The sequence below is a fragment of the Rousettus aegyptiacus genome, unplaced genomic scaffold (assembly GCF_014176215.1).
Source record: "Rousettus aegyptiacus isolate mRouAeg1 unplaced genomic scaffold, mRouAeg1.p scaffold_m13_p_1, whole genome shotgun sequence".
In the NCBI taxonomy this organism is placed as follows: Eukaryota; Metazoa; Chordata; class Mammalia; order Chiroptera; family Pteropodidae; genus Rousettus; species Rousettus aegyptiacus.
This window is the reverse complement of record NW_023416284.1, coordinates 129595875-129667963: the sequence shown is the minus strand read 5'-3', so window position 1 is coordinate 129667963 and position 72089 is coordinate 129595875. Positions and strand designations below refer to the sequence as shown.

At 35.7% G+C, this 72089-nt stretch overlaps 1 protein-coding gene and 1 pseudogene across 1 annotated transcript; both read right to left on the bottom strand.

Moving 5' to 3' along the window:
* Window positions 1-13880: 13880 nt before the first annotated feature.
* SPACA1 (sperm acrosome associated 1) lies at window positions 13881-30515 on the bottom strand. Its single transcript, XM_016140589.2, has 8 exons — window positions 30333-30515; window positions 30269-30275; window positions 24983-25039; window positions 20986-21087; window positions 20136-20242; window positions 19378-19513; window positions 14579-14699; window positions 13881-14044 (listed from the first exon to the last, which is right to left on the bottom strand). The coding sequence occupies exons 1-8, from the start codon at window positions 30513-30515 to the stop codon at window positions 13888-13890; spliced, it is 870 nt and encodes a 289-aa protein (XP_015996075.1). The 3' UTR covers window positions 13881-13887.
* A 31925-nt stretch (window positions 30516-62440) lies between these two features.
* On the bottom strand, window positions 62441-62559 carry LOC118605545 (annotated as a pseudogene).
* Between the last annotated feature and the right edge of the window lie 9530 nt (window positions 62560-72089).

Sequence of the window (72089 nt, the reverse complement as noted above, 5' to 3'; positions counted from 1 at the left end):
AACTAGAGCTTCCTCTCCATTGCACCTAATTTCACAGAAGCGAGGAATGATGTAAGCTTGTGAACTCAGCCACAAAGAAGGCAAATTCAGCACTCTCGCAAAAACATTCCTGGGCTATCCTGAGTTTTAATTCCACATTCCTTTTGTGAGTTTTCATTTTCAACTGAAAAATCTGGGGCTAGGATTGAAAATTCTGTGACAGCATACAATCATCATCTAAAAAAGTTTGGCATTGGGACTTGTGTGTAATGGCTCTAACTATATTTCTCCAGGGTAAAATCCCCACAAATCACTTATTGATGAATCAATTGCCCTGAATGCCAGTACCATTATAAGATGTTACCAAGAGATATGCTAATTCCTTTTAGAACACTATTGCTTGATATCCATTGCCAGTCATGGGATGGAAAGCTGTGCTAGTTTCTAAGATAAAAATAATCCCAAAGATAGACATATAATAATCCTTGCCCTGTAAATTCCATTGTAACAGTCACTGTGTTCATGGTAATAGAGTTTGAAGATATATTCTGACCTGTCAAAGAGAGTTTCAAACCAAATGCATAAATGTGAACTAGATATTCTGAGCTATTTCCTGAATACCAGTCAGTCACCTTTTGAAGTAGAATTAACACCTTGGGTTCCTGATGTTTGAATATAACACTGATGCCTTAATTTAATGATTGGCACTTAAATAACCTGAAGAAATAAATGTAACTTCCAAATTTACTGAAGTGAGAAAAGTTTTGCAATAGGAAAACTCCGTTTAGTTGAAAACGTGTCATTGTAAATATAAATTCAAACTCGCTGTTATTTCCATTTTCTAAAAATAAATGCAAATGTCTTTGTCTGGTCTTTAGTATACCTGGACAGAGGAAGTGGCTTCCTAAATCATATTATTTGAATATTATTTTCTTCAAAATTCTTTTTTACTCTCTACCATTGCTAAGAACCAAAACATGGTATCCTAGAAGTTCTTCTTACAAAAAAAAAAAAAAAAAAAAAAAAAACCAATCCTTGAGAGAGTGAACACCAATAAAGTATAAACACATTAGCATAAATTAATTGTTAAATTAGTTACCATTTTCACCTTTGAGTTTTTAACTATTTTATTGCTCCTACTATCTTTGAAGGATTGTTTCTTTGTGTCTGTTTCTTCAGAGACTAGGAACTCATCAAAGACAGAATCTCTTTAGTCATCCCTATGTTAACTTATTCCTATATTCCCTTGAACTCTTGGTGTCTGGCAATGGGACAGACAAATAGTGCTCAATAGATGGCTATAGAACAAAATAATTAGTAATTTAATATAAAAAATAGAGCCAATTGATTTTAAAATCAAGAATGCAATTATGAGAGTTTTTTCCTGTTCACATGAAAAAAAAATCAACTTTATTTCAGATTAAATTCTTCTATTTTAAGCAAAATTATCCCCAGTATAAAATTAGCTATAATAGAAAAGGAAAAAAATGAGGGAGGGGGAAAAGATCCTATTCTAGTCATTCTATCACTTTTAAATTATTCTACAGTTTCCATATGTCTCTATCAAACACCATCACTTCTATCAAATATTTCTAAAAGGAGACTAAGAAATATATTTTTTTCAGTGTTACTTTTCTTAGGTAGTAAATCACAGCTATTACTAAAAATTATAGAAATATGGCCAATGAGGCTTTTGATATATGATTACTTTGCCTGTAAAAGTTACAATGAAAATAAATTTTAAAATTTTACTGGGACATTTCAGTGCATATATCATGATCCAAGCCATCCAAAGTAAGCTTGGCATTTGTTTTCACTGTAGTTATCCACTCTGCTTTGTAATATTTCTAGATAAACTTACTATAGAGATGTAACACCAGTCACATAATATAGGCCCAGTTGTGGAAGAATATGAACTATATTGCCATATTTTTTAGTTAGAATGGTTTAAATCTGGAAGTGCCAGAAAACGCAGTATGTTTAAACCATAAGGAAATATGTTGGCCTTGGCTAGAATACAAGAGTCCAAAGTAGGGCACCTTGAGAGGTAGCATAATGTAGTGGATCCAATTTCCTTGCTCTTATGTTTTTATGTCTCTGAATATACTATATGTTAGCCTCACCCTTAAGGTGAAATCAAGGTTGCTCCATCTCTTCTAGGCCTCACATACATGTAGGCTTAATAACAGAGTAAAAAAAAAGACTGTCTTTTCTTGTGTTCTGTCTTGAGGTGGAGAAAATATTTCGCAGAAGCTTTGCAAACTTCATCTCAGATCTCACTGTCACATGCCTAATCTTGAACCAATGTCACATTCAGGAATATGCCATGCCCTGAAGCTGAGGTCATGCTCCCAGTTGCATGACTTCCACACAAAGTCAGGGCATGGAGGAGAAAACGAATTTTCAACCACACCACCACTGTGCTGGGACTATATACCATCTATGATGACAACTCTGATACTTTCAGCTAATGATGAAATTTCTTTCTTTTCAAACTTACCCAAAATAACAAAAGGATACAACATAGAGAAGGCAACAACCCAAATGACATACTATAAAATATCTGCCAAATATTATAAAACTGAGGTCAAAATAAATAAGGAAATTGAGATAACATGTACTTCCTCAGACCTGTGGAAAAATACAGATGAGCTAAAAATAAGTGTCACTGTCCAAAAAGGGCCATCTAAGGATGTATAATTAGTAAAGCAAGATTCGGCTATATGTCAGGCAGCTGGGAGTGGCTATAGGAAAAGTTGGGAATGCGATTAGATAGAGGTTGGTAGACATAAGAACCAAACTGAGGAGATCTGACATGTGTATGAATGGAATTTCTGAGGAATAAAACAGAAGAGTATTTAACAATAGAATAGGAAAACACTCTACTGGAATAATTAATAGAATTGAATCTATAGGTTGAAAGAAAAACCTCAACCCAGAAAAGATAATACAGAACAATGAACACCAAGCCATATCCTGAAAAATTACTATTCCACAACAGCAAAAACTGAATTGTAAGTTTACCCACATGTATAAAAATAAATTTCTGAAAAAAACTTATTTCCGTGTCTCTCTAACCTCAAATCTCATATTATTTCTCTTGATAAATGTTAGCAAGCTTTCAGAAGCCTATTATATTCTACTATCAAAACAGAACAGGAAATGCTAAAAGCAATAGCATCAGCAATAATGGCATAGGAAGTAAATTTTTGTTAAAAAAAATAAACTTTTGGGACTGCTTCCTCTTCATCCAATATAAATTTTTTTATTCTTAAATTTATTGGATTACCTGATATTTGCATAATGAATTTCCTGTCATCATCTTTTTTTTTTTCTTCTTTTTCTTTTTTTAGCTCATCTTAGAATATTGCATGGAAGACACCACCTGGACAATAAAATATCCTAAGAATTAGGTCATCCAGGAAGCTTTATCTTTTATAATGTTTATCCCAAGCCCCCCAAAAGGATCATGACTACTAAATGAGAGTTAAGTCCTTGAAGTTATAATACTTTCCCATACTACCTTCCCTGGATTATAAGTCTTTGATTGCCATCCAGAATATTGAAAAAATGACGGAGTGACAAGGGGTTATATTGGTTTAGGAGTTAGTGTGAAGAAGGAACCTGGTTTCAGAGGTCTCGGACTTGCCATTGTCTGGTTTGACCTAAGGGAAACTCACCAGTTCTAGGGAACGATGCTCCAGCCTGCAGAGAAAGAGATGATAGTCGATTTCCAGCCAATGCCTGAATGAGTCCCTTGGTTTGGACAAAGCGGAATAAAGAAAAAAGGATAGGAGGTGAGCTGTCTCAGGACATTATATGAACCAATTAGAAGGAATAAAGAAGTATTTATATTTAATTAACTGATGACTGGAACGTGTATGCGTAAAAATTTTACAGAAGAAAAAGATTCGGGGCTTTTTTTTTTGTCAAACTTTTAATATAGCTGTCTCTTATCTCACTGCATTTCAAAGATGGCACTTTATTCTAGGCCTGGCTAGTGATAACTCTAGCTCCAATCCACCTGGCCTCAGGAGTCCAGCCATAGACAAGTCTTCCCTCACTGATTATTTCTAGAACCCACAAGGAATGCTTGCAAGGCCCATAAACCTGTCCCGGCTGTATCTACCATCTCTTTATCCATCACCAACCTTTGTGTCTCCTCACCCCGCTGCTCCTTTCCTTTCACTACCTCTCCTAAGTGTGGGCACACATCTGTACTTCAGTTCTCCAAAGCACAGCTAAAGCCAGACAATCATGTTTAACTAAATCTTACTGCTGGTTTAGGAGTCACAAAAGGGAATTAAGATATAGAAAACTTAAAAATTGATGTAAAACTAGAGTATGCCTAAGGTCCCTAGATCATGCTCTTATAGGGTCCCTTAGTGGTATCGCTCTCCTTAGGTTATGACTTTCTTCACAGCTGCTAGTGACAACCTGGCCTTCCTTTTTTCCACATCAAAGCCCTCAACTCTTCAGAGGCTTCCTCTTACTCCCAGATTCAGAGTGGCTTCTGCTGTCCTCTCAAGAAGACAAACGTGACTGGACTATGGAACTCTTCCTCCCAACTTTTACCACTTCAAAAATTTTTTTTTGCTTCATTTTTGCTTAACCATAAAAACAAAATAGATGTTTTCTCAATACAAACAAGGACAGTTTTCTTTTAAAGTTGAACTCATATCTCCACTCTAAAAGAATTTTCAGACTTGTATCCCCAATCCTGTTAAAAAATATGGAGGGGCCAGTCTCAGGTACAGCAAACTGTAAAATGAGGCATGGGTAAGATATTACCAATATTACTACAAATGTTATCATCTCCATTGTTAAAATAAAACAAAAAGTAGTCGATTCTATCAAACCCACCTTCCCCGTCCCCCGAAAAAAATTATAATGGTTGTCATTTCTCCAACATCCTGTGAGAATATCAAAATGTTAACACCACTTGAAGCTGTGGTCTCTTGTATAACATTGCCACCTCAAAGACTTCTTTTGTCACCCAGCTTTTTCTGACCCTTCGATTTTGCTAGAAGCCTTTAAATTATTAAGCATTTATCTCTGTACCTCTTTTACTTCTTTATGAAATGAACTTAGAGCTAGGTTTTACTAATTTCATTCAATGTGGCAGCGTTTATTAATGATGTAAATGGTTTCTTGACCCTCTGTAGTATGTTATTTTTCCATGCTCCTAGGTTCCATTTCCCTTGTTGAGAGGTTATTGCCTTGCATTTACATGACTCCTTTCACAAACACCCTCGCTTTTCTCTGTAGGGCTTTGCATCCTGACCTAGTCCCTTACCAACAGGGTGACAACTACCTGACCATCCATATGCAATCTCTTCTTTCTTTTTCCTGACACCTTCCAACTTTGTTCTGCTCCCAGATTATCTTGCACTGCTCATTTTAGCTTTTCAGAATGCTGACAGAGTAATATATTGGCCTGAAATTTGTCAATAACAATATAGCATCTAAAGTGACAACCCTTAGCCTTTTGAAGTAATGGGGTGATGTTATTCCATTTGCATGAAAATGGTACAATAAGGTTTCTATTACATCGTACCCAATTTCTAACCTGAGTACCGTTGGCTACATGATCTCATTGGGTTCCATGGGTTTGTCTACTACATTCTTCCTTCCTTTTTTTTTTTTAAAGGTCACTCTTATGTATGTTCAAAATTTTTGCTTATTTCCACATTAAATGTAGCATTCTCATAAATTGGTGGTATGTGGGAAGGGATCTGGACTTGAGGTCAGAAAACCAGAATTAAAATCAATCACTTAACACTCGTATAATATTGGGTAAGTTCTTCAACTTTCCTTAAGCTTTAGTTTCTTCATCTTTAAAAGGAGGCTGATAGTGATCACACACAGATGTTACAAGGATTCAATGAGATCATGAGCCTGTACATAAATAAACTCCTCAGGTCTGTTGATTATCATTGCACTCGAGGATATCTCACATGACATTAGGAAGGTTAACTGAATGATGTTGAAGCACTTTAATATGTATATTAAGTATATGCCATACAATCAGATTCTCTTCCCATCCATTACATCTGGGAAGGCTCTAATGTCTTGCTTGTCTGGGCATAATAGCTCTAGATTTTCTGTAAAAGCAGAAATTAAGGGCAGCATTCTAGTATGGGGTTGTTAAGAAATGCTACATTTGCACAGCACTGGGGAATCTTCTGTTATTTGTAGCAAAGAATTGGTGAAGCTGGTGAAGTTTATGAAGGTCTAAAAGTCCCACTGCACCCCACCCCCGACCTTTCCCAGTCTTCCCCTTGGTGCTGCCACTGGTTGGGTACAAAGGAGAGAAGGAGCTCCTTTTATTTCGTGAAGTGAGACATTGAATAGACCACCCTACACAGTCCTTGGTTTGGATATGGCAGCCTGAAGAATGTATTATGTTTGCCCTTTCTAAGTGTATGGAAAAACCTTCCCCATGAGCACAGGTAAATTGAGAAACACATACAACATATTGGGTTCTACCACTTTACATTTTAAGCCTCATTATGTAAGAGCAATCACCTCAAGAGAGTAGTAGTATAGCCATTCCTCACCTCTCCAGGGTTTTTTAATATTCTTTCCACCAAAAAGTCTTAATGTATTGTTTAGAATAGATTCTTCTCTCTCAGTTTATGCCCCAAATTCCAATCATGTTTAGATCCAAAAGGCAGCATCTTCACCACAATTTGAAAGAATGGTCGAGGAGTTTATATTTAGGATAGAGAGGTAAGAAAATAAAAGAAGAAATAAATTCGCTGCAAAAAGATCAGTAAGAAAAGAGGCAGTAGAGATACTTGAAGAGTTTGGTTGTAGCAGAGGGTGCTAATTCTTCCTCCGCTCCTCCACCAGTCTCTGAACCCACCATCTGAATTTTCCCTTATTCTTTTTAGTAATAGGATTCTGAATTTTAGCTGGGATGAGACTCCCAAATAGAAATTACCTTTTCCAGCCTCCCTTAGTCAAAAGTGTGGTCATGTGACTAAGCACTGAGATATGAGTGATAAATGATGTGTGCAACTTCCAAGTTACACCCTTCAAAGGGAGCTACTTTATCCTCAGCTTTCTATCTCACCTTTACTATAGGCTGGAATGTGAACCTGTACATTTTGCCCTTACTGACGCTCTTGCCATGTGAATGAGTAAAGCAACAATATAGAAGATCTCGGAACCACCTCATAGACAAGCGTAGCCTAGCTATCCCAGATGGCCTGCCTACCTCTAGACTATTACATGAGAGGAAAATAAATCTTTGTCTTATTTAAGTTATTAAATCCTTTGGTCTATTTATTATCATGGTTTAACCTGTACAGCAGTAAAAGGGAAGCATCATGATGAAATGGTTTAAAAAGTGGCTAAGATTTAGATTAAAGGAAAGTGAAAATGAGGGATGGAAGGAGAAAGAAGTTAAAATTGCCCACCTGAGAAAAATAAGAGCAAACATGACATATTTGAGGGGGAGTTGATGGATTGATTTTGTAAAGTTAAAGGAGGGATAACAAAGTTCAATTTGGGTCTTCCAACAGGAAATGGAAGGAACATTTTAATAGAAAACCTGTCTGAAGGGTACTAAATGGCCAGAGGCAGCTTGCAGAGGTACCCCCAAGAGAGCTAAGGAAAAGTGAGCCCTGAGCTGAGATGGAAAGGAAAAATGGAGTCTAGAAAAACATTTGCTGGCCTTGGTGACTATTTGGATATCTAGAGGTGAAGTTTTGAATCTGGATAACTGGAGCATAGTGATACCACAGAGGAGGTACTTTTAAAAAATATGCATGTAAAGAAAACCTCGGTTTTATATAGTTTGAGATGAAAGCAGTGTATCTATGAAGAAATATCTGAGAATAGAAATATAAAATTAAAGCTCTGGGGATCTTCTTAGGTTGGAGATATATAATTAGAGAAATCTGAAGGAAAGACTAAAGCCATAAGAAAAGGAGTGACAGAGAGGTAGATGGAAAAGCAGAAAACAGTATTACTGAAGGTCAAGGGAAGATTTTTGACAAAACAGGGCCAAATGACATGGGAATAGGTGAGAAGGAAGGTAACTATCAAAAGAGATTAAAATTGGCTCCTGGGTTCATGTTCTCTTTATCTATATATCCTCATATCTAGCTTTACTTAAACATCTTTTTTCCCTAAAATCTGTTCTTTTTTCTTTCTCTCTCCTGCCAAGACACTCATCACATCCTGCCTTGATTTACACAAACTCCTTCTCATTGGCCTCTTTCTCATCAGTTCCCTACTCCAATCTTTGCCAAATAGTACTGCCAAGTCCATTTTCTTTTCCTGCTGTTCAGACTATGTTTCTCCCACTCTGCTTTGGCTTCTCTTCACCTTCTAGCCTCCCCACGACTCTGCACCTGCTTACGACTCTTCCTCATCCTTCCTGCAGCTCCCAGTCCACACCACACCCCCACTTCTTCCTCTGGTCCTGCCATCTTCTCTGGCATCTGTAATGATCAGATTCAGGCCTTCATAACATCAGGCCCATGCCCTGCATCCTCCCCCACAGCCCTTCTAGTCCTGCTGTAAAGAAAACCAGTATAGCCTCATCCTTTATGAAGCTTGCTGGCTCTAATAACTAGATTCAGTGTGCTGCTTTCCCCCAGAGTATACAAGAGAGTATTGCTTGTACTGTACTCTTTCCTGTCCCTATTACCTCTAGGGGCTTATATTGTTTGTCCTGGAAAAACACGATTTCATTACTGTCAGACGATTTCTGCTCCTTGTAAACTACTTATTGGTGTTACTTTGAAGTACTGCATAAATAATACAAATCTGACAATGCCTCTTTGATGAGAGGGTTTAAACCCAACCAGTTTGTCCAAAAGCACCTTGAGTTTTGTCCCAGTAATGCCTGGAAGAAAGCCGTATTTGTCTTAAAAAAAAGAAAAAAGAAAAAAAAGAGGGGAGAAGATTAATGTACAGAAAAGAAGCTGTGATGTTTCTATTATCCTCAACAAATAGTGCTTATGCGCACGCACACACACACACACAAGATGTATCTGAGTGAAAGAGAAATTTAGTGGACATCATATTTGCTCAGCATAACTCCTCTACAGCTAGGGAAACTTTTCTCAAGGACATAGCCTACTGTCCTCAGATAAAGCAACAATTTGCACTGCCACCTTTGAACCTTTGCTCATGCGTGTTTCAATTAGCGGAAATACTAAAGCACTTCATTTTTGGTAAACACACACACACACACAACTCACTACAGAGCCTAGAGAACTGATTTCAAATAAGGTCCATTTTTATAAGTATATAGATACAAAAAATAGTAAACTAGTATATATGTCTCTGAGAGCATGATTTAAATGACTGTTGCTTAATTCTAAATTTTCTCAACAAGGAAAAAAAAGACTTAAATGCCAATCATTTATTTAAATGCATTTGATATTTTTTATAAAATATAGAAGTTTAATATCAAGGAAAGATATGTTCATTTTTTGCATTTTACTTCCTTTAAGTGGTGAAAAAAAAAAAAACCTTGGTATTCAACATTGAAGCTTCATTTTCAGCAAGAATCAGAAAATTGTCAAAGACAAATTGTTTTTCATCATACAAATGACTTGATCACAGATAATAAAATTGTGCAAACCTGAAAGCCTAAATAACCATGTAAATGGGTTCTATGTTTTTTGAGACAGATGGTAGATCACAACAGTGATGGGTTATGAATTCCAAAAAGATTGTCCTCCAGAATATAACAAAAAATGACTGAAGAGGTAAATTTAAAACATAAAGTGGAACCAAAATAGAAAACTCACATCAGTTTTAAAGAGGTCATGAAGACAAACAGAGAACATAAAGATTGTATTAAAACCAATCTGTGAAGAAAACCATTTTGAGATGAAACATTATGCATATGTTAGATGAAGGAAATTGGAATGTGTTTCAACAGGATGAGTAATGCTATCTGCTTTATTCCATGTCATGTCCAAGACTGTAGAAAATTGCAGCCTACTATGTCTATCAATGACTTTATCATTTGCCACTGGCCCAGAGGTATGCTCACCAACTCCAGTCACCAACTACGGTCATATCCAGGTCTTAGCTACGTGATATAAGTGAATCGGGAATTAAGGTCTAATTAATGCAATCTTGCATTTAAGTAGGACTCAAAAGAACCCAGATTAAAGTATAAACTACTCTATCTAGGTAAGGATTAGTAGTCATTGTTTGTCAAAAGGCCAATAATGAATCAACTCCAGGAAGTGTGGGCAAGTATGGTGTAGCAAAAAACCCCAAGAGTGCTCATTTCAACACTGACTCCCTTAATATGTGTTCTCAGGTCATTTAGCTATATCATTTTATATGTACACACACAGAGACACGGACACACAGACACACACACACACACACACACACACACACACACACACACCCCACCTTCTCCTACATACATCCCCAGCCTCTCCTCCCACAACTCTTTTTCGCTTTCTCAGCACTCCAGGTCAGCCAGCCTTTTCTCAGGATGTATCGTGTTCCTTCCTAACTCAGAGCCTTCACACCCGCTCTTCCTCTGCCTAGGCCCTCCTCCCTGCTAACCAGGGCAACTCCTATTCAAGCTTTAAGTCTCTGCCATTTTCCCTACTACAGCTTCATAGAAAGGTTTCATACAATATATTTAACCCAGTTGTGGTTAATTATAATGTCTGTGTCTTGGGTAAACGACAAACTCCAAAAGAAAAGGATCCTCTCTCTCTCTCTCTGTCTCTCTCTGTCTCTCTCTGTCTCTCTCTCTCTCTCTCTCTCTCTCTCTCTCTCTCTCTCTCTCTCTCATAAACTGTATTCCTAGTGCCTATTATGGCACCTGGACCATAGAAATAGTTTAATAAATATTAGTTGAATGAAAGGATGAATGAAGGATTCTCTTGGTAAATACAGTATTATTTGAACACTTCACACACATTCTGCTGCATGTACAGAGACCAATGCCTTGAGGTCCAAAAGGAAAGCCTATTTTTGACATATAATTGCTTGGCTTTACTTGCCTTGGGGATCCAGATGAAAACTTCAAGGTTTTCCTTTTGGATAATTTGGTGACCAGGAAAATTAACAGATGCCTGAAATTTAGGAGTAAATGGAAACTAGAAGATGCCTCTGGCCTAGTCTTGGAGAGGGAAGCGACTGGCCCCATTTATATTTAGTGGTGTGCAATGGAAGCCTCATGGACCAGGAAGGGAGAGATCCCCACAACACACAGACTATAAGTGGCAAGTGATAGAGGGTGTTGATGAGACCTGGGGTGATTTCATGGAAAACTGGAGCATATTATAATCGACTTCAATATAAAGTTTGTTGATTATTTTAACCTAATGCAACATGGTCATAGTATTTATAGAGAAGAGCCCCTGATCCTGGGAGTAGGATGATTTTAAGAAAGGCCATCAAGGTGCATCTGGACCGGAAAGTCTAAGTTACACCCAGAGCTCTAAGAGAAAAAGTGCTACTATCATCAAGGGGCACTGATGATTCACTGTGTTGTGCATTATGAAAGACTAGCTCACTGAGCTCTGACCCCTCGTCGACAGACCTGGCAGACAGTGCTGCTCAAAAGTGTATTTCTGAGTTGGCATACTATGAACATTCATGCATGCTTTCATTTTGTTCCACATCCCACCAATAAGTTTGGAAAATAGTAACAATGTGAATAGCATATTGTTGGGAAGTCTTACAATGAAGTCTTCAACTCATTTGCCTACAAACACTTATTTTTCATAAAATATTAATGTGTCAACCAGGATAGTCTTAAGCAGATTTATCAACCAACCTCTAACCCTCAGTGGCTTAAAATAACAATGTTTATTTCTCTCTCTGCATTGTTGGTTGACTGGAGATCCTGCACCATAAGGTCCTCACTCTGGGATCAAGGTGTCAGAGCAGTCACCATCTAAGCATTTCTGGTTGCTAAGTGTGGAGGAGAGACTGTTCCATTATGTGACCACTGTCTGTCCTGTGTGCTGAACCCAGGCCAGAACAGAGCTTGCTTTCCACAAACCTCCCTTTAGAGATGGTCTAATTGTAACTGATGTTCATTTTGACATAAATTAGCCCCTTTCCCCTGCCTCCTGCAATGTGCTGGTTCCTGCAACAGGTTGTTCTTCTGACATAGTCAAGCATATAATTTACACTATATAATTCTTGGTGTCTCCCACACATTGCAAGGATCCATTCGGTTTTGCAGCTGCCCAAGACATGCCTCATATGTTTCCCTTAATAAACTCTGTTACTGGACTGGAGTGGCAAACCTCTTTGTTTGATCTTTCCCTGCCCTCTGCTTACAGAGGTAGATTTTCAGTCTTGGGGCTTTTCCCTGGCTGTGTGTGCAAACAGTAAGCTCTAGAGGTTTTCACAGTGAAATGTGCTAGACTGAAAGTCACACTTGATATTTTGGCTCATAACCCAACCATGAGGGGCTGAGGAGGTATTATCCTACCATGTGCCTAGAAAGTAGAAAGCCAGAAATATTCAGTGAGCAGTACTGATGACTAAACCTCCTTAACCAGACTGAACACTGAGGGTCACTGAAGTAAAGCTGGAAACCACTGCTGTTCATGGCTTTGAAAATATTGATAATAATTACTATTCAAGAATGTTTACCACTTATGCTAAAGTTGCATGACCATATTTAATCAAGAATAAAAAATGGAAGGCTAATGTTTTTCAGATTTATCTAGGGAAAAAGGATGTCACAAAAAATTCTTTTGAAATATTTTATGAAAACAATTTGTTTCCTTTAAAATCTCTAATAGATTTCCCACAACAGGAAAAAAAAAATCATTTTCCAGCCAAGTTTTCACTGCTTCTCTCAAATACAAATACTATGTAACAGGAAGCATGGATAATTCCACAACACAGCCCATTTCTAGGCGACTTGAGTGAAGTATACCATAAATGCCCATTTGCAATGTCTTCTTAACTGAAGTGCAGAGGTAATACAATCATTGGATAAATTCCATAATAATAGCAATGAAGTTAGCATAGAATTCATTTAAAGAAAAAATTAGGTGTATTTTGTGCTTTCGTAACCTTTGAAAATTAATTTCTGATGAAGTCTACCTAATCAAATGATCTAATGCTTTGGTATCTTGTTTCCTAGCTGGCCATTAACTGTATTACATAATAATACACACAAAAAGTCAGTGATGATGTTCAGAAATAAGTACCTTAGTTTTGAGATGTTATTACCTGCATATCGAATACAATGAAGGTACTTGGTGGTTATTCAAAAGTCCTTCATTAACTGTTTCTGTGAGAAACACAAGGCATGTTAAAAAGTTACATCATTTACTTAGCCATCTCCAAGTTTTTCCTTGGTTCTTCTTTACATATGTCCTATGTACAGTCAGTAAATTACCTAATATATGTAAAATGCTTTAAGCAATGCTTGGCACATGGTAGTCACTAAGTGATATTATTGTTGTCATTATTTTATGCCTTACAAGTGATGCTTTGTCTGTCTCATACCCTGCAGGGATTCTAAACTATGATTGGCTTTCACAAGTTCAATCTGGTGCTCCCAGCAAGGAGAAAGCCTAATATGCAAGGCATCTTCTATACTACATTTTTCTTATTTGAGGCAGAACAGGGAAATCACCTTAGAAGTGATCAAAGTGATCTAAAATGTGTTTAGAAGATTTTGTGTGTGTGTACCTCTAGATAAATGTTACTAAGTAATTGCCTGAAATGTTAAATGTTGAGAATAAATTTAAAAAATTTTTTTATAACTATACCACAAAGATGCACTGATTATAATAGCCCTTTCTCATACTGTATTACCTTCAGACTATGGTAAATCACCTGCAATATTATTAAAGTATTTCACTATATATTTTATTTTTATAATAATGAATCTGATATGCTCTAATGTCCTTTGATTTGTTATATATTGCCCATACATCATTCATTCCATTCACTTAAAGCATCATCTTCATGTCCAGGTATTTCTGCTGGTGATTGGTCAAGAGAAGTTGAATCTTTGTATCTCATTGAACTCAGCTCAGAATGTATCTCAGTCGTTGACGTTTTTGACCCCCAGAAAGCCTTGACTGCCGCCCTTGGAGAAAAAAACAAAAACAAAAAATCTGTTATGAAATGAAAATTAAAAATAAATAGATTTATGTTAATTTTCTCTATCGAGAAGTGTTTCCTTAGTCACAATTTATTTTTAGTTTGTGCTGCATCTGTTGCATTGTGATTGTAGATGAGCCCTCAGACATATATGGATATTAATACTCTTGTAGGTATTAGAAATATTTTCATATAAATGCATCAGTCTGTTACGATAACCAGATTTTAGAGTTGTGATAATTACAACTGAACAACACAAGCATTTATTCGATAAAAATTTTCTTTAGCAACTACCTTATAAAATTGCAAAAACTGCATTTAAAAGCTCTCTCATGGCTAAGTAAACAGCTCATGAAATTAGGTAGCCTGAATTAGGAAAGTCTCAGGAGGAATGGAGTTGGATAGTTTGAAGACACATGTGAGAGGCATCATGGACAGGGCTTTTGATTCATAGAACAAGAGAGGAGCAGACAGAAAGACATCAATCAAGGGTGAGACTCAGTTTCAGTCCTGTATTTACCAGTTGATAATTATGAAGATGAGTACAAAGATCACAAATATACAGAGAACAACTCCTATGGTCAGCACAAAAACTAGGACTGCATCAGTGTCTGGTGGTCTTGATCTTTTCATCTGTAATTCTAGAGGAAAAAAAAAAAAAAACCCCCGATGATTATTACCACTGGTAGTGGGTGGGAGAAGGAGGGGAGAAATGGATATCTAAATGAAAACTTTATATCTGAAAAACAATTTTAGAAATACACAGAAAGAATTAGTGGAAAGTTATTAATGAACTTGTTCTGTACCTTTAAAATGTCTTTTTCAAACACACAGAAAGTTGAAAGAATTTGACAATGAAAATCCTATATTCCCACCACTTAGATATTACCATTCACATTATACTATCCATCTAGCCTTCTGACAATCTATTGATCTATCTTATATTTTTTGTGCATTTCAACATAATTTGCTGATGTCTGCATACTTTCTGCAGTTTTTCAACAGGCATAGCATTAACCACAGTTCAATATTTGTTTATATATTTTTTGAGGTAAAATTTCAGACATCACATAAAGGTCTTAAATGTCCATTTCTTTAGTTTTGGCAAATGCAAATATACATAATTTAAATCCCTATCAAGACACAGAATATTACTATACCCCAGAAAGTTCCATTAAGTCCCTCCTAGGTAATCCCTGCCCCATCCTCCAGAGTTATTACCTTGATTTTCTTTTCCACCATAGATTAGTTCTGCCTGTTCTAGAACTTCATAGGAATGGAAACATATACTCAATTCTTTTGTGCAAGGCTTTTTTTATTCAGTATAATGTTTTAGAGATTCATCCATGTTGGTGCATGTGTCACTGTTTTTATTTTTTTTAATTAATTTGTTTATTCATTCTCCTATTGATGGACATTTAGGCTGTTCCAGTTTGGTATTATTATAAATAAACTGCTGTGAACATTTTTGTAGAAGTCATTTTGTGAACACACATTTTCATTTCTCTTGGATAAATACATAAGAGTGGAACTGCTGGGTCATAGGATAAAGGTATACTTAGTTTTCTAAGAAACAGCAAGATCTTTTCCTAAACTGATTGTACTGATTATATATGTTTTATATTTTTTTTCTCCCAGATTTTGGTTTGCCTATTTTTTTTAATGATTTCTTTTAATGTGCTTTTAATTTTGAGGAAGCCTGATTTTATCAATATTTCCTTTCATGGTGATTGTTTTCTGAATCATATGTAAGAAACCCTTGCCTACTCCTGAATCATGTAGATAATTCTCCCTTGTCTTCTTTTTAAAGCTTTATAGATTTAGTGCTTACATTTAGGACTATGATACATCTCTAATTTTTGTATATAATTGTTAAAGAAGGCAGTCGAAGCTCATTCTTTTTCAAATAAACATCCACATACCACTTAAATCAGGTATTCTTTCCCACATCTTTCTGATCTTCCTGCAAACAAGGCTATTAAAGAGAAAAAGCCAGCCTACATTGCTATATTGTAAATTGGTGAAAAGCTCATTTATATCAAGCAATATTTACTTTGTGAATTATAAAGCTTTCTTGTGGCTCTTCTTGCTTCCTAAATCATATAATCATAAAAGATTTATGTGGAGAAGGACCAGAGATACAACTGTTGAATCATACCGATAAGCAAAACAACGTCAAAGGAGGTTTAATGATTTCTGCAAGCTGCTTTAGATATTTTAATATTTTAACTTTGATAAGTATCACTCTTATCAGAAGTAGTCTGCTACATGGGCCATTTCAATTGCTTATTTGTCTAAATTTTTCTACTTTTTAAATGCCATGAAATTTAATTTTCCATTTTCTTAAGTAGTTTTAGAGTCATAAACTCAATTCAGTGATCTCACTAAATAGTTCCAAGTATGATAGAGAAATTACATATTTATATTCCAACATTGTTGGATTTTTTAAATCTTTATTTTTGATAATTTCAGGTTTATAGAAAGGTAAGATTTTTTAAGGCCAAAGAAAAAACACCTTTTAGGATTAAAACCTGAGAAGAAATGCAAAATTCCTTTCCATTTATTCACTATCCTGATACCAGTCAAGAGAGTGCAGGGAATGAGGGATATGAAGATTTTAGTTCAAGTAGTCTTCTTGCACGAGTCACTTAGGTTACTTTTACATTGTGGACAAAAAAAAAAAAAAAAAAAAGGAGAGTCTATGGAAAGTAACCTCACAGGGTGATCTGATTATAAATTCCTAACTGGGTAGGTCATAGTGGGCCTATAACTTTTTAATGAAAGGTTCATCTTTACCTTAAGTAATCCCTGTTCATTGTTTCTGTTATCTTTGTTAATACATCTTTGAAATAAACCGAAACTATCCCTAAGAGAAGACATATTCTTACCTATCCTATAATCCCATCCTTTGTTGCTTCCTTCCACCAAATGTAATCTTCCTTATGTTTCCTCATTAATCTTAAATGCATAAAAGAAGCTATAAACTTTTACTTTCTGCAGCATTTATCTCAATCTGTTGAGCTCTTACTTCCAGGTATATCCTCTTTTTGGCTCAAATAAATTTTTATAAAAATTCCCTATGGGTTTGAACATTTCTTATGTCAACAATAATAACAAAAAAAGACTGCATTTCCCATTGAAATTTTCTAATGAACAGGAGGCTGAATTTCGATGCTTTCACTTTTTAGTAAAACAAAGTTGTCTGTATTGGTTTCCTAGGGTCACCGTAATAAAGTACCACAAACTGGTTGACTTAAAAACAACAGAAATTTATTGTCCACAGTTCTGGAGGTTAAAATTCTGAATACAAGGTATTAGTAAGGCCATGCTCCCTCCAAAGACTCTGGGGGAGGATCTTTCCTTTCTTCTTCTAACTTCTGGTAGCCCCAGATGTTCCTTGGCTGTGGCAGCAGAATTCCAATCTCGGACACCTTTTGCACATGGTTCTCCCTATGTGTCTCTGTATTTTCACACAGCATTCTCCTCTGTCTCTTTCTGAGACTCTGTCCAAATTTCCCTCTTCTTATAAAGACACCAGTCATATTGGATTAAAGGCCCATTCTACTATGTATGAATTTATCTTAACTGAACTAATTACCTCTGCAACAACCCTATTCCAAATATGATCACGTTCTGGGGTTCTGGGAGTTAGGACTTGAAAATATCTTTACTGGGACACAATTCAATCCAAAACAATGCCTAATTATGAAGGACAATTATTGTGGCAGTGAGAAATTTGATGTATAAGGGAATGGATGGGAAAATTTCATTAACTAAACCATATTTACCCCAAAAATATTTCATTTATGTATTTGTTTCAAGCCAGTACCATACTGGGTGCACAATTATAGCAAACACACTCGTTTGATGTCTAAACCACCAAAAGGGGCTGTCACAGTGATACACCAAACTGTCATTTTAAATACCACAGTGTTCTGAAAACATTGTGTTATTTAATCAATGCATGTACTGAGATGAGATGGCAGAGCTACTCCACCAGGCCTAGACTGCTACAAGAGAGAAGTCAACTTTTTCTCACTTAATGGCTGACACTTTGGGGTCTGCATTCCAGCCCTTAGCTTATATACTATCAAATGCATGTTGCCTTATAATCATGGGAAGAACTAGCCACTGAGATGTCTTAACAAGGACGAGGCTATGGGAACAAAATCTGAGAATGGCCTCTGAAATCTTTAATATCCGAAAGTAGGACTCATTGAGGTATTTTTTAGTTTGATGATGTTTGGTCCTTTTTTGCCTTTTATTGAAATTATTGAAATTAACAACTGATATCCCAATATAGAAGTAAGATTATTAGCTTTCGCTATAAAGAACTTTTTAAAAAACACTAGACAACACATTAAAGAAAGTTATAGTTTATTTTTTAAAACCACCCCCAAAATAGTTTAGCTTGTTTTCATTTCAATAGTGTTATGCTGTATGGCATCTCTAGACTACAGCATAAATTCTTCATTTGGGATTAAGAAATAGCTTCAAGAAATCCATAAACTTCCTTAAAATTACAGGTAACTTTTGGCATGTTTCTATATGTGGACATTTTTCTGGGAAAAGCCTCCTGAGCCTTCATTTGATTCTAAAAAACCCTGTGACCAAATCCCCATGCCCCCAACAACAAAAATGACAATGAGAAAAATGGTTAAGGGCAAATGAACAAAAGGAAATATTTGGACATAGAAGACATCATAACTTAAAATGAAAACACATGCACATGGATCCATTTCACAAGGGAAGTAGTTCTAACAAGTGAGATTACATTCAGGACAAGATTTGCCTTTTGTGACATATATAGATGACTATTATTGTTTTATCAAAAAACATTTTCTTCAAATGAATAATTTTTTAAAAGACACTTCTTGGCATAATGTTTCTTAATTTTATTTATTTTATTGTACCAATATTTTTATAAGCATGCATGAGAATCTCATGTATCCATTTTCACTTTCGTGATAGCAATAAAAGTAAGAATACATTACAAGTTAGAGCACTATTCTCGGGAGATATTTCAGGAATACATCAGTTTCCCAAAGCGAGGTACCTCTGATTCTGAAAAAACACTACCTTATAGAAAAGTCTAAACAATATAAACTAGTGGTTTTCAAATTGTAGTCTCTGCCAGAATCACCCTGGAACTTGTTAGAAATGCAAATTATTGTGGCAAACTCAAAATCTATTGAATTAGAAAGTCTTTGGGGGGGAGGGGCGGCTGTGGATCTATCTGGTTTACTAAGCCCTCTAGGTGATTTTGATGTTCTTTAAAGCTTGAGATATGAGCAAACCAAAACATTGCTGGGCACTTACCCTTAGTTGTATAGACTGTGAATTTAATAGATGCTACTATTTCATTATTATCCAAAGTATCACACTCTAAAGCCATGGGGCGAATTTCCCTTTGTACTTCCAGGACTGCTGTATCATTTGTAAGTACAATGGCTTGCTATTTTAAAAGGAAAAAAAAGTATCAACATTCTTCATGTAAACTTAAGATCATGAAACGATTTTACTTTCTGTAACAAAAAAAGGGTCACCGTCTCTCAATCTAGGATAGTAATTAATTATGCACATGGATTTTAGAGTCAGTCAATCTATATATCAAGTATCAATTCTACCACTTCCTGTCAGTGTGACCCAGAACAAGTCATTCTCTGCATTTCAAGTTACTTATCTGTAAAATGGGTATAATGACAGGAATTACTTCATAGGATTGTTATATGGGTTAAAAGAAACACTAATACTCAGTGCAGGTCTGGCACTTAATAAGCCCTCAATGTTAGCTACTGTTATCATTACATAACTCCTATATATACAATTGAAAACCTTGCTTCTAAAATAGAATATTTATATAAAATGGATGTTTTTAAGTTCTAATAACTAAGCCTAAAATATATATAAATATGTGAATAATGAAAAAATTTAAATCCCAATAATAATAAAGTTGTATGATTTTAGCTTCATTTTTGCAGACTGCTTTTAAATAGTTTCCTGACAATCATCAAGCACTGGGAAACAAATTTTATCGCTCACCGGAAAGCACCAAATTACATACATTCAATACTCACTTGATCTGGTCTTAAAAGTTTCCAAACATATTTGAAACGATTTTCAGGAGATGTATGAACACATACCAGTTTAACATTTTCAAGACTTTCTGATATTGGTTTACCCCCTGTAAAAAAGAAATGTTAAATAAATACATACCATTGAGCACTGTAAATTGCTTTGTAAACAATGCTACTTTTAAAAACCACCTCCAATTTTAAAATCAATTATATGCTGGGAGTTATCAAATGTATTTTTGAGAGTCTGAGTGTAGAAGAGCAGAGTGATGGATACAAAGAAAAAGTCACCAAAAGAAACAGGTAGGAGACACCGCAGCAATCTGCTCCACCTACAGAATAAATTATGGAGAAGAGGAATAGTAAAGGCAAACAATTTAATGATCTAATAAACTTTGAGATCTACTAGTGGCTTCCAATTTACTGGTTAGGGACCCCCCCCCCATTAGAAGATAATGAAATCTCAAGGTAGTGTAATTTGATACAGAACATCTCTTAAAGTTTCCAATTTAGGAGGTAACAATCTACTGATAAAATGCCATGCTCAAAGTGTCAAAAGTATTTCTTGAACACCTTTGACCACAGATCCTCAGTACAACAAAGTTACAATATATCATAGAGAATATAGGTTAAATTTTAGACATCATTGAAAAATATAAAACAAAAGCAAGAAGCCAGTCAGAGCTATAACTGTCTAGAGAAGTGGAATTTTAAGTTTTATTAAGATGTCCTTTCAGTATATCAATTCCACTCATGACCTGAGATTAAGAATTCCACACCTGAGATTAAGGGTATTTCCCCAGAGTAAACTCTTCTACCCCTCGGTTTCCCTCCAATACAGAGTCCAACTCACAGCCACAGTCTACTGGTCCACGGCATTCTTCCACTCGCACAATACACTTAGATTCACCTCCAGGGCATCCATTTGTTAATATAACTTCTCTAATACCAACACCTTTGGTAAAAGAAATCCGCAAATGTTAAGAAAAACTAATCGCAGAGAATCTTTTCTTTTCCATTTATGTCTTTTTTTTTTGAGACTTTTCTCCTAATTTCAGTAATTAATTTCCTAAATTCAGGGTAATAACATTTAGAATGTTGTCATTTTGAATTATTTTATAATACAGCATTACCAAAGCAAGTTACATGAAACACTAGTTTCTCTGGTTACCATAAGAAAAAGAATTCCATGATTAGATACATTTGAAAATTATACAGTAAATCAAATTAAAGGAACCTCTTTACTACAGAATTTTGGGGGGACTTTTACTATGCTAATAAATTAACATGTTATTGTGTATAAGCTTTCATTGACCTAAGGTATATAATTTTTACATTTAACATCTGTGAAATCAGAATGCATCTTAGAATTGACAGCATGTCAAAAATTGGCAGCATTTTTCCATTTTGGAAGTACATAAAATGTGCTTCTTACAGCCAATAAAGTCTTAGATTTAATGGAATACAGTAGTACACAGGATCTCCCAAATTTATTTGACCATGGAACTTTTAGGAAGGGAAGAGGGGTTTGGAGCTTATATAGGATATTTCAAAATCACATCTTAATATAAATGAGGCTTTTTAATATTTAGATTGGTAATAAATATAGCAAAGCAAACTATTAATGATAAAATCTCCATTTCCAACAAGATACTCTCTTTAGAACTGACACCGTTTTATAAAAATAAATCACACCTTTAATAATTCACCTCAAATCTCCCGAGTTTGCCTTTCATCACCAGAATTGAGATGATAAAATGCTGCATCAGCAACATGCTGAACATGTTCTGTGATAAATGGTTGTGGAAAAAGGGGCCACACACTGAAGCTGATAAGCTCAGGGAGGCTTGCATGGCAGGCCTTATAAACTCAGAGACCAAAAGTAACCACACAAGATGGTCTGAACATAAAAATTCCTAACTAAAAGCGGATTACAGTGTGTAGTCACCTAGTTCTGTAGTTTCCCTGACAAAAGTCAATCTTTACCTTAAGTGAGAGTGTCTATTGTTTTTCTGCATCTAATATAACAGACCTTTCAAATGCCAGAGTAATCTTATTCAGATCTTTCAGGGCACAACTATGGGTAGGAGAGCATGAGACCACAGAACCCCTCATGGTTCTCTTGTTCCCTGCATATCATCTCTATCTGCTGTAAATGTTATTAACTATTCTATACCCGTCAATGTGAAAGATGTTTCTCTATTTTGCCTTTTTATTAATCTCAGAGATCTCCACTCTTTGCTTTCTTCCATGCCCTTAATCTACAACCAATGAATTTCACGTAATCCTCCATACATCTCTTCCTTTTATTCTAATGTATAAAAAATAAGCTGCAAAACTGCCATTCTCTGGAACATTTTCTCAATCTGTTGTGATTTTGCTTCCCAGGACCTGTTGTCAGTTCGGCTCAAATAAACTCATAAAAATTCTCTACAGGTTTGGATATTTTTTACATCAATACAACCTATGATGACTGTATAGTCACAGACTAAGGAACAGTCCATCTTGATTTCTTTTGTCTACCAGATTCCTTTTTTCAACTCCTACAAGATGTTAATCATAAAACCCACTGTCAAGAGCAAGTTGAAATCTAGAGATGGCTTGCAACAGCACTTCTCAAAATTCAGAGTACATGTAAATCACCTGGAGATGTTACTAACATGAAATTCTGATTTGGTAGGTCTGGAGTAGGTCCTGAGTTCTGCATCTCTGACAAGCTCCAGGCAATGCTGATATGGCTGATCTCTGAACCAAAATTTGAGCGGCAGGGGAGAGGATGCCATACGAGACAAGATGGAAGGTTGGAAGATGAAAGGTCTCTTCCGATGAAAAGAGATGCCTAAAAAAGGCTACGGTTTGGCTCCGCTTGGATTTATGAAAGATACCTCTCTAAAGGCACAGTGTTATTTTGAAATGCATCAATGTTTTTCAAGCAGGTATTTTATGTATTTATTAATTCAGCCAAATACAGTTAATTGAGATGGTGTGTTTAGGTATGAGATTTTCTGGAAGTCCAAGTAACATTTAAAAATCTGCCTGTGTATTCCAGAAAACTTTTTGACTGCTAAAATATTGTTTTGGGATTTGAGTAGAATTTCCACTAAAGTATATTTTTTCTTCTAAATAATTCTGTTATAAACTGAAAAGATTTTTCAACACACACACACACACAAATTTTTAGATGTGAAATATACCCTTTTCTGGTTTGTTTTTCTCCTTAGAACTTATTACCATTTGACCGGTTACATGTTTTACATATTTTTTGTCTCTTTGGCCCAACTAAAATATATATATTGCTTAAAGGCAGACTTTCCTCTGCTTTGTTCACTGCTGTATTCCCAGCATCTATAACAATGCCTGGCACACAATAGATAATTTTTTTCAAAAAATATCTCAAAACAGAAAATCATTTGTTGAATGAACAAATATAACATCTATTTTCTGAAACACATCTTTAAATAATAGAGTAAGACAATATCAATTACTAGAATTGTCATAAAAATAATTCTCTTCTAAAAATTTCTCAAGTAGCAGAAGAAAGGTATAAATTGCAAATAAATAATCATAAGTTTATTACCTGGATTCTTCTCATTCTCTGACTTTCACTCATTAAGCAGCTAAGGTAAAAAACAGGTTTAAAACTATCTCAAAAGACAGAAAATAGAATAATGGTTGCCAGGGGCTGGGGGAAGAGGGAAGAGGGGAATTAGTGTTAATGAGTGTGGAGGTTTCAATATGGAATGATGAAAAAGTTCTGGAGATGATGGATGGTGGTAATGGGTGCAAATTAATGTGAACGTGCCTAATGTCACTGAATTGTATATTTTAAAATGGTTAAAATATGTTAGGTAGATTTTAACGCACACACACATATACACACCAGATGCTATCTCAAATAAAAACAATTCAGGTGTAATTTTTGACAAAAAAAAAAAATTGTTCTGATCTAGATCTGCATGGATTTCCTGTCTTCTTACCCTCTGGTTTTTGTCTTTCCCTCCCATTATTGTTTTTTTTTTTCTTTTTTTCCCCAAGGCAGAGTCTGTTTGGAGTAAACTTAATTTCATTGTGAAATATCTACTATTTTCTCAGCATGCTAGTCTATAATGGTTCTCAAAGTGGTTCTCAAAATATGGTCTTCTAACCAGGAGCATCAACTTTATTTGTGAACTTGTTTAGAAATATAAATTCTTAGGCCCCTCTGAAGGCTTAATTAGAAACTCTGAGGTAGGCCTAGAAATCTGTGTTTTAACAAGCCCTTCCGGCACTTAGGGTGAACAGTTAAGTCTGAGAAACACTGGTCTATTACATATGTTGCCTTAATCCCAACCCCAAGTAAGAGATTGAGATTCTATGTCCAATTTCTAGTCATGAAATGGTCAAAATAAGTCACAGTCCTTGAATATTGCCTTCCCCACAAAGCTAATACCTCTTTTCTCCAAGATATGACATATAAATTGGATAGTTATGGAATTTAGAACAGACTATTACAAATAAGCAAATTTCTTGATAGATTTGCCAACACAGTATGTGGAAAGACATCTGTGAGATGCATTGAAAGCTCTTTCATCTTCTGAACATATGTGAGATAAAGTTTTACTTTGGTGAAGGCAGTTTATGCCAAAAAATATAGGGAGCTAGCTTAAAATAAGATTTAGAGGTTATAAATTGATATATCCAACCTTTTAAACCAATTAGTTTCCATTTCGTGTGTAAATTATAGTCATTAGAAATAGAAATCAATAAGAGATGAATGAAAGTATACAAATTACAAATAAAAATTGCCACACTGTTTTTACTTTTCCTCCCCCCAAAATTACAATATTACTTATGCGCTCTATGCTACTTACCACATGTGACAGTGCACATCCCAAATTCTACTTCTTTGACTATTGTCGAATTTGAAACTAAACATAAAGTGCAAAGACATTATTTAATCACATGAAAACTTTTCTAAGTATAAAAATCTTACTTGGGTATGGAGAATACAAGTACTTATATAGGAAGCAGAAAAATTTTAAGTTTTATTAAATCAGAAAAGTGATACTACTCAGTACATCTTCTATTATTATTTAAATTAAAAGCCTAAACCTTTAAAGTAATAAATTATAAAATAACTTTCAAAAAAGGTTTATATTTAAACCTTGCATATAACTTAAAAATAATTTTCTCATTAGTTTGATACATAATGAGTTAAAGTTCTATAGAAGGTCAGGAAAACCCCAAAGAGCCAACCAATTGTAAGGCCCAATTGTTTCTATTCCCTATTTTTAAAAAAAATAAAATAAAAAGGCATGTTATTGCTATCCAAAACAGAAGTCTTTATACCAAGTATACAGTAATCATGTTATAGATTGGTTCTATTCATTCTCAGGTTAAGATAGTAAATTATTTCTAAGGATTTATTTCGACACAGCAGAAAAATCTAGGAATATACAAGTATTTGAGTAGTTAAATAACATTGGTTTTAAATCACATGATAAGGTGTTTCTTTCTAATGTTTTTTGAAATTTGTGTAATTTCCACTAGCTGTAATATATAACCAATTCTTCGTATTTCAGATTAGGAATAAAATCTCGACAGAAAAAAATATTAATGAAGTGTTGGAAGAGAATTTTTAAAAGGCATTGTTCTGAAGCAACAGTATTACACGGGAAAGTGCACTAGAGTTGGAGTCCAAGTTGCTGCTTCTACCACTAATTAGCTGTTTCGAGTTTGAGTAAATTAAATTCTGTCAGGCCTAATTAACCCGTCTATAAAATTTGAAAAGGAGAACCTATCTCATTTGATTACTGTGAGTATAAGAGTGAGTATGTGAAAGCATTCTGTAACTTTAGAACTATATACGTGCTCAAGATATAACCTCATTCACACTCATTCACACTCATTTTGTACTTACTGATTTCATATGATTCTAAGATTTTTTGGTTATTGTAAAACAATATCATCTTAAATATTTCTATATTTATATACATCAAATACAGTGCCTTGAGTATATAGTAAGCACTAGATGAATATATGTTAAATAAATCAACACTGACTTTGTTAAATTATTTTGACTATCATCATGATGAACAATTCTGAATTGACATGTTTGCTTGAAATGCTTGGATACTTTCTGTTGGCACAGTATAAAATGTAAATTAAAAGCCAAATTTTGAACACAGAAAACAAAAGTAGGAGAATGAGAACCAGACTACTTTTAAATATAACTTTTTCAAAAACTGTTAAAAAAAAAAACTACTTAATCAGCTCTACTATTCACTACCTATGCTACTTTAGGAAAGTTACTTAAGTTCCCCTAACTTAAAAAAAAGAAATTTAATCAGACTGTCTCCAAAGTCCCTTTCGTCTTTGAGTATTGAATGCCCATTAAGTCATTCAATGACTTTTTTGATGGGGATCCTACAATGGTGAAACGGGGAAATTATATGTATGTATTTTGACATAGTATGTCAAAATTCCCCATTATATACCTATCAGTGAAAAGACAACATATAGTCTGAACGGCAATAAAGTTTTATGTGTTAACTTGCTAAACAGTAAGATTCACTGATGCTATTTAACTTGTTAGTGTCAATGTGGTAGGAGTGATGTATCACAGGATTCTGTCCTGTTTGACAATTTTATTAATGACTTGGAAAATAATGATTTCATGTTGCCCGAATGTGGGGATTCTTCAAAACTAGAAGGAATAGCAAATATGTTGGAAGATATATCTGGATCTAAAAATAACAGGGTGAAATAATGGGCAAATCTAATAAAATGAAACCTTATAGAAATAAAGTCCTGTACATAGAGCTAAAAATCCAGCTATCCCCCAAATACCTTAAAAGACTGTCTTAATTTGATAGAAGAACAGGTAATAATGAGTGGAGAGTTCAATAGTGAGTTCAATAGGAGTCAAGAGTATGATGAGGCTTCCCTAAAAATCTACTGAGTCTTAGACTGTGCTGATAAAAGCTTGACATCCACAATGATGCAGATAATGATCCTGCTCTTTTTTTTTTCTGACCAGATCCTGGAATGTTCTCTTCAGTTCTGGACAGCACATTTTAACTGTTGGTACATATGATCACAGGCCAATTTTAATGTTTTAGTTTCTTTTTTGAAAGTTGAATTGTAAGGTTGATATTTCATGATTTTTATTCTTGCTTACAAGTCTTCCAAAGAAAAAGAGAAAATATAGTTATATTCATATAGAATAAAACTCGTAGAACAAAACTCATTCTGTCTTACAATTATGTAGATCTATTGTTGGTCCCTTTTATAAATCTAACAGTAAACAGGATAAGAATAAGTTTATAAATCTTAGCTTTATAAAAGACGTACAGGTATATAAAAGGTATAAAAGGCATAGGGGTATAAAAGGTTTAAGAGTATATATTTAACAATATCTTGGTGATTTTTCCTATATTTTGAAACATTTTGTTATTTCATCATCTATAATAATGGATTTTAGTATTACTTATCAATTATTTCCAACTACATTTTTTAAAAAGGACTATAATAAAATGGAAGAATGGTTGGAGTTGCCTAGAAAGATGATATAATTGTGAAATAAATCATAGCTATTACTTCATCCTTTGTTTTCTTATTGTTTTGCCCAAAGTATCACATCATCTTTCAGAAAGATACAAAAGTCTAGAGGCATCTTTCTCAAGTCTCTTTTCAGCTTTCACTGAACATAGTTGAGATTTCAGAATTTTAATTTTTTTGTCTATAATGGCAAAAAGAGGAAAATTGACAGTGAAAAACATTTCACAATTATTGAATGAATCAGAATATGAATATATGGACATCAGCATTCTAGATATTGATAATTAAGAAATTGACTGCATAAGCAAAATGAGTGAGCGATAATATCTTGCATGAATATCCTAGACCAATTTTCTCTAATTCAAGAATCAATGAATGAACATCATACTTCTAAGGATGAAAAGGACACATGGTATTCTCATCTAGTTAATTTTTCACCAGGAAGGATGTGATCCTGAACTATTTTCTGCAAATAAGCCAGACCATACCATTTTGCTAAAAGTATATGAACAGTATTCTTTCCTTTTAAAAACTGTTTATACACCAACATTTACTTGATAAGGTTTGTAAACAGACAAATCATGATGACAGGTATGTATAGAAAGGTAACTGAAAGAAAATAAAAGATGTAGAGATGGATAAATTCATTGAGCCAATAATTCTAATTGTTTGTGAATCTACAATGAAAACATTTTTGCAATTATGAAGAAAATGGCAGTATCCTCAACAAAATATGTGCCTTTATAGTTTTCAAAAGTATTGTTTTGACAGTGAAACTGCAAAAAGAACAAGAGTAATGATAACTAGAATCTTGTAGAGATGTACTTGAAATCTGCAATCAGTATTTACAAGATGAATATATTACAGATTCGTGCATAACTGATGAGCTTTTAGTTGAATTCAAAGTACTTTGCCCACATAGCTTAAAACCCAGGAAAAATGGAATAAAAATTTGGGGTTTTCCATGTGTAAATTCTTATTAAAATTTCAAATAAATTGTTTTCACTATCCCTTAATTCTTATTTTGTAAATTATTTATAAACTTTCTTAAAGTAAAAAAATAAAGAGTCTGTTAGACAGTAAATGGTGATGACTATTTTTATACTAGTCCACTGAAGGTTAAGATGGGCTTTGCCAAATTTTAATACTGACTCTGGAAATTTTCAGAGCTCAGACGACTGAGATTGTTTAAATTCTGGATTCTTGCTCTCCCAAATAAAAAGCAGCTGTGCATGAAATTGTATATATATAAAATTCCAGAAGGTACAGGGACTCTCTAAAGTTCACAGACAAGGAAACAAAGACACTAAGAGAATAACTTTCCTACATTTGAATTTGAATCTAGGTCATTATAACTCCATTGTCTCAATTTTGCTTAAACTTTATTTAGCATTTTATAGCTAGGACTATCCCTTGATCAGTTTAATATTAAAATTATTAATTCAATTACTTTTAAAACGACTGAGCCAATAGCTCACCGTACTTTCTTTAGGACACAGCTATTTCTTCTCTAATCCTTTCTCATTTTCCAAAGTCAAGGACCTCTCCAAACTCTCTGTAATGTTATCAAATGAGTACAAACCCGACTGCATCATTAATTTCAAATAGTCAATTTCTTTCTGTCACTGAGGATCACTATCTGTCATCAGGAAATAACAGAGAGGCTAATAAAAATAGCACCTACTCTGTATGTATAAGAGACATGAGACTGTCAAGGATATTAAAAGAATCTCAGCCAGGTCATTTATGGGGGAAGGAAATCATTTCCCTTTGGATGGCTGCAAACCTGCAACTGACCTTTTACCTACCAGCATGTCAGTTACTGATCAATATAACATGTACCACAGCATGTCAAGTTTTATTGCTTAATGAGCCAGCAGAGTAAGGCAAATTTATGTACCAAGCACAGCCTCATTTTCCCTTGGTTAAAGCATATCATCTAACAAAGCCACTAGTTGGATCCCTTGAAAGGTGTTTCTAAGGCCGCCATTCCTTTGTGGTTGGAAGTTGAACGTACAATTAAAACACCACCACACTGCAGAGGTGCTCAAGGTTGAGGCTTCAAGAAACTGACATGGGGCTTCTAGGCAGTTTTGTCAGCATATTGGTTTACCTGAATGTGTCACAGCGCAGGGAATTCTGAATGCCATGTGTCCCAACCCAAAGTGCAAATGTGGAAAGGATGAAGACCTCAAGCAACCTGGAACTTACAACGACAACAAAAAAACTCCACTATGGGAAGGAAAAACATAATTGCAATGGGAGTCAAAACAATTCCTTTGTGGAAGATTACTGTCCGACTCCTACCGCTTAAAAAAAATTTTTTAAAGCATCTTTTTCCTTTACCAGAGCAACATTTTGCAGGAATTCCGAAGCAACTTCTGTAAGTGGGCTTGTTTAGCTCGCCGGGGCCTTGAAGAATCGACACATTTTTCTTCAAGGCATTAAGTGCGCGAAAATAATGTATAAATTAGGGGCTGTTTGAAAGAGAGCTCTACAGATGTTAACAGGGATCATTCTCATTGTCTTGGGACAAAGAGCTGGGCTTTACCCTCAAAAGGTGCCTTCGTGCCTAACAAGGAGCCTCCCAACCTCACCATCCTCCTCAGACAAGGGCTGGGGCAGCATCTCGCCGTCAAGCTCGTGGCTTTCTTCGTCGACCTCCTCGCTCTCGCTCTCGTTTTCGTTCTCACTGTCGTTCTCGCTCTCTTCTTCTCCGTGGCCCAGGCTGGGGTCCTGGATGGCGGTGACGTTCTTCCCGCATGCGGACTGGAGGCCTGCCAGGAGCAGCCAGCCGACCGCCAGCAGTAGCCCACCGGAGCGGCCCGCGCCCCCGGGGCTCATGGTCTCGGCCCTGACGGCCGCCCAAGGCGCAGTCGCAGTCGCCTGCTCTCGCCGAGAGGTGCGTCGAAGAAAGGAGACGCGGTTCTCCGAACCTCCGTGCCGCACCCCGGCAACCACTGACGCGTCACAGCTCGTCACCCGCGCGGCCGGCCGCCTGGGCTCGCTGCACCTGTGGAACCCGCGCGGGACCGCCCGCGTCGCGCCTCGCAAACCACTTCCGACGGCGTCCGGGCCGCGCCGCCTGCGTTCCGGCCTTTCGGCGTTCCGGCGTTCCGGGCACCTAGTGACGTTGCCCGCTGCTGGGGTTTCCTCAGTCGGTGAGCCACCGGCGGCCGAACCCCGCCAGGACTATTCGTGCTCACCCTGCTTTCTTCCGAAAGACGTTTGTCCTTCCTACGTTTACTTCTTTCCAAACCAGACTCCCTCATCCTGTGACGACCTTTACATGTGCCTTGGTTTCAAATTCCATGTGCAGGATACCCAATTCGATTCGTGTCAAGATGGATTCGTCACAGCCTTATTGAGTATGGTGCCCAAAACTAGATCCATTTCTGCAGGTGAGGCTTGATTTATAAAGGATGTAGGTGCTCGCTTTCTTTCTTTGATCTGAATACTATTGTTTATGCAGCTCAAGCATGTATTTACGCCTTAAGATTTTGTGCAGCGCCTTAGCTCTGTGTGTGTGCGCACCTCATGCTAGGGGTCCTGGACAGGAAGGGAAAGGGGAGGATGCAACTACTGTCAAGTTAGTCCTCCGTTCTGTATTAAGAGAGCTGATGCTTTTGGAACCAAGTATCAGACTTAAACTTGGTCCCTGTTAATTTCTCTATCCTCTTTCTTTTGGCCTACTTTTTAAGCCTTGTTTGGGATTATTTTGAACCTTGATTCTGTTGTCTTAACATATTAGATATTTCTCCCAAGTTTGATTCGGAAAATATGTCTCCTTCAGGTCACTAACAAAAATGTTAAAAAGGGCAACTAGCCAAGGATAGAACTCTGTGGTAACTCTGATGATGGTCCACTAATTCACACATTGATTTAACCCAAGAATCAATTCTTTTACCAAAAAGGAGTCATATTTTTTTTAACTAGGGTTGACTCAGAGTAGAAGCAAGAATACCTTGGCATTCCCTACAGCCTTCTTCATAGTATTCAGTATCAATATGTCCAATTATGCCATAGCAGGAAATGAAATTTGGTTAAGTTCCGTTCCTTGATGTTTCATTTCAAGAAGTCTGCTCTAATTGATTCAGATTTCTTCTTTAAGACTAGAATCATAGACCCTTTCAGTCAGAAAGAAGCTTAGAAATCATCTAATACTTCAAGCCTCTCATTTTTAAAGGAAAAGATTAAGAACTAGAGAGCTTGTTTAAATGACTCACCCCAAATTACCCAGCAAATTATTTGCAAAGCAGGATCTCATAGCCAGATCTCCTGAATGCTCATCCAATGCTTAGTGATTCTTATAATTTAGAGTTAACAATAAAGCATTCAGTAGGGTGATTGGGAGTCAAGAGTTCAAGCACCAAAAACAAATTAGAGTTGGAATTTTTGATCTTGTTATTTCAAATTTGATTTGACCTAATAGCTACAATGTGGGTAATAAGAGAATATTGATGAGTAGAAGGTTTAATGGATTTATATCTGGGATTTAAAACAAAACTCACTTGGCTGTGTTTCTACATATTATCCCATACTTTGAGATTTAATGTCTAAAGTCCTATGATACATTGGATAAAGTGAACTTGAGGCATAAACTCTGGCTTTTGGAACATATTTATATCTGGCATCAGTAGACTAATAGGTAAGCAAGATAGAAAAAATATTGGGAGGGTCTTCAGATCCACTTGTTTGTATCAAAAGTAGATTACTTGAAACAAAAGTAGTTTTTATTTGAATTTTTCTTTTACAAAGCCTTCTAGTTTTGAAAATAAAAATAGACAAGAAGTGCTAAAAATGGTCAGTATTAAAGTTCAAGTTGGTGTTGTGAGGAGCCTCTAGGAATATTTTATGTCAACTAAAATACCTTAAAATATAGCCCCTAACAAGATTATGAGGGAAATTAAAATGGGAAATTTAGAGATGATCTTGAGTCATACAAAGACCTTTGTTTTCTGGACAAATGAAGGAATCAAAATTTTTCTTTTTCAAAATGCTTGAAAAATAAATAATGAATTATACTTTCAAACACAAACTTTAAAAAGGTCTGTAGCAGTATCACAGGCAACATTTTGATTGACACATCTGTTCCTGAAGGTAGTATCCTTTTTGGTCAGAGGAAGTCCCATAAACTCTAAGGTATGTAATTTAATTCAAGGAGACATGAATGACCAAATAACTCCAAAGGGAATCCAAATGGATATTAAGGATCTCAAAGAGGAACTGAAAGATTGGCTCTTAAATAAAGAATATTAAAATAATATCTTTAATAGCAACATACAAATCACCTATAAAATATTGTGTTACTCATATAAATTCTGAGAATAAGTATAATATTTGTCCTCAATAAACTTATGCTATTTTGAGTTGAAGTCTCACGTAAGCGAAAGGTAAATATTTAGTCAAAAGTTCAGAACACAGCATCCAAAAGGGTTGACCCTACTCTGACCTGAGAATTCCAAGGATCAGGAATTCCAGCCTCAATCTCTGATTTACTCCTCTTACCCGCTTCACCTCAGTTCACTCAGCTTCCTTCATCCTGCCTGGCAGTAAACATCTTCACCTCCAGCTCTAGTTTCTAAGGAGCAAGGATTAGAACCCAGTCTTCGGTGACTTCTCTGCCCCACTTCACCCAAACCTTTCTCACCTATCCTGTTCTGCCTTTACCTTCCCTGAGCTTACCTTTCATGAGCTACCTTGGCATGACTGGAGGTAAGTAAAATCATTCCTTTATGTTGTTTCCACTTTATCTACCCTAGAGGACCTCATGCTCTGAAAAGGAATACCAACATGAAGTTTTTGTAATATAAACAAAAGATAATAAAGACCCGAATAAAGGATCACCATAATAATGAAAAAAAGAAATGTAATAGATAAATTACAAAGGAAAGCGTAAGGAAATTGAGAGACTGGCTGCCTAAAAGGGTTGAGGGAGGGGAGCAAGTAAAGGGAATTAAGAAAGTCAGTAGATGTTTTGTTTAGACATGTTAAATTGGAGGTCATAAGGTTAAGGTTAAGTTGGAAGTATCAAAAGAAGTCAAGTGGAAATGTCCAGGGGACATTTGAGATGACCCCCCCCCTCCACCCCCCTACCCCCACACATAAAGGAAAAAAACAAGAAGATGGAAACCACTACTAGTGAAATGACATATATAAAAAATACATATGTATATCCAGTTAATATAATGATCTAAATTGCTGTAACATTACATGACAAAGTTGTTAAACGATTTACAGTAGTATTTATGAAAATAGGTATCTTGGAGCTAAATCGATTTTGGCTTTAATGTACTTGAATTGGTAAAAAGCATTCCCCATAATAATCCCCCAGAGAGAAGGCCCTCAGACCACTTTTATCCTATTTACCATCTTTAGGGGAAAAGAACTTTTTCTTCCTGGAGCAAACGTCTAAGAGCAGAACTTCTTCGCTTTTTGTTTGGCACCCTTACCCTGTTGTGATCCTATATTGTGCTTCTTTCTTTTACAGTAGAGGCCATGGTAAGAACAAGTACTCTAATTTCCCTTGGTTTTTTCCCCACAATCTCACTTAAGTACTGTTCTACCCATACCCTTTGCAAACACAATCTAACTGTTTTCTTGATTTGTTCGCCTAATTCATTCAAAATACATGTACCCCTCACCCTGCATTCTGAGCACAGACTCCCAGGTGACAAGCCTAAACTTTCCCAGTCACCCCCAAATCTCGAGTTTCTTCAAAGTATCTAGAATATATAATATACCTATTTACATGGTTAAAAATTGTTTCAAAAATTACAATACCAAGTGTTGGTGAGGATGTGGAAAAGTGGATCACTTATCTGTTGCCGGTAGGAACATAAAATGTTTTCCAGAGTAGCTGTATCCCGTGGTGCTCTCATTCTCTGTCCTTTGTTTAAAGCTATATTGTTACACACTGGAGTCATTTTGTGGTAGACAGTATAAAAAGTGTACTTGATTTTTGTATGTAGGAATAGTGGTTTCAAATAGTCACAGAATATCCTCTCAGTCGATCACATGTTCGGTGGCTTCTTGACTCAGTCTCTCGCACTCCTTTATTTTCTCATCTAATGGAACTGCTTACAAAAGCCCTTCTTTGCAAATGCCTTCTTTAGGCAATAAGAATTTACAAGGTGCTAAGGGAAGAGCAGTACCTAAAAGATGTTCTTTCTCTATTTTAGTAACAAAAGTTGAAAAGGCCATTGAAAATTAAATAATATTCCAGAGAAACATGATCAGCTTTTTGTGAAAAGAGTAAGTGTCACATTGTGAATAAGTCTTGATAAAAGGCAAATGGTACTCAAATTCCTCTATGTGTAGAGCTGTCTAAGCCACATTTTCTAAGATTGAATATAGTGTCCTGCCTGTTGTTATTTAGGTTATAAGTGCAGAGCCCCACTCAGCTACATGTGCCTGAGATTAATTCATAAAACAGAATTTTAGAGTTTGCCCTGACCTTTGGATTTCTCCTGCAATTTTTGTGATCACTTGGAAAGAATTTGTATTTAGCTGTTGAGTGGAATGTTCTATAAATTTCAGTTATAGCCTATTGGTTGATGGTGTTGTTGAGTTCTTCCATATCCTTGCTGATTTTTCTGTCTAGTAGTTCTATTGCTAAGAAAGTGGTGTTTGAGGCTCCAACTATAATTTTGGATTATATGTTTCTCCTTTCAATATTATCAGTTTTGGTTTCACAAATTTTGCAACTCTTGTTTGGTGCGTACACTTTTAAAATTGCAATGTCTTCCTGGTGGACTGACCTGTTTATCATTATGTAATGTCAACTCTATTTTCTCAACTCAGAGAGTCCATCGTGCTCTGACTGACTTTACACCCCCTGTTCCACAGACTGGAAACTCTTGCAATCCCATGTACTGGGGCAAATACTTGTACACTCACCTCATTTGTTTTCCATCATTTGGGGATGACTATACTTCATTGCCTGATGACTAGTGTCTTTAAAACTGCTGTTTCATGTATTTTTTCCCAGTTTTTAAAATTTTTTTGGTGGAGTGGGAGTGGGAGTGTTGCCAGAGATGGCAGGGTAAAACTAGCCCCTCTTATTCCATCTTTGGCATAAGCCAAAGTTTCAATATGAGTTTTAATAGTATTGGCTGTAGTGGACTCCTTCCCTGTGCTCCAGTTCTCTAAATGACAATCTGAGAAATGTAGACCTTCAAAAAGCTCCTATTGAATATTACAAATAAGGAGTTAGTCCAACTTTGCATTACAGTGCAGTGATAAGGTCTGATGGACAAGGCTCTGGGTCTTTCCCTTGAGAGCCAAGTTTTATAGCTGCTCTGAGTCCTTGTTTTCTATATCTCAAATACCACTTTCGATTTAGTGAATAAAGCCTCTTCTGTGAATGTATATTATTAGCAGACTAATAGGTAGAATCTTTTTCTTACAGGAGCCAAGTATTAAGGGGGAAGTAGCCAGTAGACATCATTATTAGACATTACCTCTAGAAATTGCATAACTTACCCAAGTTTGAGATAGCTTTTCCCCCAGTAGATTTAAGTTGTATAAGCTGTTATGTAGGTACTGTGATAATCAGTTATAAGTATTGCAGGTCCCTGAATAATGTCATTTCATTCAATGTCGTTTGGTTATAACATTGACAAGAAAAAAAATTTGATTCCCAGCTGGGGCTATTGTTTGTGGGCGGTTGTCTGCATGCTTATTCTCTCCCTATCTGTGTGGGTTTTCTCTGGGTACTCCAGTTTCCTCCCATATCTCGAAAGATGTGCATGTTAGGTTAATTGACATGTCTAAATTGTCCCAGTTTTAGTGAATGTGTGTGTGTGCGTGCGCGTGTTTGCGTGTGTGTATGTGTATGTGCATGCTTGTGATGGAATGGCATCCTACTTAAGTTTGGTTTCCATATGTTCACTGAGCTGCTGGGATGACAGGAAAGTGGGGCCATCACTGCTGATCCTATGGACATTAAAAGGATAATAACAGATTATGAAAAACTCTATGCCCACACATTTCACAATCTAGATGAAATGGACCAATTCCTTGAAAGACACAATCTACCAAAACTTTTGAGAGGAAAAATAGACTATCTGAACAAGTTTATATCTATTAAAGAAATTAAATTAAGAATTAATGACCTGCCAAAAGAGAAAGTACAAGATGGGTTCACTGGTGAATTCTATCAAACATTTAAGGAAGAAATTATACCAATTTCCTACAATCTCTTCCAGAAAATAGAACCAGAGAGACTACTTCATAACTAATTCTATAAAAACAGCACTACTCTAACACTAAAACTAAACAAATACATTACAAAAAAGAAAACTACAAATCAATAATTCTCAAAAACATAGATGCAGAAATTTTCAATGAAATACTAGTAAATCAAATCCAACAATGTATAAAAAGAATTATACACCACGACCTTGGATTTATTCCACGTATGTAAGACTAGTTCAATATCCAAAAATCAATATAACCCATCATATCAACAAGTTAAAAAAGAAATATCACATGATTATATCAATAGATGCAGAAAAATATTTGACAGAGTGTAACATCCATTATGATAAAAACTCATAGCCAACTAGGAATAGAAGAGATATAGAACATCTCCAAAAACTCTACAGCTGACATCAAACTTATGGTGAGAAACTCTCTCCCTAAGATCAGGGAGAAGGCAAAGTTGTGTGTTCTTACCACTCTCGTTCAATAGCTAATGCAATAAGACAAGAAAAGGAAATAAAAAGTATATAGATTGGGAAAGAAGAAATAAAACTTTGTTTGTAGATGGGATGATTGGCTATATGAGAAATACAAAAGTCTCCTGGAACTAATAAGCAATTATGGCAAGGTATATTTTAGCAGGATACAAGGTTAATATACAAAAATCAATTGCTTATATACTAGCAAGGAAAATGTTGAATTTAAAATTTTTAAAAAAATCATTACATTAGCACCAAAAAAAATACGTAAGTATAAATCTAACAAAATATGTACTAGAGATAAACTACAAAATTCCAATGAAAGAAATCAAGGAACATCTAAATATATGGAGAGATATTTCGTGTACATGGATAAGAAGACAACGTTTTCAAGCTGTCAGTTTGTCCTAACTTAATCTGTAAATTTAACACAATTCAAATCAAAATCCCAGTTTGTGGATATCAACAATATCTAAAGTTTACATGGAAAAATAAAAGAACAAAGTTGGAGGACTGACATGGCCTGATTTCAAGATTTAATATAAAGCTGCAGTAACCCAGACAATGTGATATTGGCAAAAAAAGAGAAGAAAAGTTCTGTGGAACAGCAGAGAGTCCAGAAATGGAGCCAAATTAATGTAGTCAACAGATCTTCGACAAAGGAGCAAAAGTAATGCAATGGAGAAAGCATAACCTTTTCGACAAATGGTGCTGGGACAACTGGTCATCCACATGCAAAAAAAAAAAAATATTTTAATTCAAAATAGACCTTATACTTAAATGTAAAATGCAAACTATAAAACTAGAAGATAACAGAAAATCTAGGGGACATTGGGATAGGCAATGATTTCTTAGATACAACACCAAAAGCCTAATCTATATATAAAAAAATTGCTAAGTTGGACTTCATTAAAATTAAAAAACTTATGGTCTGTGAAAAATACTGTTAAGAAAATTAAAAAACAAGTCATGGACTGGGAAAAAAATGTTTGCAAAACATATCTGGTTAAGGACTGATATCCAAAATATACAAAGAACTCTTAAAATTCAACAATAAAACAACTTGATTTAAAAATGAGCAAAAGATCTGAATAGACACCTCACCAAAGAAAATAGACAGATGGCAAATAAACATATGAAAAGATGCTTTTGTTATATGTCATTAAGGAATTGCAAATTAAAACAGTGGTATATTACTACACACCTAAAATTCAAAACACTGAAACACCAGATGCTGGCAAGGATATGGAACAACAGGAAATCTCATTGCTGGTGAAACATGATACAGCTACTTTGGAAGAGAGTTTGGCATTACAGTATTTAAAAAACTAAACATACACTTAGCATATCACCAAACAAAGAGCAGTTGAGTGCCTTGGTATTTACTAAGAATTAGTTAAATACCTAAGTCCACACAAAATCCTGCACACCACTGTTTATAGCAGTTTTACTCGTAATTGCTAAAACTTGGAAGCTACGAATTGTGGTATATCCATATAACAGAATATAATTTAGTAATTAAAAGAAATGAGGTATCAAGTCATGAAAAGATAGGAAGGAAACTTAAATGCACATGACCAAGTGAAAAAGCCAATCTGAAATAGCAATATACTGTATGATTCCAACCGTGAAACATTCTGGAGAAGGCACAACTATGGAGACAAAAAGATGAATGGTGCCAGAGGTTCAGGTAAAGGAAGAGATGAACAGGTGGAGCACAGGTGACTTTTAGGGTAAGGAAACTATTCTGTATTCTACTTCAATGGTGGATATATGTCATTATTTGCTAAAACCCACAGGATATACAACACAAAGTAAACCCTAATGTAAACTATGGACTTTAATTTATAATAATGTATCAATATTAGCTGATCAGTTGTAACAAATGTACCACACTAATGTGGGACGTCAATAATTGGGGAACTGGGGACAGGGAGTTAGGAGGAGAGAGTGGGCGTTCCCATATACCATATGGGAACCCTCTGTACTTTCTGCTCAATTTTTCTGCAAATCTAAAACTGCTCAAAAATAAAGTATGTTAATTTTTTTTTAATTAAAAAAAGAGTGAGAAAGAGCTGAAGTAAGGAAAACAGCATAAGGCTGCACTTCCCAAACTTTTCTCAATCTGTCAGTGGTGGGGGTGACCATCTAGGAGGCTTTAGCCACCTCAAATCCTACTCAGAAAATTACAGGGCACAATATTACAACACACCTGCAGAACATTTATGGCTTAGGCCAAAGAACACCTGTTGGGAAATTTTGCTCTAAGAAAACGAGAGAAAAGTGAATTTTAATGACAGTCTTAATTATTTTCATTGTGAAAAATCATGAGCTGTATGCTGATTAATTAGCAAATTTAGAAATAATTGTTTCTATTGCTGGCAAGATGTGGTGAAACTGGAATGCTCTAACAATGTAGATTTCAAAATAAGTTGTTCTAGACCTTTTCTAAAACAACTTATCCATAAGTTGTCAAAGCCCTATATTATTACACACTTGAATCCATTAATTCCATTATTGGTAATTTATGCTATGAAAGTGAATGTAATGGATTAAACCATTGTACAGAGATGTTTATTACTAAATTATTTATAACAGCAAAATGTGAAAACTGAATATTCATATAATTGGAGAATGATTAAACAATTTTTGTTCATCAACTCAATGGCATGTGATGCAGCCATTAAAAAGTTTGATTACAGTTATAATTGTTATTAATAATCATGATTACAATTATTTCAACATAGTACTATATGAAAAAGAATGATACAAAAGCTTCAGACATCACATTCTTTCCATTTAACCTCCACAAATTTGTCCACGCCCACCCCGTAGCTTGAAATAAATGAAATAATGTACAAATGCAACTATGTAAAAATCATATGTGAATTTACAGATACTGGCAAGGCATTGAAAACAAAGTCACATGGTGAGATTTAGGATTTTCTTTATAATTTTTAAATTCCTACAATTGTACAATAATTTATCTTTAAATGATGAACAGTGCTATGCCTTTCCCAATTCGTTAGGGATTTAAGAGTCTTAAATGATTATCATTGAACAGTCATAATGACAGTACCTACACAGGCAGAAAAAATTGAGAATTGAGGTAATTATTCAGATAATTCAACATCCTGATCCTTCCTCCAGATAATCACTTAAAAAAAAAATCACATAGATAATTGAAACAGGTTTTTCTCCTTAGGTTAAACTCTCCACTCTCAATTCATTTTACTGGCTAAAATCTGTTACAGCAATGTTACTCAAAGTTTAATTTCATGCGAATCACCTGGTAATCTTTTTTTAAAAGGCAAGTTTTTGATTTGATAGATTAAGGGCAGGGCCTGAGAGTCTTCATTTCTAACCAAGCTCCTGGATGATGCCTATGCTGGTGGTCCAAGGACCATACTTGAGTAACAAATCATACAGCATTTGAGTAATTTATTTATCTAGTGAATTCAGATAATTCATGTACTTATGAATACTTATATATGTTTGTGTACATATGCATGTGTGTATACATATGCATACATACATATACATATATTTTAAATGTTCTGTCAACTTTGGCTGTCAACATCAAGCAAATTTTGGAAATTGCCCAATTTGCATTGCAATTTATGCTAAATAGCCTAGTTTCCTTATTTTTCTCATTTTTGAAACAAAGATAATAAACAGTAGGTTACTGTTTCTAAATCTGTGGAAAAGAAATGAAATTTGAGTTAGATCATTTCTGGCAGAGGTTTGACTTGTTCAATGATAAAAGCAAAATCTGGTTGTAAATGTTCAAAAAGCATCAATAGATTTGTAACTTGATGGAATTGACATCAAGCACTATTTCTCATGGACTGTGCTCAATAAATATTTGTTCAGCAAATGCCACATGAACAAATTCATGAACACCTACAGCTGTATATCTTTGTAATGCATCCTATACAGCAATTTTGGCTACTGGCTGAAAATATTTTTTTTTCATGATAAATGATAACTTGATCAACTTTAAGTGTGATGAAATTATTCATCTTGTGGGGAAAAAATCAGTGAGTTGCTGTTTTCTATGACATACTTAGTGCTTGAACTGATAATATCTTCCAGAGTCAGTGAGTAGCTCTCAACAAATTTTATTTTCCAAACACTGTCCTCAGCAAAAATAATGCCAAGAGGTCAGGGCATATCTGCAGAATGTAAAAAAGCGACATCAGAAATACTTTTTACTTTTTTCTTTGCATAGATAATGCATTGCTTTCCCCCACTGAATAGGGATTGTTGCCATAGTAATGTTTTTAAAACACTCCTAGATCAATATTAGAACTGCAGAAAGTATCTCAGATATGCTATTCTATGCAATTTGTGAGTCTAAAGCTACACCCTCTTTTGTTTATTTGCTAAACTGTGGAATAAAGATTTGAGAAACTCTTCATGACTAGTCAGTTCTGTAATATGAAGATTTAGTCAACCAACAAGTGTCCTATGACTGCTTCAAAAGCAAAGGACTATGCCAGGTGCTCAAAAACAATAATGTCAAATGCAGAGGCTATGGATCTGCCAATCTGGAAAAAAGTGCATGCTGAATGTACTAAGGGGCTAGGATCCTAGCTGTCTCTTAAAATGTTCTCTAATTGTCACTGTATTATATTTCAGAGTTCCCTAAGAAAATTAAATATCTTTCTGTTGCCACTGTCCTATTCATCTTTAACTTCCCATCACAATTCCTAACCTGTCCACATATGTAGCACACATATAAAATATGAGAAATGAGTTGCAATTATTTATATTACAAAATGATTAGGAACGTTCAGATGGTTTAGAATAAAGAGCTAGAAGAAAAAAATATACCAATTATGTCTCTTCTTCCTACTGTAACAAAGCTACACATACACAGGCAGCGCTTATTATTCTAAGAGGTAGACATTTATTCCAAAAGAGCCCTTGTCTTCAAGTACTATTACCCAGAGCTCCTCAAATTATTCCAATAATGAATGTATTTTGAAGAGCTGGATAAGAAGAGGCCTGGGTTCCAGCTGCAGCCTGGCTTCCAGCCATGTGACTCTGAACTAGTCATTTCACCTTTCCTGAGCCAGGTTTCACATGTATAAAAAAGATAAAACTGTACTTCACAATCTATGAGTAGCCATCTGACTATAAATCCCTATGACTCCATGAAGCAGAGAAAAATATGGGATCCCTTTATCATTCTTTGCTGTTTTTGCTCTACTTTTATAGTCCTTGCTGGCATAGTGCAGTACGAAGTATCTGTTCTCATGGAGATTTGGCAATAAATACAACCTGCCTGTCAAAAAGATTTAATTCAGCATTTTCCAAGCCATGCATATTATAGGAATAAATTCTAGGATTTACTCTGGGAGCAATGATTTCAGAGGATACTTCAGAGGATACTTTTTATTTCAAGTTTAAAAAATATATATATATATATATATATATATATATATATATATATATAACTAAAAGTAAGCATTCAAATAATTGATCAAGTTCCCGTAATTTTCTGTAGATCCAAACTTTAAAATAATGCCCTGCTATATATGGCTTCTAACCATCAGTCCTATGTTATTCCCCCATTGTGGACTTGATTGAAATTGCATAAACTTAGTCCATTGACCTGTAAAATAAATTTTGATCTTTAAAATGTAAGCCGTTTTTCAATACAAATTATCCTTTGTTTGACCAGTTATAACAGTCACTTTAGTTATATGAAAAGTGCTCAAAATGTGGGCTCGGAATGCTAAATTATAATTTAAAAATTATTTGGCATAAAGTTGACTGTGCCACTAAGTTAATTCTTGGTTATCAACATTGTGGCAAAGTGCCATCTCTCCGGGTAATTGGAAATTTACTGTATTTTCATTAGTCTGTAATTTCCCTTGGTCTGCTTCTTTTTCCCCAGTCATCTCTGGCCACTTAACCTTTCCTCGCCAAGACATATTTCTTTAGATGGAAAAAGTTCAGAAACAATATTGTACGCAACCTCTATATATCTAGATATTAGAGAAATAGTGATATTACGTAAGACGCATATTCAGGATCCTTTTTATTCACTCAAATGGAATGAATAATGTGACAACCTCCATAATTAAAAAGAACTTGTTTCTGCGGCCATCGGGCAACATGGCAGAATGAGCTGATGTGAGCAGACTCCCTCCCAGCATCATCATCCTTACATAGAGCTTGCAAAACATGGAAAAGCAGAATAAAATAGGACAATGCCATGATACAAGCCCAGCACAAAAGAAAGGTAAAAATGTAGGAAGCAGACACAAAGAAGCTAAAGTCAGAGTAGTGTGCAATGGCAGAGTGATATAGCAGTAGCCTAGAGGGATTAGATGGGATGGAGGCCCTAGGAACTGCCAACTCAGGGACAGAAAGTTCAGCCTGGGTCCAGTGAGGCTGGGAGCCTCACTAGATATGGGCATGAAGACCAGAGTTGTGCATCACTGCTCACTGCCTGCTCTGGGGGAAAATGGTACAGAAAAAAACCCCAACTAGTCTGGACAAGCTTTAAGGACAGTTGATGTCCTTCAGGGACCTTGGGTTGGAAAAGAGTCACCAAAAATAAAAACTTGAGTTCTATGACACTTTTGGATGTGTAACTTGAATTTGCAACTTGAATTTATGCTATGCGTGGTAGGGAAGCCCCAGGCAAAAAAACAGGCCTAAAAATTGGCCCAGGCCTACTGGGACAGTAGGACCCAGAGGAAGGAAGTCCAACTGAGAAGATCTGAGAAGGTTTCCTAGTGAAAGTGATATTTGAGATGAGAGTCAGAACTTGAAGGACAATTTCAATTGACAGAATTAATGGAGGAATATTCCAGATGAAGACCTACCTGGGCAAAGGCACAGGCGGAAGTATGTGGCATAAAGTAAGGAGTTTGTGAAGCGAGTAAAGTGAAAAAACAGGCTGAATTGGGGGCAGATTAGAGAGACAGTATGGTCATAGTTTTTTCATTATAAAAACTAGTATTCTGTGTAAGCAGATTGCAAATGTCATAATGTAGAGGGCATGTAACCAAGGCTTGTTCCTTTCTGCTGTATAATGAGCAGTATGACTAATGAATGGTATGAACGAGTGAGGGGATTATTTGATATTAGCCAACCTCCCTGACTTTTCTTGGACAAATTATTGCCTATCTTTAGATAAATAAATCCTGATGGTGCTGCTCACCATGCAGCTTGCTAAAAAGAAAGCTAAATGAGAAGTAGCGTTGTCTTCATAGGATTTGGAGCATTGGTCCTTGTTATTTTCAGTGTGGGGCTCATATTTGCAACCATTGTTTGTCTGGTATGTTTCAATCACAAACAATCTCTCACTAAATCTCAGTTTCAGCTGCCTTGGAAGATTCTTGCCTATCTCCTGATATCTTCCCGGGGAGTCCCTACACTATTATTTAATAGTCTCCCTAGCTTATACTTAAAGTCAAATCATACCAAAAAGAATCTTGAAAAGATATACAGCTCATTATTTTGCATGGAGTAGGTGTCACATAAAAACTTGATTTTATTAATATAGGTCAGACTTAGGCAAAATTTTTCAAGAAAGAGCCAAATCAAATTGTAAATATTTTAGGATCTGTGGGCTACATACAGTCTCTAGCGCATATTCTTCTTTGTTTTTTGTTTGCTTTTACAAAACTTAAAAAATGTAAAAACCTGTCTTAGCTCATAGGCCATACAAAAACAAGCTAAGACCAGATTTGGCCCACCAGCTGTTGTTTGCCAAGCCCTGATATAGATTAATCCAAGGAATACAACAGTTACGGCATTTAATTACAAAGAAGTCCGGAGCTGGCATGAGTGAATGCCTGAGACCCTGAGGGATGACTGTTGGAGTGCTGAGACCAGCTAACAGAGAATGTTAAGAACACAAGACCACGCTTGCCTGAACAACCAGAGCATCCATCAAAAGAAAATCATTTTCAAAGTGAAATCATGCTTGCATGACGAACAGCAGAATATCAATCCAAACAGATGTGTAGGAGGCAGTGGAAAGTCAGAACCATGGAACAGTAGATTATTAAAAGCAAACAAAGTTAAGTGCCAGAGAAGATGTATAAAATAGCCTAGAATGGAAGTTTAAGAAAGACCCTACATCAAAATGAAACTGTGACCTGCTGTATCATCCCCCCACCCCCCAGTTTCAAGTCATTTATGACCAACTGACCACCTCTGGTCTAACTATCTATTATAATTATAAACTTATATATAAAGTAGAAAGCTCTGATTCATGAGAAAGGGGCAAGAGAGATAAGAAAAAAATGGATGGTAGGAGAAAGGGGAAAGGAGGAAAGGTAGAAAGGGAAAGGAAAGGAGGGGAAAGAAGGGGAAAGGAGGAAGAAAAATAACATCTAATAAATCTTTAAATAAATATAAGATGACCATTGGCATTTGTCTTAAAACACTGACTACAAAAAAAAAAAAAGTACTATGTTTTTTTTTTCTTTTCATTTATTTTCCACACCTTATTCTTCAGAATTAGTCTGGCCATACACATCTTGAAGGAGGCCGGGAAATGTATTTTAGCTAAGCACATCGCCTCCTCTTATCAAATCAGAAAGAAAGGGACTATGACCATCCTTGTCACACTCAACTAACATAACTTTTTTGGTGATAATTGGTGATTGGAATATTTTTCACCTAAGCCAGGATCTAAAACTACAGGAAATTTAAGAAGCATTCAGAACCAAAAGTATGTAATTGGCTAGAGTATTGTGATGGATGAACATTAGTAAACACTAGTGCATTAAATAGAAATGAATGTGCATAAAACACACTGTTTTTTTTAAGCTATTGAAGACAATATGCTAGTAACCTTGAAGTAATAGTAGTAGTTTTGAACTAAACAAAACATAGTTTATTAAAGGTGAGCTCTTTTGAGATGAAAGCAATTTTAAAAAGTGTTGTTGGACTGGGAGAAAATATTCACAGTTCACACACCGGACAAAGGACTTGTACTGAGATTACCTAAAGAACTCTTAGAACGCAATAATAAAAAGACAAGCAATCTAATTTAAAAATTGGCAAAAGATTTGAACAGGCACATGAAAAAGAGATATACAGATGACTAATAAGTACATAAAAAGATGCTCAACATCCTTATTCACCAAGAAAATGCAAATTAAAACCACAATTTTTATGAGATACACTTACTAGAATGGCTATTAGTAAAAAAAAAAAGCTGACAAAACCTAATATTGACAGATAGTAGAAAAACATGGAACTATTTTCATTGCTGATAGGGATATAAAATAATACAGCCACTTTGGAGAACAATGGCAGTTTCTTAATGAAGTTAACATGTAGCCCAGCAATTTCATTCCCAAGTATTTACCCAAAAGAAATGAAAACTTATGTCCACAAAAGACATGATCTTCCTTAGTAGTCTTGTTCATAATCTCAAAACATCTGAAAACAATACAAATTTCCATCAATGGATGAATGAATAATCAAATTGTGGTATATTTGCACAACGGAATTCAACTCAGCAGTAAAAAAAGACAAACTACTGCAACTCAACACCGCAGATGAATCTCAGAAACATTTTACTCGGCAAAAGAAGCCAAACACTTAAAAGTGCATAACGATGACCTCAATTCTGTAACAGATAAAGCTAATTTATAGTGACAAAAAACAGTAAGTGGTTGTCTGGCCAGTCGTGATGGTGGAGAACTTGACCGAAAAAGAGGCCACAAGAACTTTAGGAGATCTCGGGAAAGTTCTGTATCTTGATTGTGGTGACAGTTACACCTATGTGTAAATTTGATAAAACTCGTTAAGACATATACTTAAATCATTTAATGTATGCAAATTATGCCTCAGTAAATTAGAAAAAAAAAATAGTGCTGTTGGATGGCAATTTCAAAATAAAAGCGTTTATATGATAAACAAATGGGAATCATGGAGTCCTTTCATATACCTGAGCCTGGATCATGAGGTCCTTATCCTTTCTTTGGCAGAAAGTTATGTCTTTGTCAGTATCTTATACTCTCACCAAAAATACCAAGTACTATGAAAGGTCTAAGATTTTACTCTATCGAAAACTGATAGGGTAGCCTGCCACAGTTTTATAGGTGCTGGCAGAAGACACAAGATTCCTGGTGCTATAGGCTAAGTGTTTGTGACTCCCCCCCCGCCCAAAAAAAAAAAAATCATTTGTTGAAGCTTGGAAAAATTGTGATAGTATTGGGAATAGGGTCTTTGGAAAGTAATTAGGTCATGAGGGTGGAGACCTTGAGAATGGGATTAGAGTCCTTATAAAAGCTCCAGAGAACTCCATTGCCCGTTTCGTCATATCAAGATGCAGCAACCATCTATGAATCAGGAAGAGAGTCCTCATCTGATTCAGGTTATTTACTCCTCCAGCTCCCTCTCTGCAAGATCTTCTTGGACTGACCACGACCTCAACAAAGGCATAGATCTTGTCATTCAGTCTTTTCTCTTAGTTATTCTCTTCGGGTTTCAATACTGGCTTCCTCCCCTTGCTAATTCATGCCTAAGATTGGTAATTGTGGCTAGCTCTGGAATGCATTTCCACACCTTTTTATTTCCCTCAACCCTGCCTGCACCATATTATGTAGCTCATTTATTAACACTCTTTCGGTTACCTCATTTAAATGTATTTTTTTTTCTTTTGGGTCTCTAAAACAATACAATATTGGACCTCAAGAGATATTTTACAATAAACATGAGAAAAAACAAATATAAAATATACCATTTAAATTTTTTATATGAAAATAACATTTTAAAAGATAATTTGACAGCAACTATTTGATATTTTATTGATTTCAACAAAATGGATTTAATTTCAATGGATCACTATACCTAAAATTGATGAAGTAATATTAGGCCAAAGGGAATTTGTTTGAAGACCAGGTGATACATTATGGATTACGGAGGTTAGAGAGTAGGAATGTTTTTAGTATTCACCTTTATGTTATTAATAAATTGATAGCAAATCTATACATCAAAATTAAAGTGCTCAATTATAATATTACATAGGGCCTTAGATGACTCTCAAGAATTATTAGGGCATAAAAACTTAAAAGATTCTGGAAACTAAAGGATGCCTATTTAAAACACTTTTAATTATTTTAATGATTAACAGTATAAGCATGAACAGTCTTAATGCAAAATGGCATAAACGATCCTGGCTAGTCGGAGGAAGGTTTTAATTGAATAGAAAAGGGTTAAAGTTGATACACTGTTTCATCTGGAAAACTCAATTACCAGAAAGTAGAAGAGCAAATTGATTAATAGATGACTTTAATAATGGTTTTATGCTTTGGTCACTACCAACAGGGTAAGGGGTGATGAAAATCCTACAAATTATATTTATAACATCTAATAAACCTAGAGAATTTTGGATAATAAAAGCAGGTTTATTTTGATGTGGAGCTGGCATGTTATATTGGATTCTACCTCTTTTAATAGTATCATTTAAAAGAAAATCTCTGGACAAAATGGAAAAGACAATTCCTTTATCTTCTCTTTTTCTGCAAGTAATTACCTACAGAAAGAGTATTATTGCCTGTTTAAGTATATTTAGAAGGTGCAGAGCAGAATTGCATAAGTATGCAGATAATTGAAACGCTGAGCTTTTCCCTTTGTGCAAAGGGTTCAAATAATTGATACAATGATAAATTATCCAGATTGTGATCTCATTTCTGGACTTTGCTTTAGTAATTACAGATTAAAATTCAACCACTATTTATTGAACAGCAGCTGATTCTAAGGTTTTCCATATGCTGTCTCAGTTAATCTTCCTAACACTTTCATAGTGTAGGTGTCAACTGCATCTTACAGATGAGGAAACTTAAGTTCAGAGAGGTATTTATAACTTGCCATGGAGTTGGATTTGAACCCACACCCCCTTACTTTTAAGTCTGTCACAGTTTCCTCTAAACCAGGCAGACAAATAAAGAAATGAAACTTGAATGTAGTTGTCAAAGCTGCGAACTTCAGGTAAACACCAGTAGGCCAGGAATAGGTTTTTTCCTCTGGGTTCTAACTAAAAATGCCTTGAACATTGCGGAGGAGCCATCAGGCACTCTCAGACAGAGAAGAGAATGTTTATATCAGAATTGCTTTGTTTTCTTCTTCTATTATCTGTGACTTCCTCTGGTTTTACCATTTTTACCTGATTTTTTTTTTAGAAAGAGTGGAAATACTATGACGTTAAATGGCCATCAGTTAAAAAGTGACTCGTGATTTATCCGAAGATCATAGATAAGCTTTCCAGAAGACTACAGTTCCCTTAGACAATGTTACAGATAAACGTTTTATTTTACATATAGAAGATTAAAACTCTGAAAGGGAACAATTTAAAATTCCAATGCCTGTGGGGGAAAAAAATGTATCCAAAGAGATAATTCTTCAGGTGTTTACTATCTCTTATTCACAGAGAAAAAAATGCATACAACTGAAAATATGAGAAAACTGAAAGAATCAGGAGATAGAGAAGGAGAGAACAGAATTGTTGTTGTCTGGAAAAGAGCAGATGGTTCTCAGTTGGTAAGAATACCAATCGTGCTCCAGTGGTGTGTGACTTAGTAGAACGAAAATAAATGACATATTGGTCTAAAGAGAAAACTGCAAATATAAGGTAACCAGAGAAATGAAGAGCTATAGAATGTATTCAAGGAAACATGATTTTCATTTGCATTTTCCTCTTGGTTTGATTTCCTCTTCAGTCTCCTGCATATTAGACAATGAAATGAGCTCCATCGAGACACTCATTCAGTGACCCACCCAAAATTTGTTTGAATAAGTGCCAGCAGAAACCAATCTGTACAAAAGTCTCCCACACCTCAGAAAGGTTCATGATGTTTCCCCCTATTTCCTGTCCCACCTTTTCTTTGCCTTTCTCAGTCCATAAATTGCCATGGCCTTCATCAGAAATAGTCTTGAGTGAAACTTGTACTTTATTTTTTTTCCTCCAGTAAGCTACTAGAGTAAAACTCTTATAAAGAAGAACAAACTAATATTTCTGGATAAACCTATTAGAAAGATGGCAATTTCTTTGTTCATTCATTCCTCAATTGTTTAATCAGTGCCTCATCATTTCCAAACACTATACCAGGTGCTGGGGCTGTTGAGGATCCAGCTTTTAACTTGGTTGGGAAGATAAGACACACAACACACTATAGTTAGGGTGCCTCACAAACATAGCACAAACATAGAAATTTAAAATTTTATTTAAAACATACCATTTCTCAGTGGAGAAAGGAAAGTCTCCGATAAATGGTGCTGGGAAAATTGGAAGGCCACCTGCAAAAGAATGAAACTAGACTGTTGTCTATCATCACACAGCAAAATTAACTCAAAATGTATTATAATATATGAATATAAGACCTGAAACAATAAAATGCATAGAAGAAAACATAGGAACTAAACTCAAGGACCTTGGACTTAAAGAGCATTTTACAAATTTGACCTCAAAGGCAAGGGAAATAAAAGCAAAAAGAAACCATCAACAAGGTAAAGAGACAACCATCCAAATGGGAAAATTTGTTTGCAAGCAACACCTCTGATAAGAGCCTAATATCCAAAATATACAAAGAACTCATACGACTCAATAACAACAAAAAGAAGAGCAAACGATCCAATCAAAATATGGGCAGAGGACCCGAACAGACACTTCTCCCTAGAGGGCATACATACGGCCAACAAATATATGAAAAGATGCTCAACGTCGCTAGCTATTAGGGAAACGCAAATCAAAACCACAATGAGGTACCATCTCACACGTGTTAAAATAGCTATAATCAACAGGACAAGTAATAACAAATGTTGGAGAAGATGCAGAGAAAAAGGAACCCTCATACACTGCTGGTAGGACTGCAAATTGGTATAGCCACTCTGGAAACAGTATGGAGGTTCCTCAAAACACTAAGAATTGATCTACCATATGATCTAGCAATCCTTCTACTGGATATTAACCCCAAAGACTCGAAAATCCATATCTGAAAAGATATTTGCACATCGATGTTCACAGCAGTATTATTCACAGTGGCCAGAACATGGAAGCAACCGAAGTGTCCTACAATATATGATTGGTTAAAGAAGCTGTGATGCCTATATACAATGGAATAGTGCTCAGCCATAAGAAGAGATGAAATGCTGCCATGTGCAACAACATGAATAGACCTCAAGATAATCATACTAAGTGAAATAAGCCAGACAGAAAAAGTTGAAAATCACATGCTATCACTTGTATGTGGGATAGAAATCTAAAAGCAACAAATGAACAGGAAAAACAAATAGAGACTCATGGACATGGATGATGGACTAGTGGTAACCAGAGGGTAGGGGGTGGAGGAGGAGGGGAGAGGTAGATGGGGTAAAGGGAGTCAAATATAGGGTTACAGGGAAGGCGAAGTGGGTAAAGGGGATCAAATATATGGTAGGAAGGAAACTGAACTTTGGGTGGTAATCATACAATAGAATAAAGAGATATCAAATTATAATGTACACCTGAAAATTATATAATTTTATTAACCAATGTCACCCCCAATAAACTTAATACAATAAAAAATAAACTGAAATAAAATATACCATTTCGTGGTTTGATGGTGCCATTTCTTGCAAATAAATGTGTTGTAAATCCAAAGTGGGCTCTGGCCACAGAGCATTTCCTGCACCCCTACCCCATCTATAACTCTGAGGTTACTACTGCTGGGCAAACTAAAAGTCGTCCTTGTCATGTGGAGTGGTTCCTTTATGGTGAAGAGAGGTTCTCTTTTCATAAGCTTTCAATAAAACCCTTGATTTAGTAGTCATAGCCTCTTATTAAGTCCCTGTAAATGTAGTGAGCTCTTTATTTTCCTTAACTGTTTTGTGGCAGAAAACTCACATAAAATGAGAAAAAATACCCACAAGTATTTAACCCTAAATGTAGTCTAATTTGTATCATGTCTGTGTCAGAGGAGTTACTATAGGAGATATACAAGAATGGGGTCACTTTTCCTTTTTATTAAACTGCAGCTGGCCTGAAAATGGCAATTCCTGAGCTCAGAGGAGAAAGATTTTCCTTCTTTCCCTGAATAGATACTCCTGTTAAGCTTTCAAAGTGTAGGATAGAGTCCACTGCTACCAGCACTACTCCTGATTCCGGTGTTGGCTGTGCTTTCCGGGACGAGCGCTGGTTGGTGCGGGGTGGGGAGGACAGCGGAAGGGAGGCAAGAGGGGAGAGTCTCGTTCAGCTTTTCCTTCATGAACCTTCCTCCTGCTGCCAAAATGGCAGGCATGGCAAATAGAGATATTCCCCTGCCTCTTCTCCACCCTTTCATTCTGCAATCTCTGCCTTGCAGAAAGTCAGAGAAGGTCACCAAGCCCATAATCCATCATGGCACTTTGACAGAATACCCTCAACCCTGCTGAAGGAAGACATCAGGTCATTAAGGGCTTTCAACACAGAGGAGGAGGAACCAGATTATATGTGAACCAAATTACTTCTCTCTTGGCCATTAGGGATATTAATGTTCAAATGAATTTCCTAGTTGTTGTAGGATTGTCTTGCCTGGATACCTTGAAGAAGAGAAGCACTACCTTTGTGTCTAGTACTAGAAGGAAGAGAAGAACTTGCCAGTGAACAGCATAGCCCCCACATTTTCTTCCAGCTTAAGATTGCTATTAAATTTTATTAGATAGTATTGACAGGTACATTTGAGAAGGTATTAGATATGAAGTGAAACGAACTGTTCATCATTTACCTTCACCTAGATCACCTTTGTATATAAGTCAGTTGTTAATGAGAAATAACAAAATTAATTGAAACTGTCTACTGAAGAAAAATTGCTACCTACCTTCCTGCTCCCTGCAGGCTTCCATAACTAGAGAATCAGTTACCAGAAAGCCTGCTGGGTAAAATAAAGTTAAGGAACTAAAACAAGAGGAAATGATCCTTAAGTCAGTGACCCCATATTTTCCCCTTCTAAACGACCACAACCACATTCAACATTTCTATCAACTTAAGTGAAAATGGGAATTGGGTCCCTAGTTCTCATTGATTAATCACACTGAGAGACAAATCAGCCAAGAAAACAATTGAATTAAAAGGCTTCTTTATTTGCTGAACAAGATAATACCTAGCAACAGTCCTTTAACAGACAATTATGACTCAGTTGTGAACACTCAGCACAAAAGGATACTGAGACTCCACAGAGAAATGACAGCTATCACTATTATTGTTAGCACTGTTAGTTGCTATTATTACCACATTTTATAAAAAGCTCATGAAAAAAAATAGATGTTTCACAGTAAAATTTATCTTGAGAACTTAAATATAGTTAGAGAAAAAAGAAAATCAGGTTTCCATGATTGCATTCTAACTAATGTTTAATACATTCCACTAACTTAATTTTTTGGCCAATGACTATAACTAAGAGACTAAAAGAACTTTTACATTTTCAAAAGAAGAAATGAGCATCTTTATAAAACTACAGCAAAATAAAGACTATTCTGGTTGATAACTATCACATAATACAGTAACTTTCAATTAACTTGGTCACGGTTTCATTAAAACCTAAGTTTTATTTGATCAATTCTCCAGGAAGCTAGTTATTTGCATTTTCAGTGTGCTTAGACTGCAAATTTTGTTCACCTCCAGGTAATTCAATAATAATTGCTTGCAACTAGTCACTGATAGTCACAAAACTTATCACCTCACTATAGGACGACCTCTGCTGGAATCTCCTTAAGCTTCTCTAAGTTGCTTTATTCATGAGGCACTCTTGTTCCAGAAGGCTAAGGTCAGCAACCTGTCTTTAAGATAGCTCATAAGTTAGTGGCATTACAAAGGGTTATTACTTTGCAGTATACATATGGACCGAATGCACCAGAAAAGTAAACAAACAGACAAATGAAAACCAAGATAATGTCCTTTCTCTTCTGAAGGCTATGATCTGGTTTTGGAAGGTGTGTTTATATTGTATCCCCTCACAAGGGCCTCCTGGACAGTTTTTACTCCATCTAGCTTCTAGCCTCTTCCTCTAGTCTTAGCTCCCTACTACAGATCTACGTGGCACTCTTTCCTCTGATCAATCTTCTTAAGGCTGCTCTAATCCACTCTCCTCAGGATAGCCGAGTCCAAATTCCTCAACCCTCAGAATCTATACAGTGTGATCCCAATTACATAAATCTGTTCTCCAGCCTCATCTTCAATAACCCATGATGATGCTGGTTCCAGTCTTTGTCCCCACCTGAGCCATCACCTCCCCCTCCTTTGTTTATCCAATACTCTGCCTGTACCTCCAGTTCAAGTTCTCCACAAAACTCGTCAGAACATCCTAGCCCTCAGCTTTCTCTCCCTTTCCCATTCATGGAACTTTCTGCTTTGGCAAAGATATTTGCAATCAATCTGCCAAATTAAATCATTGGCAGAGTCCAGGATTTACACCGGCTTGATATCTCCAGGTTCTATGTCAGCACTATTTTTTCCATACTTAATAGTCCTCAACAAATATTAGAAAGTCATTGTGGGCTATGATAAAAATGGTAAATAATTGATGGTATAAGGCCTTAAGATATTCCTAATATGTCAATGTGTACAATCATTATATTTTGAATTTACTTATGTCATACCTCTCCCACCTACATTATATTTTCTTTGAGACTCTAGATCATGTCCTCTTCTTTCTCGTTTTAGTTCACATTTTTAGTACAGAAAATGCTAGAGATTTATTAAATAGTTGCTGGTTTAATTTAATTAATTTGGTATAGCCGACACAAATATCTACAAAATGTAATACAAATAATTGTGCCACTGCTAAAGACTATAAGTTAATTACTATTCTTCAACAATGTTAATAGACTGTCCTTGTATTGACGTTTCACTTTTCAGCCTAATGGGTTATTTATTTAATTAATAGCTATTTGCCCATTAGAATCCATTAGCATACCAAAATTGTTTTTTCTGAGACTTGCCAAAAAGAATAAATTAGATATGTGTTTACTCTATGACTCTTAATTGTATTACTTAAGATATATTACATCTCTTTGAAGAGCTAGGCATCCTAATTAAGGTAACAAATTAAGTATACAAAACATGAGATTTATAACTCTTGTAACAGCAAGCATATTATATGAATTTGCTAATGTTTTAAATCTTTTCTGAAACAAATCAAGGCAAAATTAATCAATTCGATTCTATAAGACTTTGATAGATAATAAATATACAAATATATGAAGACATACTTGGGTTAAAGTTAGTTGCGTTTCTAGGAATTTATATGATTTAGTTACAGGTTGCATTTGTTCCTTGAAGTGTTTGTGGCTTGTTGCTTCTGGTACATCAGAAGAATGCGGCTTTTGTTATGAAGGCTTTATGTCATTTAGCTGTAATAAAGTTCAATGCTGGAATTATCTTGGCTTCTACACACTACAAACAGTCCATTCTCTATTGAGATGACAGCCTGCTAAGAAAAAAGAAAGCTAAATAGCTGCAGGTGAAATAAATCAATGTTCAAGCCTACCTAGTAAGCAAATGAACCAAGCCATTGCTTTGCATTTGGGAAGATGGAGCTGAAAATGGCTGCTCTGAGACAAAATGAAGAATCTGATGTCATTTTCCTTATTTCTTGGAATTCATATGCTAAAAGACTTCACTTTATCTTAAAGCAAAAAATGTAGATAAACATGAACAAAGGAGATGATGTTCTTGTTTTTATGTGATACTTAAATACAATCCAGTCAGGTGTCTCTCCACTCTTGTTTCACTTAGGACCAGATCGTGTAATGAAATTATTGAATTATTAAAGAAGCACTTCTCAACATCCCATCAGTCACTGTTTAGAGATTTATATCTCACAAACAAAATCAATAGTCTCGTGAGGACATTGCTGCTTGTATTACAGAGCAGCACCATCTGTCAACACAGAAACTTGGGAATATATATGACATGCTATGGAAGTCTCTCATATGCAGAGACCTTAAAAAAATTCCTGTGAGTGCCTCTTAACTACACCAACTTTGACATGTTTAACAGTCCAAGAAAAAGGCATAGTTAATGAAACTCACTGTAGTATTCTCAGCAGTCAAAGCCATCATGGATGCAGAGAATTTCTACCATCTGGGTCAGGCAAACATAGGAAAGGCCAGTGTGGAAAGACCACAGGATTCTGCAATGGGCCAACCCCTCCTCCTCTACTCACCCATGCAAGGCATGCATTCACACATGTGTGCACACACATGTTCTGTGTGCACTCAAGGCTATACATCAAAGGCACAGGAGTATATAATCATATTGCTCAATGCCAGATGTTTTTCTTACTCCATACCAGAAATCTTGGAAAGCTGTATCTTCCTCAGAGGGCGAAAAGAATGTGCCTCAGATAACAGGGTTTTTGCCACAGAAGTCATCTGCAAAATAGAAGCCAATTCTGACGTAGAATTTCTCAAAATGGTAAAGATAATCTCCAACGAGGTTTTCCTTAAGAGCCACTTGATAAGTTGCTGAAATTCTACAGTGTCATTCAAGTTGAGAGTGTCATAGCAGATGTTTCTGGACCTTGTGTTGTAATGTGGAATCCACATGAAATGTTTTCCACTTTTCAACTCAAGGTGGTTGAATGGGTGCCATTGACTGCATGTTTGTTTCCCCCCAAATTCATATGCTGAAACCTAATCCCTAATGTGATATTGGGAGGCAGGGCCTTTGGGAGATGATTAGTTCCTGAAGATGGAGACTCACAATAGGGATTGGTACCCTTATAAAAGAGGCCCCAGAGAGTTCCCTTGCCCCTTCCACCATGTGAGGACACAGCAAAAAGATGGCATCTGTAAACCAGAAGGTAAGTTCTCACCAGACACTGAATCTGTGGATACCTTGATCTTGGACTTCCCAACTTCCAGAACTGTGAAAGATAAATTTTGTTGTTTAAGCCACATGGTCTATGGTATTCTGTTATAGCAGTTCAAATGAATTAAGACAAAGGGATTCTTATAAGGACATCAGATATATTAGATTATGGCCCCACCCTAATGGCTTACATTTTAACTTAATCACCACTTTAAAGACCTTTTCTCTAAATACAGTTCCATTCTAGGGGTTGAGAATTCAACATATGAATTTGAAGGGACACTATTTGGTCTATAATGTAATGTTTATAAGGTACCTATTACATATGAGATTCTTTCCTCTTCCTTCTATTTTTACAAATTAGGGTCGGCCTAGATTAGCAGACCTTAAAGTGCAGCCATGGATCCCCAAGAGTCAATAAGCTTCTTTCAGGGAATTTGTGAGATCAAAACTTTTTTCACAATAATACTAACACTGAGATGTTATTAGCCTTTTTTCAATGTTGACAGTGGGTAAAACCACTAGCCCCTTATCATGAATCAGGGCAATGACAACAACAAACTTTGCTTGTAATCATTGTAGAATAAGACATCAACTGAAGCAAGAACATTGAAAGAAAGGATTCACCAACAAAGCTTAAAATCCTTGGCAATCAAAATTCCAATGTAAATGGCATGCAGCACAGGGAAAGTACTTATAGAATTGTTCTCTACCTAAGGATGGAGCTTCCAGCCCTCCTCGGGGCACTCCATGAAAGCTTCTTCATCCATCTAAACACCTTGTATACCCTGCTCACTGGAAGAAAGGGAGCATTGGCTTTACTTTGATTCAGACTTATGATGGCTAGATACGAAATTGCTTTATTACTGATGAACTTGAAGGAGATTCTAGGATAAAACCTATGTGTTAAAAGCCATTTGATGTTGAACTTTCAGCCATACCTTCTAAGGAGTCAACCAAAACACCACGTGGAGAAAGAAGTCATCCTCCTTCTATATAGAGCAGGCTGCTGAACCATGGTCAATCAATAGCACATTACAGGGACAGGCAGAAAGGGGCCAAAGAGGAGGTGTTAGGTCATTTATTTATTTGGGGGGGATGTCGGTGTTAGCTCTTACAGACATTTGTTAGAGCAAGTAGGGTGTGGTTGGTTTTGTAGTTCTTCATGGTAACAAGATCCTGTGTTTGAGTCACACTGGTCTCTATAATTATGATTTTTCAAAAAAGCAAACTGCATGTCATTGAGCAGAAATAAATTTTTGCAAACTCATTAATTAGAGCAATATGTTAGGACAATTGGTTTATATTGCACTAGTTATAGAAATTATTTATTAAAATTTAGGTTTCCTGTTTATTAGGATCATTAGTAGGAATTAACATCCTCACTTTTACAGGGCACCACTCTGTCACAGAGCACCAGACCCAGGGGCCTGTATAAGCTCACCCATGCACTGGCTCTGTGATCACTGACTTTGAGATTACATCTGAATTCAGATTTTGGCTCTTTCCTCTCTTTTGTGCATGAGCATGAGCAAATTACTCACCTTCTCTGAGCTTCTACTCCCACCTCCATAAAATGAGGGCAACAATATGTACTTACGAGATTTTATGATAACTAAATAGCAATGGTGTTAGTTTGCTAGGACTGTCATAACAAAATACCACAGACTGAATAGTTTAAATGACGAAAATTAATTTTCTCAGCCTTCAGGAGGCTGGAGGCCCCGAGGTCTCTCTCCTTGCAGATGGCTGCCTTCTCACTACCTTTTCACATGGCCATCTCCCTGTGCACAGGCAGATTCCTGGTGTCCAAGGTGTAGTACACAGTATACACACTGTTGATCGTACATGAGATGATTATAATAGGGGCACAGAAAAACGTTTTTAAAAGTTCGTATTTACAAATTTGTTTTAATATTATATGGCAAATGATACTGACTTACCACTTTTCATAGTTTCATAAAGATTTCCACTTTTCATACATTTATTTATATTTAAAAAATCAATTTAATAGAAACATGGTAAAAATGGTGGTGGTTTTATGTGAATGACTGAAGTGTGGGAAACCTTGCTTTCTAGATTACATTTTTAAAAGCATATATTGCAAAGCCTTTTTATTAACTTGGGTCATCTCACTCAACAATTTTACATTTTATCAATTATCATGAAGAATAGAATTTACTTAGATAACAAATTATTGTTCTTTACATTCAGACCACAAAGTTCTATTTGAGGCTTGGATAATTGATTTGGTTTGGCTATTGATAACAACAGCTTGAGATCTCCATTTCATTCTGGGTTTTTTCGGCATAGTTCTAGTTATACAACAGGTAACATTACTTGGTGAAAGAGAAAACATTATCCACCAGTCCTTTGACTTTAATCTCATCTTCAATCTATACTCTGCGTCAAGCTCTGGGCTTCATTTGAAGCAGGAAACCTCTCAAACTTAGGCTGTGCGATCATTGGCTAATATTTCTGTTCATTTTCTAACTCCATGGAAAGAGGCTTAGAAGCCAGTCTTAAGAAATAGGATGGTCTAGGGAGCAGAGCGTTGAAGCCAGCTTTAGGAGACCTGGGTTTTTATCCTGATATTGACCCAATTTTGTCCCAAGGTCCTAGGCAAGCACCTTAATTGCTCCAGACCGGGCTTTCCTTTTCTACAAAACAAGGAGTTGAGCTAAATGACCTTCTCGTTTGAATAGCCTGGGTCAGAAGAAGACTAGAAACAAATTCTGGAGGATCATTTGTCTAAGGTACTCTGAAGGGCTGGGAACAACCAACGCATGTGAACTATCACTCAGGCTGCTAAATGCCAGGCTCTGCCTTTATGGACATGGACTTTATTTCCATTTAAACTATGTTATTTTATCTTAATCTATGACTCTGCAATGGCACCAAAACTTAATATGATTAAAGAAGGGGGCGGACACATCAGATGGGTGACAAGGCATGCCTGCCTGAGCCCCAGGAACTGTGAATTCTAATCTCGGCTCTGCTGCTGCCTCGGGACACATCATGTACCCTTCTAAAACCTAGACAACTTCCGGACAACAGCATTAGCCTATCTCATAGGACTGTTGTGAGAAACAATTTTTAAAAATAGCAATGTAAAAGAATTTGCAAAATGAAGTGCTAAACTGAAACTTGTACAACATGCTGAGTATTCTTATCCCATCCAGCTAATAAATAAAAATTTGCATTAGTTGCAAAATCCTTACGAATATAACTACTTAATCAAGACAACACCAGTGGCCTGGCAAATTGGCATGAAGCCACAGGCCTGAGACCTAGAAGAAATTAAACTGGCACTTAATAGAAATTGGACTATGAGCAAGATTTCTGGAAATTCAAAATCAAACCCACAAAGCTAGAACCACATTATACACCTCAGGGCTAGGTGTACGTAAATGGTCATGTGCACATGGTTACACATATTATTCATACTATAGAAAATATGAAGAGACTAACAAAAATGTTTCTTAAGGAGCCCGCAGAATTTTAACATCTGTATGCAAGATTGACATGTAAAATGTGCTTTATACTAGACTTAAAAGTATACACAAATTTTAAAAAGTTATTATTACTCTAATAGTTTCATTTAAATTAGTCAATTTAAGGATTGACTAAATGAAGGGAAGGAGGAATGATTGAGGAAGGGTGGGATAGAGACAGGGAGAAAGAAGAAAGAAAGAAAAAGAAGAAAGAAGAAAGAAAGAAAGAAAGAAAGAAAGAAGAAGAAGAGAGGAAGAGAAGGAAGTAAGGATTCAGGAAGACAGGAATTAGCCTGAAGATGCTCCTCCTCCCTCCCTCCTTTCCGCCGCCTCACCCGCCCGCCCCGCAGAGAGCTCCTTCGGCCGCCTCCTTGCCTGAAGGAAGCCTTGGAAGGAAGGAAGGAAGGAAAGATGAGATAGAAAAAGAGAGAGAATAGTTTATTTTGATGCTCATTTCTCTTTTTTCTAAGTTCTGTACAAGCAACCTAGCAGGAGAATTGCAATACTTATATTGATAAAGGTATATGTATGCGTTTTCACAATACCCACATAGAAGTCAGGAAAGGAAAACAGCTGGAATAGTCCACTGAGAGAGATCTCTCTTGAGAGTTATGGTCATTCCTCTATAGCTGATGGATCTGTTTTTCTGTTTATCTTTTCTTGGTGATGAAAGCCAGCCACCGCTGTCTTCAGGGCAGCCTCCTTAATGGAAGTGTTTCAATTCTGGCATAATGAAAGTCCTGAATAAATGAATCATAAGAGTTTTTGTCACCTCTGTGTTCCTGGGGACTCCCTCTTGCCTGCCTAATATGTCTTGTAAACCCAGCAATAGTCCTCTTAAGACAGCAGCAGGCTTCCTTGATTGCCCTGTGTTCCTTTGCTGGATATAAAGGTTTGGTCATGGTCAGACTCCCTTGCCTCATTTCCATGCAGTTAAACTAAATGACAATCTGGCACTCCCTCTTGTCTCTCAGAATCAGTAGGAAATGGCAGCTCCACTGAGACTGGTCTGAAGGGAAAACACATTTTTTGCTAGAATCAGCCAAACAAGACATTTCTTATTCCACAGGTAGTCAATAAAGTATTAATGACTTCAGAGATTTAAAAGGTCCCCAAACAAGTAGTCTATTTCAGACTTCCCTTTCTAGGTTTGCACCCCAGAGCACTTTGTATCTACAGGCAAACGTAACTTGGGAAATGGACTCCAAAGTAAGTTATCCCAAAGTCTGGGCCACATTAGCACAGGCTTGATGACACAAAGAGAGTGAGAAATGGACTTCTTCTTTCCCATTATTCCACTGCAGGAAGCTGAAAACAGCAACTTGTAAGACCACGATCAAAGAAAAGAAAACTCAGGGAAGTGGAGAAAGAAGAAAAGAGAATCAGATTCCTCTGATTCTCAACCAGGTACGCACACAAAACACTGTAGAAATCTCCATTCTTTTATGAGTGTTAAATAACGATCATTTTAACAGCTGCTAATCTGACATTACTTGTTGGCATCTAAAAATATATCAGAAGCTGTAATACAGACCCAGGATGAAACTTCCATTTTTTTTCCCAAGTGTTTTCTCTTTTAAAACCTAGTAACCAGCAAATGGTAACTTAATTCCTTGAGGAAGTAGGATTAATATCTGGTTAACTAAAATGCATCAAACAAACTAAAAAGGTGATTCAAAATTGTCGGAGTTAGAGAAAATAACATACTGAAATATACATATCTATATATTTACATATATAGATTTATTTATTTATGTTTATTTATTTATTTATTTATTTATTTAACACCTATGGCACCTGATATTCCTAGGTGGTCTCCCATCCAAGTACTAACCAGGCCCGACCCTGCTTAGCTGCCAAGATCGAATGAGATTGGTAACATTCAGGGTGGCATGGCCGTAGACAACATACTGATATATTTTTAAAATGAGACAAATAATTTGCAAAAAGTACCACTTCAGGCATATTTAGCAAGCTTTGCTGGAACGGCGGAAGCAGTGAGTAGGTCTCCAGGCCATGTTTGTCTCTTTCAGTCAAACAGTCTGTCTCTAAAACAGTACCCTGAATTAAACTACCCCTCTTCCATTCAAAAAAAAAAAAAAAAAAATTAAAATCAAAGGAAGAATTCCTAAAAGTTAGGAAATTGAATGTTTATTTTTGCTATTGTTTTCATACTAAATGGGAACATGAAAGAAATCTTTCACTCAGCAGCTGCATCTAATTTAATACGAAGCTCCCAAAAGAGGAGTGAACAGGATGTGATGAGGAGCTGTTAAACATGGATGCTAATATTTTGTGAGGCATCTGGTACTGTTCTACCACCTAGAAATCTAAGAATCAAATTAGTAGATTCAATTCTGCCAAAGTTATCAAATTATTGTCAAAAGGATTTTTGCAAAGCAGGCTCCTCCTTTTCAACATCTGCTCTACCCATCCGGCGAAGGACCCAAGATGACCATCTATTTGATTTGCTGATAGAGCACATTATACCAGTTGCCAGTTCACTAAGTACTGCACCTTTTATCATAAAAGGCTTCGGTTATTGAATTGGTCAAGGGAAAACACTAATAAGCTAGTGCACCTGTAGGTCCATATAGAGGTGATTCAAATATTTTATTTAATTCGTAAAATATTAAATTATAAAATTTTAACGTATTTTACAAATATGTTAAAAACATGTCAAGATTTTAAGTGAAAATCCAAGAACCTCACCAACAAATAAATTTTAAGCTTTTTTGGGGGGAGGGGCACGAAAGGAAAAGTAATAAAGTTTACCCTAATGTTATACTCAGAGCCTTTTAATCTGCTTGAGAAGTATAATTTAATCCTAGAAAAAAACGCAGAGGTTACTACCAAGGACTGCTGCTCACCCTTATTGCACCATTGAAATCAGATGACAGAATGCTGTGCAAAATGTTAGGCAAAAAACCCAAATGAAAAGGTGCCAGGGACTTTACTTGCCAATGTCTTGCAAGAGCTAAGGATTGATAGTGTACCTATGTGTCTGGGATCCGTGTGCTCTAGCTTTTTTGTATAGGAATCTTTGTTCCCTCCAAAGAAAATGAAAGCTGAAATTCCAGTGTGCATCAACCACACTGGATTTGAAGGCAACTTACTGGAATCTCACCAGTGAGGATGTGGCTTGTGTGGTTCAAATTAATGACGGTGCATCTGCTGTAGTGGTGTCTTGAATGGAGGCCAGGAACTCTTCTGTCAGCCACATCCATATGCTATGCATGTGTTCACTGCTACGCACATTTTTTAAATTTAGCTCTTGTGGGTACACGTTCTACACTTTTCCCCTGTACATCATTTTTTAAAAATATGCTTTAGAAAATATACACAATCTTTTCAAAGTCTTTGCTGACTCACTGGGGGTTCTTTTGAATGTTTTCTGTTTGAAAGCCTTAAGTTAAGTAGTCAAAAGTGTACAGCTAAAGCTACTCTTAGTCTACTAAGATTAAAACCTACTGCTTAGTCTAACATAGCTGTTATGACTTGTTGGAAAACTTTTTTCTATCTAGAAACAAACTATAGCTCTCTTTGATGGACTAGAAATTGGTGAGAAAAAATAGAGGGAGAGTCATCCTGGTCAGTTTGTAAGTCTTCCAAACATGTTTCATCTTAAAGTTTAGCCAAAGGACAACATAGGGTTTAATACTATAATTATCAGTATGACTGCCTAGGAAATGTTTCCAATAAGCTAGTGCACCTGTTGGTCCATGTTTTAGGAGATAGAGATTCACACAAAGTTTAAAAATTTAAGCAACTACGATATCTAGCAGATTAATTTCTGTTGTTCTTTTTTCAAATGCCTGAGTAGTGAATCAAAGTGGTCACCTGGGTTAAGTGTTTCTGGAACAAGATTAAGAAATCCAGTCTCCATTGGTTGGCTGGGGACTTGGGCTTTCATCCTGCTGACATTTAACGATTGCATTTTATCATATTCTTTGTACCTCAGAAAACAATAAGGCATCATTATTGTGGATGCTTAGAAATCTGTTCTAATTTAAATGAATGCTTTCAAAATATTCAATATATGATTTACTTGACCTTGAAATAAAAGTTCTATGAGTCTTTCCTATAGATGGATAAGATACCTATGCTTTCCTCTTACTGTTTATAAATTCTCTACAGCCAGGATATACTTTCATTTTGATTTTTTTATTTCTTCTCCTTTTATCTTACTTTCCTCATCTCATCGATTCGGTCCTATGCATAGGGAAAACATTCTTAATTCGTTGTTTCCTTCTACTCTCATTACCAAGGCTTAAGATTTGAGAAACAATATGGATAACTTCTGAAGTAGTTTCCTCTGATACTTTAAGTCACTTGAAAAATACATCTAATAATATAAGGTAAAATACAGAATTTACATTTTTAAAATGTATTTGTATTCTTGAATCTCTGAGACACCCTTTAAAAGACAGACTGCATCAAACTTTTCAAAAGAATTAAATGTATTATTGTAAAAGTTCATACTTTTAGAGTGGGTAACAACAAAATATTTAGATGACAGCAACATAATTGATTAATTCAGTAAACTTTGCTAGTAAAACTGAGTCAGTTTGGAATATTTTGGAACAATCATTTAAATATTTCATATTCAGCCAGTATGGCCGAATTAAAGGAGAAAAAAATAACCCCCAAGAAATGGTTTTGTAAAGCATATTTCCAGATGTCTTTCCTGAGGAAGAATAACCTTCTCTTCAATCTAGCTGGTATCTTTAGGATCACTGCATTCGATCCGATGATAAAGGGAAAGACCAATATGGGATTTACCCAAGGCTGGGAGCCACTTAAAACATAGAGAACTCTGAGACTGGATAATGTGATACACTTCATGAATCTTTCTTCAGACTACAGTATAAACTCAATCATTTTCTTTTTCCCATTTTTTTAGCAAAATAAAATAGCCAAATTTAATACATACATGTGTATGGGAACCCCGCATATATGAGAGAGTCAGAGAGTATCCATGTGCACAAAGAGGTTCAGAGTTAGGAAGGGAACATACATATATAAGACATTTTGAGCTAGAAATAAGGTAAGGTGCCTTGTAGGCTTCAAAAAATTATTGCAGGATGATAAAAAGAACAGATTTTAGTAAATAGACGTTTAGCCTGCCCTATATTTAGGTCCAAAGAAGTTATTTCTGATAATCAGTTCAGGGCAAAGCCTCTAATTCAAATTCTTGTAGATAGTTAAGGTGGCTGGGTGGATGGGAGTGGACAGAAGTTTCTCTTACGCCTGCAGCTGAAGTTGCCTTTAGCTCAGAACGACCTGTGTACCAGACAGACATCTGCTAACATAAGGAATTCTGGACCCCCACATTTCCCTCCTCTGCAATTTCCCTGAAAGTTTTACAGTCTAGAAGTTGGGTTGGTAGATTATTTTATATTTCATTAAACCAGTCTTACTCTTGAGAAAAGTTCAGTTCAGTTAAATAGTTGTGTCTCATTTCAGGAGGTGGTAAAGCAGGTGGGCTCCCAAAGTTAAACCTGTGTCAAGCAGTCAAGTATCTAACAAGAGGCATCTCTATAGAAACAAAAGAAAAACAAAGATTACTGTAATTCCTGTTTCTGAGCTCTGAAACCAGGCATTCAAGGAGATTTCTAGATGTCTGTCTTAAATCATTTTCAGATGGAGTGAAGGCAAGCAGTTACGGTCTGATAGATTCTCCTTGTTAGCAGTTTGAATATCTCTGGTGATCTTTCTGCAACAGGCATAGAGACTGTCCATATATGAGCTGTTGTGGCAAGTTCTCTGACATCTATATCAAATTGTCCTACTTTAGCCTTGGGAAAGAGGTGGTTTTACTTCTTAATGGATGGGAAAATAAAAACGTTAATTTCAAGAGTTGCATCCAAATATTAAAAAAAAAAAAACTAGAAAAATTCAGGATCCAGTTCAGTTTATAGGTAGAAAATTTTTTAAAAATTCAAAAGACAATGAACAGCACAAGAACCTAATACTCACAAAGATATATTATATTTTCTATTGAAATAATTTTTCTCTCCAAAATCACCCCCATTTTAACCAAAGATAACCAAATTGAGACTAATTTATTTGCAAAATAAGTCTAGTTCCAATAAATTTGACCTGATTATTTGTATAAGCCCAGCAAGAAGAATAATTAACCACACAGGCTCTTTTAAACCTGCTTTGCTGAAACTTTCCATAAGGGATCTTCAAATTGAACTTTTAAAAAAGGCCTCTTGAGGCCAGGAAGTCAAGTTACATATTTGACATCAGATTTCGCCTTCAATACATAGAGTTGGGATTAATTCTTCTCTTCTTGAGGTCCTCAACGTATCCTGAGGTTCTTTCTTTGCATCTCCCAGTAAGCAACCTCTGTTCCTCACCTGGAAAGATTGCTGTGAACCACATAAGCAAGGTACCAGGCTGTTTTTCCAAGGGGCTTTTATTAGCTTCCAAAGTCAATCTTAATTCCTTAAAGCTTTTTGGTTATATTTGAGCCTATGCACATCTCTCTCAAAAATGACATTCCAATCAAAGCTTTGTAATATAACTAGTTTCCAATTATGTCCTGTTATAAAGAGAACAGATTCTTACTGAACTTATGCAAACAAACATATTGCCATGAAAATAAAAATATTCACTCATTGAGAGTTTCCAAAGTCTAGAGGGGTCAACTAGAGAGAAAAAAAAAAATAAATGTTTCATTATACTTACAAAGGTATAATTTACCAAATTGCTCTAAATCACAGGTAGTTTTAGAGAAAAAGAAATTCCTGATATCTGGAAAACAGAATAAAACCCAACAATATATCAAATAAAAACTTATAAAATTATAACCTTTCTAATCAGTTCATTCAGTCCAGTGTAAATAAACTTGTTTTGCTTGAATCTAGTGTTCCCATTAGTTCTCTTGACCTTGCCTGATAATTGAGGGGTGGTAGGATGAGTGATAATTCCGTGAAGTTTGCAAGGCTGTCCATCAAGGCTCATATGGTTTACTTTGATCACTAGAGATTTGAAAGGTATACCCCAAGTGGGAAACACATTTTATAATATTTTCTTTGCCACTGAGAGGGCATCATCCGAAAAATATATATATATATATATATATATATATATATATATATATATGTACAACAAGAACATGTTGGTAACCCATGCAAATGGCAGTTGAGTGAAGTCTATCTTAAATGTACTATGGTGGATGAAGGAATGCAAAAACTGAAAGAAAAGAAAAATGCCAGGGAACCAGAAAGAACCAAGAGGCCATCCTGAGTTTTCCATAGCCCCAACTATTTATTAAGTTTGCAGTCATTGTTTACTCATTTTATTTTTTCTGATTCAGGAACCATGTTAAAAGAACATCAAGATCGCAAAACTCTGGCAATGAGGAGTCATTTTTGCAAAAATAAAATTGACTTCATCTACATGTGCCACAATCTGATAATCAGGTTTGGTTGTTTTAGTTGTCCCTCAGTTTTGATGACATACATCTTACGTCAGGACATCTCAGATTTCCAGCAATTTCACATATATTTCTGGAACATTTGTTACATATAATTATACAAATGCAACATAAAGAAGGCTCGACATTATTTTTTTATTTAACAGTGCTTCCCATGTAATTTTAACATACCAAAATAAGCATAATCAATTTTAAATTTCTCTTTTGTAAAGAGAGAAAACCATCTTTTGAGGTATTTCAACGGCCCTTCTGGAACACTCCAAAGTTCTTCCCAGGTTAAAACTTTATTTATGATTTAAATTTTGAGAAGTTTACCAACATATATTAAGGTTTGGATATTTGACTAAATGGGATCATAAGTTATTATGTAGAATACTTAATTATCCATTTAACCAAAGTATCAATAGAGATTTCAAAGAAAAATACAGAAGTTTATGTAATTGTTTGTAAAATTTAGTTCTTACTGTTGAGGAGATTCAAATTTCTTAAGTAATCAAGGACCTAATTAATACAACATAAAACAGAAAATTATTTTGATAGAACACAGAATCTTTGCTTTCCAGGAAGAAAACCTTTTTACAACATCAGTAGTACACCAATAGTCCTTTTAGCAGAGAGAGAAAACCAAACTGTAATTTTGCATCACCTTACTTTTATTATTTAAATTCACTTACTTGAATAAAAAAAATTTTTCTCAACTTCCTTTTCCACAAACCTTCTACAACTTTCTTTTTAACATTCAGATTTTTGCCCTGTTTTTTCTCTTTCCCATTCTGAAAAAACTGGCATTACTTTAGGACAAAATTAATTTCCTTTTCCTCAAAAATACATCTCCATATCTCATAACTTTTTGTTAAAAAATCTAAAATAAAATCTCATTTTTCTTGAAAACATAGTTGTTTCCCTAATACTATTAATTTTTATAGCTTTAATTACATATATTAGAACTCTTAATCTTTAAAATCTTAATTAGTGAAAACTAAGGAGCAAGCAATTGTGAACTGCCTGGTACATTAGCATTCTTTATATTGATATATTTATGAACACATTTACTGATTTCTAGAAATATATTTCCTCACAGCACAATTTTTTTAATGTGACACAAGACATGTTTACTAATGGACCCAAATATCTTAATTCCTCTATAATAAACAAGAAGAAGATAAACCTATGTTCAGTGATTAATGTTTCTTTTTTATCTTAGACTAGACATTCCATGAATATCATTTAGTTTATCTAGTCAAATTTTAAAGTTTCAAATTACCAAAGAGACAGGAAATCCTTTTTAACAATATAATTATTGCTAAAGAATTCACCTAAAAAGACTTTTATCCTATTTAAATTTATTTAATTGTTCTTAAAAATTAAGTTTAGATTACTCATGAAAATTTTATGATACCAAGTTGCTTTTCTTATTTATAGATTTTGCAACATAGATAACATGAACTTGTTTGATTAATAAACCCAGGTAGAATAAAAGTATTATTTAATGCAGATTATTCTAAACATATGCCTATTAAACAAAACCAAACTCAAATCAGCTTTAATATCAAATATTTTCACAGATCACATGATTCTAAAAAGAATTTCAATTAGTTTCTTTTACATTTTTGAGAATTCATTTTAAAATTGCTGCCATAGGATAGAAAAGATAACATAAAGGAATAGTTGGAGCCAAACTGTGTTTCTGGTAGAATAAATTAAGATTATTTGTGTAGCTGGCTAAAACTTTTTCTTACTAATATTTGTGGGTAAAGCACTTAAGATTTGTTTTTGTCCTTGGCAAAGAAGCTTTGGAGCCATAAAAGCAGTTTGTGCTTTCAAAAACACCCTGGTTTCCCCTTTTTTTCCCCTCAGCTTTAGGAATTAGAGATGATAAAGATAGGTGGACTTGAGCTGCTTCTAGAGCTGCATTTCTGGTTTCACAAAGATATATAAGATAACAATTGTTCTCAAATTCTGGGTTGAAACTTAAGTGACAGCATAGGTTGACCTACCTGTCTAACTACATAATGTCTGATTTGCTTCTTTCCCTCTGGGTATGAAGTTTTATTTTAATTTAAGGAGGAGGCTCAAAAAATTTCTATCAGACTCTGATGTTAGTTTCCAATTTGGCCAAATTTCTGATCTAAAGGTTATTGAGTCCTTTCAAATATCTTGTCAGGTTTCAGCTGGGATGAACAGTAAATATTTCTAGTATTATTAAGCAATTTCATGGACCCAAGAGGCCACAGAAAGGTTACTACCTTCTAAGATCTTTCTGATAGCCAAAAGAAAGACTTGACAGCCTTCATGTCCCAGTTCCCCACTGAGACGCAAAGTCTATTTCCACAATACGATAATGTTAAAGAGATGCAATCAATCGAAGTAGATATAAACATTCCAACTTTCAGAATCTTGTCAATTCTTATAGTTCCATACCTTTAGAACCTAATTGTAGCTTGAGTCAGGTATTTGTCAATGAATTTTGGTACCACAGTTCATGAACTCCCATATCAAAGAGTCCTGGAAATTGTTCTTTCTATCTCCTGACCATTTTACCCACTCTTGAGTAAAAGGCTTTGGGTCCCCAGCAAGGGTCAAGTCGATGGACCCTGGCCCTGTTATCAATTTTTAACTTGATTTAACCAACCTGACTATTGCCCTAAGCAATTGCTGGCCAGGTTTCTCATTGTAATCTCGTCCTTCCAGTGTTTTAAGTTTCTCCGCACTGGGGTAAATAGGGCAAACTTGTTTGGGGCCCTTTAATCTTGGGTGAATAGAGGATCATCTTGGCCCATTGAACCTTTGTTAGTGTGTAGTAAACCTTTGTTTTAAACCCATTGATGTCCATTTTATTTAGCCCAATATTTTTCCTAATTGACGCATTCCTCACAATAGCTATTGTAATTTTAGGTTATAATTTCCTTGAAGGCTGACAGCAGTTTGGTAGGACCATAGCTGTAAATGGAGTTTAGCCATGTTTCTGTCTGGGAATATTTTGGAACTTCCAACCTGATGGTTAACAAGCCGTGTTCTTAGAACATAAAATTTTAAGTTGTCTTTAAGTACAATTTTGCTATTCTTTTTATTTCATTTTTCTTCTTAAGTGCAGGGGAGTTGTACTCTAGTTTCCTGATATTTGCAGATTTTTTATGATATCTGCAAATGTCTAAAGGCAAATAGAAAAGAGTCTGAATGGACTTTAATTTTGTTCTAATTTCTTTCCTTCCATCTCATTAAGGGAATCTTAATGACTAGCTATCATAACAATATGAAAGCTTTCTAAGAAAATGTTTTGTTGTTGTTTCTTGCTAGGGTAGTAGTAGTGGGAGTTACTGGGATGGGTCTCTGAGGTATGCTTTCGTTATGCTTTTTTCGGGTATTTCGGTTCGTGAGTAAGACAGAACTACAACTCCCTCTTCTTCTTAATACCTCTCCTTCCTTCCTTCCTTCCTTCCTTCCTTCCTTCCTCTTTTCTTTCCTTTTTAATTTAGAAGTTTTTCTAATTAAAAGCATCCATCATGTGGCCTTGATGGTAGGATCTATAGTAACTCAAGTCAATACTATGGATGCAAGAGGCATCCCCAAAGGAAAGTGAAAGTTATTCCCAGAATTAGCCTAAGAAAGATGGGGATCACTGTCTTTAAACAGCTGTTCCAAAACACAGGGAATCATGTACTTTTCCCTCTTGAACAGAATAAGGTTTAAGATTTCCTAAGCTTGGATCTACAGCTTATTCAGCTGCCTGCCAGGTGCATATGCATCATCTACTGGCACAGAAAATAGACCATCTCCGGGAGGGACAGGATAGACACAGCAACTCCTTGAGAGCTTGCCATGGCTAGATGGAGAGCAAGATGTGCCTTGGCAGAGCACCCTCTGGATGGTAGAGGCCAGAGAGAAAATATTCTTACTAGTTGTAAGGCCAAGCTCTCAGGACATATATCAATATGAAAGGAAAGAAACCAGTCAGACAGAGAAAAGCAAAACCCATCAGTACTCATA

Bases quoted from the DNA above. Each gene is read 5' to 3' on its own strand.
- SPACA1 (XM_016140589.2), bottom strand. From the start codon at position 30,515: ATGAGCCCCGGGGGCGCGGGCCGCTCCGGTGGGCTACTGCTGGCGGTC. The intron at 21,088-24,982 runs GTAAGTAGCATA...CTTTTACCAAAG, and splicing joins GATGTGCACTGTCACATGTG to GTGTTGGTATTAGAGAAGTT. The intron at 20,243-20,985 runs GTGAGTTGGACT...TCTTTTTTACAG, and splicing joins TGGACCAGTAGACTGTGGCT to GGGGTAAACCAATATCAGAA.